The following is a 72,089-nucleotide window of genomic DNA, read 5'->3' as shown; positions in this document are numbered from 1 at the left end:
TTCATGGGACTTCAAATTAACCCCAAAGCTCTGAGTCTGTTAAATATTTTAAAAGTTCACTGTGAGATTATGTGATCACCAGTCTCTCCCTGCCTGTATCAGCCAGGATTCAATCAAAAGAGCAGAATGAGAAGGAACAATATATTACGAGATTTATTGCAATTGGTTTACACAATTGTAGTGGATGGCTGTGCAAGTCCAAAATCCCTAAGGCAAGCTCTAACCGCTGGCCAGCAGGAGCTGGAGCTGCTGTCCACAGGTGGAATTTGTTCTTCAGAGAATCCTCAGTTCTGCTCTTAAGGCCCTTCAGCTGATTAAATCATGCCCACCCAGATCACTTAGAATAACCTCCCTGGTTTAAAGTCAACTGATAATGGGCTTCAATCACAACTATAAAACGCCTTCACAGAAACACCTGGAACAGCTAGAGACCATAGTCTAGTCAAGGTGACATCAGTCCACCCTATCTCATTCTATGTCTATTTAAAGTGAAGAGAAGAAAATGCCTTAACAATTTTAACCTTTGTAATTTTTATATCTCTAGCTAAACTGTATCATTCTGAAGGACAGGTGTTTTCTCATTAATTATTTTAATGCTCATAACTGCTTTATTTATAGTAGCCAAAAATGGGAAATAACCAAACTATGTGAGTGGCTAAACAAACAGTGGTACATCCATACCATGGAATACTACTCAGCACTAAATAGGAAGGAGCTTTTTTTATACTCAACAACTTGGGTGGGCTTGAAGGTCATATGCTGAGTGAAAACAGCCAATGTCAAATGTCATACACTATCTGATCCCAACTATACAACATGCTGGAGGTGACAAATTTTTAGAAATGGAGGACAGACTAGTGGTTGCCAGGGTTTAGGGATGGTGGACGTGAGGGAGGAATATGTGACTACAAAGAGGTAGCATAAGGGAGCTTTTTGTGGTGATTGAAACCTTCTGTATCTTGATTGACATAGCGCTTACCAATCTATGTGTGTGACAAAATGGCAAAGAATTACGCACGGGACCTCCCTCTACCATATTTCTAACTTCTGTGGATCTATAATTATTTAAAAAACAGATGCCTAAAAAAGAAAGGAATGTTTCCAATGTGTATGTAACATTGAGGCTGGGAAGAACTTTCTAAGAAAGACAGGAAATGTAATAAAATAGAAATGAAGACATAATTGAAAACATAATCACTTTACAAACTTTTGCACAGCAAAAGGCTGCATAAACAAAATCAAGTAAAATTATTAAATAGGAAACTGGGGATTGATCCTTGAACAATGTGGGTAGGGGTGCCAAGGGGGGTCAGTTACATTTGTAGTCTTTGGGCAAACTGGTAGGGTATGTTGATAAGATACTAAGTGTTGTTCGCCAGTTAGGAAACCCAAGTAGATGAGATGGAGACGCAAAGGAAGACACACAAGAACACTGATTCATACACACTTCTCAACACATACTTTTAAGCACTGTGTTCAGATCCTTCTGAGATAAAGAGAATAGTAACGATGATGATGATGCTGGTGATGATGTTGACAATGGCAATTATTGACTTTTCTTAAAATCCACGGAAAATCTGTTTTCAAAGAGGTTTTAAACATGAGCTAATGTTTTTAGATGTGAGTAATGACCTGTCCAGGGCTCTAAAGTTAAGCTAGCATCCAGAAGGCTGTGTAGTCCTATTATCCCTGGCACACATATTGATATAACAGTACTCAAACCAGTCTTCAGGGTTGACTTGCTTCAAGCTTATGTGCCTCTGGCTTGCTGACCTAAGTCCCTTGGTCAGTAGCAGAACTAATCTATTTTCCTAGAGATTTGCAGTCCACTGACCTTAAGGAGTGAAGGACAAAACAAGACTTTCCCGAAGATAAGGCCTGATCCCATTCAAATATAACTGCTTCTGATGCCAGCAAGTCCGTTCAGGGTCATGTCTATACACGACTAACTTCCTGGGCACCTGCTTCTCCTGCATGAAGTCCCCTCCCACTTCCCATGCCTTCCCCCTTGAAAACCTTCCAGTTTCACCTGGACTAAGAAGATGGTCTTTAGGATGTTAGCTCTATCTTCTTCCCAGGTTGCTAGCCTCCTCAATAAAGCAAACTTTCCTGTCTTGAGTATTGATTCTTGAGCAGGAAGCAGCCAAAGCTGAATTCAGAACTGTTTCTCTGTCCAGTAACATTGATGAAGTGGATGCTGGACAGTCTGGAGCCTAGCAGGCTCCTGATGCAAGAGACAAGCAAGGTAGCTGGGCTGGATGGGGGTCAGCAATGGTCCAGAACATGGTGCATTTCTCCTAATCCTTCCTCTATCTGTGTTTTCTGGAGCGGAAACCACGCGACACCGTAAGCCTAAGGAATATTAAGCTAGGAATTTTGATGAATTTCTATTAGCCAAGTGTGGGCTAGCTGGAAAGAGCAAAGCTCCTGGGGCCACAGTCATAGGGGACCTATAATTTTCCTCTAGGAAGCTTACCATGAGGATATAGGAGTGAATCCAGAGTAAGTTCCCCTACCTCCTGATAGTCCTGTTGGAGGCGGGGGAGAAGAGCCTCATATTAATTTTTGTATCCTTTTTTCCTAACATCTTACTTAGTGCAAAAATAGCTTCAGTAAACAGCTATAGAATTGAAGTACAAGGAATAGTCACATCCATCCACAATTTCAAGAGAGGAAAATGTTTACTTTTTTTTATCTCTTACCAGTGCCTGACAGGGTGACAGCATGTTGAATGTACACAGTAGTTTGCTAATAGCCTAGCTATATGGAAATACTCTGTATTTCCATAGATTTATCTCCACCAATAATCCCTTTCATCTCTTAACAATTGTTTCTACAAATATCCTGCTGACTCAAACTGCACTTTCATAGATGAACTTCAACTCTGCAAGGTGTTTACACTTGTTACAAGGTGCATCACCTTGAGAGAGATAATACTTTTTTAATTTTTTAAATGGTTTTATTTTATTTTTGAGGGAGAGAGACAGAGTGCGAGTGGAGGGGCAGAGAGAAGGAGACACAGAATCCAAAGCAGGCTCCAGGCTCCCAGCTGCCAGCACAGAGCCCAATGCGGGGCTCGAACGCACAAACCGTGGGATCGTGACCTGAGCCGAAGTCAGACGCTTAACTGACTGAGCTACCCAGGTGCCCCTGGGAGAGATAATTTTTGATGATGGAGTCTTTTACATCCTTCTTAAAGAGAGGATTGGATAAAGAGCAGAGAAACTGCTGATGACTGAGAAGTAGTTAAGATAAATTTGAAAACCTTTAGCACTGAGGTAAGATCCCATTGAGAGGTAAAAGTGATCACTTTTACTGAGTACTTCTGAATCTCAGGCTTTGATGTAAGGCTTTGAAACATGACCCACATGGCTTCTAGGACCCCCTGCCCTTGGATTTTGATGTGTAATTGGCTCAGACTCAGGCAAATCCCTTAGCCCCGTTTCTCTAGGTTTGTATGAAGGCCCAAGAACATGTACACATATCTCATTTCAGGAGTTTATTTCCTTTGTGTGTCTGGGAACCTTAATCTCACAATATCCTGGTGCATGTAACCGGGGCTCAATTTGAGTGGAAACTTGGAACCATGTTACTGGAGCTACTTCGGTTTACTTGCTGTGCAAATAAGCAAGACACTTGCCGAACCAGGAATCCAAAGACTCACATTCAAATCTTGACTTTGAAACTTACTCTATAACTCTCTTAGCCTCTATAAACCTCAATTTCATCATCTTTAAAACAGGGTAATGGCTCTACTTTAATCATTATGCAGGGAGTTATGGGAGTCAAACTAAAAAAAAATCCCTTATATAATTATAGAAATATACATGATCAGGATTTAAGGTGACCTTTTTCTAACTAAATCATGTCAGTCAACCCTCCTCTTCTTTGAAGTTCTCAATTTAAAAAAGTCAGGCCTATAAAAACAATAACAGAATGAAAAAACAAAACAAACACAAATGATAGATTTATTCATGGCAGAGAAGTGACTCTGTGGAAAGTTTGATAGGAGTTGTCCTGAAGGGTAGGATATAGGTCAGGAGAACTAGGGGAGAGCTGAGTACTTGCTCTCTCCTCCACACCTCAACCCTGTTGATCTAAATTTCAGTACAAGGGGAGTCTGGGTGGCTCAGTTGATTAAATGTCCGGCTTCGGATGAAGTCATGATTTCCCTGCTCATGAACCCTGCATCAGGCCTCTTTGCTTTCAGCACAGAGCCCGCTTCGGATCCTCTGTCCCCCTCTCTCTCTGCCCCTCCCCTGCTCCCACTGTCTCTCTCTCTCTCAAAAAATAAATAAACATTTAAAAAATAGATAAATAAATTTTAGGATTAACTAGCACAGTGAATGAGTGAATGAATGAATGGATGAATGGGTGGGAAATGGCAGGTGCCAGGAGGAACCCTGAGCCGATCACTGAGTGAATTATAAGAGAGAAGGATGGCTTGCTATCCCCAGGACGCAGGTCCGTGCCCATTACTTCCCTGTGAGCAGGAACTGCAGGGGCAACTTAACACATGAAGACAAGCAGTGGGACGGAGAATACCATAGCCAGGGCCCCTGTCCGTAAAAAGTTGAGGAGCTGCTCAAGTCACAAATATGGCCAAAGGGTAATAAAGGTATTTGCTATCAGTGGGGCAGTCCTCTTCTTGTGGCCTGGGAGGGATAGTAAAGGGGCAAAGGAAGAAATAAAAAACAAAAACAAAAAAAACCATACTCCTTGACATGTGGAGCATGCATAAAACTTACTCATTTTAGATAACCAAAATAGGAAACAACTCAGTTTGAAACACAAAACCAACTTAATTCATGTGATGAACAGGTTTTGGTTTTGACTTTGAGTTCAGCTTGGTCTAGGGGCTCAAATAATGCAACAAACAGTTCATCTCATTTCATTTTGTGTCTTTTTATTCTTTTAAAATATTTCCCCACCTTTATGGAGATATCATGGGCATATAAGATTATGTAAGTTTCTGCATCTTTGGCTCTGCCTTCTGCTGCTTGGTCTTCTTTGTTCTTGGACTCCATGTCTCGGCTTTAGGCAACTGTGGGTTCATGTCTTCATTCCCATTTTATGTGCAGATAAAAAAAAGAGAGAATGCATCTTCTCAGAAGAGTCGGACAAGTCCGGGCATTTACTCTGTCTGGGATCAACTTAGGAGGTATGCCTACCCCTGAACCAGTCATTATTACTGAAGATTATTACAAAAGAAAGTTGAAGGACTGTGGCCAGTAGGAAAGAAGAAATGCTGGAGATCCTAGAACATGTATTTTGCTATCCAGCCACAGCAGAATTTCATTCCAAAGGGCATATCTCTATGTTCAGAATACCTGAAAGGGAAAAAATAAGCATATTATTGCATTTGTGGGAAAGAAAACCACTAGATTAACATGGAAACATCATGTACATATATAGAATGAGAAGAGAAACTTCCACTGTGGGAAGGGTTTCTGAGGGAAAAAACGGCCAATTTTATTTTTTATTTTTATTTTTTAATATGAAATTTATTGTCAAATTGGTTTCCATACAACACCCAGTGCTCATTCCAACAGGTGCCCTTCTCAATGCTCATCACCCACTTTCCCCTCCCTCCCGCCCCCCTTTCAACCCTCAGTTTATTCTCAGTTTTTAAGAGTCTCTTATGGTTTGTCTCCCTCCATCTCTAACTTTTTTTTTCCTTCCCCTCCCACATGGTCTTCTGTTAAATTTCTCAGGATCCACATAAGAGTAAAAACATATGGTATCTGTCTTTCTCTGTATGACTTCTTTCACTTAGCATAACACTCTCCAGTTCCATCCACGTTGTTACAAAAGGCCATCTTTCATTCTTTCCCATTGCCATGTAGTATTCCATTGTGTCTATAAACCACAATTTCTTTATCCATTCATCCATTGATGGACATTTAGGCTCTTTCCATAATCTGGCTATTGTTGAAAGTGCTGATATAAACATTGGGGTACAAGAGGCCCTATGCATCAGCACTTCTGTATCCCTTGGGTAAATTCCTAGCAGTGTTACTGCTGGGTCATAGAGTGGATCTATTTTTAATTTTTTGAGGAATATCCACGCTGTTTTCCAGAGTGGCTGCACCAGTTTGCATTCCCACCAACAGTGCAAGAGGGTTCCCATTTCTCCACATCCTCTCCAGCATCTATAGTCTCCTGATTTGTTCATTTTAGCCACTCTGACTGGCGTGAGGTGATATCTCAGTGTGGTTTTGATTTGTATTTCCCTGATGAGGAATGACATTGAGCATCTTTTCATATGCCTATTGCCCATCTGGATGTCTTCTTTAAAGAAGTGTCTATTCATGTTTTCTGCCCATTTCTTCACTGGATTATTTGTTTTTTGGGTGTGGAGTTTGGTGGGTTCTTTGCGGATTTTGGATACTAGCCCTTTGTCCAATATGCCATTTGCAAATACCTTTTCCTATTCTGTTGGTTGCCTTTTAGTTTTGCTGATTGTTTCCTTTACAGGGCAGAACATTTTTATCTTCATGAGGTCCCAATAGTTCATTTTTGCTTTTAATTACCAAAAAGGGCCAATTTTAATCAGCATCTGTTTCCTCCTCCAACCTGCCTTTCTTCCCACCTCCATAGCAACTGCTATGCCCCCTATGTATTTCCTTTTTCTTCACTCTTACACTGTTTAGTAAATTAATTAATTAAAAATATGTACACATATATAGTCCAAATACATTTTATAAAATATTTGAATTAAAATTACAATTAATTAAAATATGTTTGCACCCTCTGCAAATTATATTTTACTTCATTTTATTTTGTTTTAATTCCAGTATAGTTCACATACAGTGTTAATTAATTAAAATATGCACATATACAGTAAAAATATATTTACGAAATATTAAGATTTTACGAATTGATATTTTACATTTAGAAAACATTGAAAAACATGTGTGCTTATATATGTTTCTATATATTGGACCACTGATGTGGGAAAACTCTAATGTAACTTCTCAACTACTATACTATAGCATTGTATCATCTAGCTTCTGCTACAACACATTTAATGTGTTCAGGGATATTGCTATTTTGTGAAACTGCTCCCTTTCTAGGTAGCTCCCTGTTGTTACATGACACAATGAGTAAACACCTTTGTACAAAATTTAACCCCCTCTTCCCACCACGGTCTTTCAGATGCCTGAGAGCAGTGCCTTTGGGGCAGTTTGGAAAAGAGACTTTGTGATTCTTTTGTCCACATCTTTTCAGGGTTTGTGCTCCTAAGAGTAATCATGGAAAAGAGAGTAAATAATCCTAGCGAGAAGTCTGGAACCAAAAGGTTACTTTTACAAAGTGTTGATTGAAATCACGCCTGGTGCCCAGCTCAGCAGCTGCAGCATTGAAGAAAGTCAGCAAAGCTGCGGCCAGGGGCTGGCTGGGGAACCAGAAGTCAGCGGCCTTTGGAGGAAGGGCGAAAGCCTCCCTGAACTCAGAGAATGTGCAGCAAGAGCACTCCTGCTTCTCAGAATTGATGTTTTATTTTATTTATTTATTTATTTATTTATTTATTTATTTATTTATTATTTTTAAGAAAATGTTTAATACTTATTTTTATTTTTGAGACAGAGAGACAGAGCAGGAACAGGTGCGAACGGGGGAGGGACAGAGAGAGAGGGAGACAGAGCGGGCTCCCTGGTGACCACAGAGATCCTGATGCAGGGCTTGAATTTATGAACCTCAAGATCATGACCTGAGCTGAAGTTGGAAGCTTAACCTACTAAGCCACCCAGGTGCCCCAGGATTGCTCTGTTTTATTAACTAAACCTTTTTTTTCCCTTTTATTTCATTATTATTATTACTATTCAGTTAGATTTTTCCTACAGATGGTTTGTTAAAATGCACATGCTTCAAGTCTCTTTTTCCACTATTTCAGTTGAAAATAGCCAATTTTCTACTCTCATATCATCTAAATGAGATGCATTTATTCTTTCCATAATGGGGAAAGGCTACTGATTAATTTTAGGTCATTTGTATATGCTTATAAGATACAGATAGTTTCTATTTATGTGGTTGACAATTCCTGTCCTGTTGTTTTTTTTTTTTAATATTTATTTATTTATTTTGAGAGAGAGGGAGAGAGAGTGTAAGTGTCAGAGGGGGAGAGAAAGAGAGAGAGAGAGAGAGAGAGAGAGAGAGAGAATCCCAAGAAGGCTTCACACTGTCAGCACAGAGACTGACTTGGGTCTTGATCCCACAAACGGTGAGATCATGACCTGAGCAGAGATCAAGGGTTGGATGCTTAACGGTCTGAGCCACCCAGGCACCCCAAAGCTTGTCCTTTTTACACCACTAGAAATGAAGGTGTGTTGCTCTGTGTTCTGAAGTTCCAGGATCAGACCCCAATTCATCAGGATGGCATTGAGCAGATCTTTAAGGCACCATAAGCAGATTATGAATGTGAAGGAGGCCCAAACTAATCCTTACTTTGTAGAAAATGGTTAAGAGGGTATAGTATTGTTTTATGAGGATTCTGAAAGAGCTGACATTTGTCGCTCAAGTATCTTACATGAAAATATTAACCCCAATTTACCGATGGCGACACTGAACCTCACAACAGCCTAATGGCAGAGCTATAATCATTGCCATCTCATAGGTTAGAAGCTTGGGCTTACAGGGAGTAAGTAATTGCCTGATGGAATGTACAGCTAAGAAACATGACAAATAGACTCAAAAGGTCAGAATGTCAGCCTTTTGAACTGGAAGTCAGCTCTAGCATGATTGTTCCATGTCTCATTGATGAAAATGAGGGACCTGGGCCCCTAGAGCATAAATGATCTGTCCAATTTTACAGAACTATTTCAAACATGGAGGGAAGGAGCTGGGATTTGGCTGAAGGCACTTCTTCTACCAAAGGGAAATGTGACAAAAGATGAGTGAGTAGATGTCACAACATTTCTACCCAGAATCAGTCCTCAATATCACATGAGCAAATTCTATCCATCAAAACTTCAAGTTCTTCCTTATTTCAGGTTGAGATAATTACCATCTCTTCTTCTAGCAAGACTATTAAAATTGAAATACTTTTTGCTTCAACAGTTTTGCAATCACTTTTGACTGATTGAATGATTTATGTATTGATTTATTCATTCATCAAACACATAGCCTTGTAAGCTATGTACCTGACATAGAGACAAATAAACCCAAAAAGTCTTGCTCCCCAGGAAGCCCTTGTCTCACCAGGAACAGAATTTGTTACAATAGCTACAAAGCAATGGGTCAAAGCGAACTGGAAGGAGAATAGAGGAGGGGAGTCCTTGGCCGAATAGATTAGCAAAAGCTTCATACAAAAGTCAGAACACAGACAATCCTGTGGGATGATTTTTACAAAGATTTAAACAATCAATTAATCAGCAACATCTTCTAATACCTTATACATGTAAGAAACTATAAGTTGGCAAAGATACAAATAAAATTAATAATGTATGACTAGTTTCATCTGTTGAGCCTTGACTCCATGCCAGGATATTTATGTGTATTTATTCTTCATCTAATATCAAACTTAGAAACAAGTAAAGATAAGCGAAGACTTCAAAGTTCCATAATTTACATGGAATCACAAAACAGTACATTTCTAGGCACTAAGACCATAATCATTCTACTTTTCCATACTGCCTTCCATGAAGTCTCTGAATTGAAAGGATTTACTACCAGTTGTATACTTACAGACAGAAAGACAATGGCTACTAATATGAGAGACAGTAGATCAAAATAAATGATAAACATAATTTACAGATGGGCATGTGTTAGCTGGTTTTTCTACTCAGGATCTCACCATGCTGATACCAAGATGTGCTCCAGGGCTGTGATCTCAGGGTCAGGGTCATCTTCTAAGCTCACTATGTGTTGGCAGAATTCAGTTCCTTGCAATTGTAGAATTTAGGGTCTCAATCCCTCGAAGTAACCCCCATTCGTTGCCATGAGCCACCTCTACAACATAGTAGCTTGCTTCCTGAAGGCCAACGGAAGAGCATCTCTGCTATTTCCTGTCTTTTACCTCAAGACCTTCTTGAGAGGACTGATCTCACTCCCAGGATAATCTCCCCCATTGAATCTCAAAATTAAAAAAATTTTTTTAACGTTTTTATTCATTTTTGAGACAGAGAGAGACAGAACATGAATGGGGGAGGGTCAGAGAGAGGGAGACACAGAATCTGAAACAGGTTCCGGGCTCTGAGCTGTCAGCACAGGGGCCCGATGCGGGGCTCGAACTCACGGACCGCGAGATCGTGACCTGAGCCGAAGTCGGCGCTCAACCGACTGAGCCACCCAGGTGCCCCGAATCTCAAAATTTTAAATTTCTATCAATTTCCATGCTGTCTTTGACACACAATACCCAGTATGGTGCCTAGTACAAAGTTGGAACTCCCTAAATATTTGTTGAATGAATGAGCAAAGACTTTATGTACCTCTAGACATGGAATTAAACTTTGGTGTATGTTTGTTTTCAAAATGCAATCACACTGAAGATGGATAGGGACTGTTCCATACTTTCTCCCACCATACACCCTGGATCACTAGTAGTAATTGCATTTTATTTGAGATTTATTTTCCCCCAACATAGTTACATTAATTTTACAATAATGACTTATGGTTTTCCTCATTAATTTAACACGCCCTGTGCTAGATATTTCCTCTGAGATTGTTTAATGATGTCCTGATTCTTCTCCCTCATTTCCTTCCACAAATATATGTATATATCACCCTAAATTCCTTTATTTTCAGACCTGTGTCTTTGACTATAAATACCACACACGCTAATGTTGAATTTTGCTGTTTCTTTTCTAAGGCCTTTGGCTGTTCTTACTTTTTTAAAGCTCAGTATCTCTGGATTCATGGATGTGGGATTCCACGTAATCCCTATTTCATTTCACTATTTAGTCTTCTTTTCAATATATTTTGACTTGGATTAGATGCTCACAGATGTGGAATTAACTATTGAGTTAGTGCAAATATGGAAGGGGGCACATGCTGTTGGTTGCCAATCCATTTCCACCTGCTTCTCTTCAGTTCCAGAGGGAAGGCTTATATATTGGTTCAAGGGAGGATTTTCTCACTTTCCCCTATTTGGAAAAAAAAATAAAGTGCAAAGCTCCACTTGCCGCTGCATCCATATTATGGGTAGAAAGAAAACCAGTCATTGGGTGATATTGATTCCAAGTAGAGTAAATGAAGGAATCTGGGCCTTTTTGACACCATTCAATGGTTTATCATGTCAGGCTAAGAGTCTGCTCTACCTTTCTACTTTTTATTATGTGAAAAAATCTAATTTTTATATTTAAACCAGAAGTGTTAGAAAAACAAAGCAATGGGAACTCAAAGGGACATAGGCCCCATATGAAAGAGCTCTGAATGACTAATGCTGGAATTATTTGAGAAACGAAATAAATAATGTAACACTGGATTATAACCCAATGAATGAAACAAATATCAGCAGGTCCATAGTGATATAAATAAATGATTACACAAATAAGCAAATGGGAGAGAAGAAACAAAAATAGAATAGAGAGGAAAACAGTAGAATTCCAAGCAATTTATATAGATACCACCCCCCTCAAGGAGGTAATTCTGTATCCCTTCAGTGCAGGGTGCACGTAGTAACTTCTTTCTGAAGGAGGATTGAGAACAGAGTAACTACCATGTAAAAACATGACAAATACCACCCCAGCCATATGATCAAGCTTAACATCAGCAGTGACAAGGTATGTAGGTAGAAGTTACCCTTAATGTGATGTGCTATCTTTGTGGTTTTCCTCCACAAAACCATTACCCTGGTCTAACCCTGACAGAAAATATCAAAGGAGCCCAAGAAGGGGAGCATTCTACAAAGTTCATGACCAGTACTGCTCCATACTGTCGAGATCATCAAAAACAAGGCAAGTTTCTCTCACAGTCTAGAGAAGCCTGAGAAGACATGACCGTTCAAAGTCTTGTTATATTCTGGGTGGGAGCCTATAACAATAAAGGGCAGAGGAAATCTGAATAAAGTATAGATTTTAGTTAATAATCATGTGTCAGTATTTTTCCATTAGAAGTGACAAATGGATCATAATAATGTAAGATGCCAACAGTAGGGAAACTGAATGCAGTGAGGGGTATAAAAGAACATACTGTACTATCTTTGCTAATTTTCTGTATATCTCTAAACCTATGCAAAAAAAGATTTTTAAAAACAATTTTTGTTTACTTATTTTGAGAGAGAGAGAGAGAGGTGGGGGGAGGGACGGAGAGAGAGAGAGAGAGAGAGAGAGAGAGAGAGAGAGAGAGAGAGAATCCCAAGCAGGCTCCACACGGTTGTGGGGCTTGATCTCAGGAACCATGTGATCATGGCCTGAGCCAAAATCAAAGTCAGATGCTTGACCAACTGAGCCACCCACGTGCCCCAAAAAGATTTTTTAATAGTGCAAAGAATTTTCATATATCACTAAATATTCGTTTTTGATGAACAGTAGTTATTTTTAATGTAATCAAATTTATCAATCATTTCATTCTGTCATTAGTAGTTTTCTTCCTCTTTTAATCAACTTGTCAACTTGCCCTTCTTAATGTTGTAAACAGATTCTCCTGTCTCCTAGAAGCTTGATTCTTTTTGATTTCACATTGAAATAGATGATATGCCTAGAATTAATTTTTGTGGTATGTTACAAAGTGAAAAAATGATCTCATCATTCCTATTTTCAATATTTATTGAAATGTTTTTTGCCTACTCTATGAAGTGTCAGTCTTAAGTTTCTTCATATGGGATGGTTTTACCATTTCTAAGGGACTAGGAGACTAACTCCCAGATAGCCCCCTCAGCACACCATCCAACCAACAGACCATCCAGAAGGCCATCCATTCATTGTTAGCAAGTGAAGGTGTGATGAAGTCACTTCTTGAAGGGATTCAGACAGTGTCCAGAATGACTTATTCCATGATTGGCAGCTCCAGTTTCTGGAAAGGGACATGAGCAATGCAATTGTTTGGGCTCTTGTTTAACATCTCTATAGCCTCTTAAGAGAAAAACAAATCACGAATCTTCAAAGCTTTTCATAATATGCCTGCAATCTCTCTCTCTAGCCTTATGTATCAAGGCTCTTGCCACACTTCATACTGAATTTCTATCCATCCCTCAAAGATACCACTTCAGTGACTTCAAACATGATATTCGTCTACCAGAAAACATGTGCTAGTGTGAGTTTTCCCGTCATGGGTATTTTCTGTTCCATGTTTCACCTGGATAATTCTTATTTTTCCTTCAAATTTTAGAATAAATAAGATTTCTTCAGAAAATCTTCCCATAATCAACAGAATAAGTGGGTTCCCCTGTTATAAGTCTCATGTCACCATATTTTTCTCCTTTGTACTCTGTAAGAATTATACTTGGTTAATTACTTGCATATTGACCAGGTTAATCTATTTCTCCTAATAAATTTCAAGTTTGAGAAATATCTGATTCAACGATATCCCCACTGCTATTCTATGATGACAGAGACATTTCTGTCTTGTTCCCCCACAGTATGCCCAGAATCTGTATAAGTACCTAGTAAGTACAGGTGACCCCTGAACGATGCAGGGGTTAGGGCCACCAACTCCCATGCAGTTAAAAACCCACATATAACTTTTTTTCCCACCAATTTTGAATTAATTTTATTGAAATATAAATAACATACAATGTTATATTAGCTTCAGGTATACAATATAATTCAACATTTCTATGCATTACTTAGTACCCATCAAGATAACTGTTCTCTTAATCCCCCTTCTCTGTTTCATCCTTCCCCCACCCACTTCCTCTCTGGTAACCATCAGTTCTCTGTATTTAAGAGTCTGGGTTTTTTTGGGTTTGTCTCTTTTTTCTTTGTTCATTGGCTTTGTTTTTTAAATTTCACAAATCTCACATATGTGAGTAATTTATGTGAGTAAATTATGTGTGAGTAATTTTATTTAGCATTATACCCTTTAGATCTATCCATGTTACTGCAAATGGCAAGATTTTGTTCTTTTTTATGGCCGAATAATATTCCAATGTGTGTGTGTGTGTGTGTGTGTGTGTGTGTGTGTGTGTGTCTGTGTGTGTGTCTCCCATCATATCTTCTTTGTCCATTTATTTATGGTTGGACACTTTGGTGTCTTCCATATCTTGGCGATTATATATAATGCTACAATAAACATGGGGGAGCATATATCTTCTCATATTAGTATTTTTGTTTTCTTTGGGCAAATACCCAGTAGTAGATTCTGGATCACAAGGTAATTCTGTTTGTTTTGTTTGTTTGTTTTTTCTATTTTTTTTTTTTTTTTAAGGAATCTCCATACTGTTTTCTATTATGGCTGCACCAATTTTCATTCTCACCAACAGTGAATGAGAGTTTCTTTTCCCTCACAACCTTGCCAACATGCTATTTCTTGCTTCTTTGATTCCAGCCATTCTGACAGGTGTGAGGTGGTATCTCATAGTTTTGATTTACATTTCCCTGATGATTAACGATGACTCTGATGACCCCTCCAGAACTAAATTGCATATACCTTGCTGTCGACCAGAAGCCTTATCGATAACATAGTTAACACATATTGTGTGTATTATATGTATTATACATTGCATTCTTACAATTACATAAGCTAAATAAAAGAAAATGTTATTAAGAAAAATCATAAGGAAGTGAAAATATATTTATAGAATTGTACTGTATATATATATATATGTGTGTATATATATACATACATATATATACATATATATGTGTATATATATATATACACACATATATATATACATATATATGTGTGTATATACATACATATATATGTGTGTGTGTGTGTGTGTGTGTGTGTGTGTGTGTATATATATATATATATATATATATATATAGTCTGTGTATAGGAGGGCTGGGGCAGGGGACGCAGCAGCCCAGGGATGGTGATGTTCTTCAGCCTGGAGGCCTCAGCTCAGTGGCAGGTGGGCCTTAGGGCAGAAAAAGGGCCCCAGAGATGCACTATAGCTGGCACATCTGCCTGGATGAGCGCCCCCTGCAGTGGCCCTTGGTAGCTGCAACCACATATGGGTGTACCTGCCTTGTGGAGGTCCCAGTGATACTGGTTTTAGAGCCTTGTGGGGAGGGGGCGGGGGGGGGGGGGCGGGGGTCCGTGCCAGCCTGCAAAGCACCCTGGGCCCAAGGTCATTCCGGGGCAGCCCCAGAACTGAAGACTGGAGGATTGGGAGGCTGGAGTTATGAAGGTGTGTGTATGGGGGAGGGGGGCAGAGGAGTCCCCCACAGCGCTATCTGTGCACTCTGGGCACATTCCTTTGCTTCAGGCCAGCCTCTGCGGCTCCTGACAGCTTCCGGGGACCTCCCTGGGTACTGGGAGGGCAGCAGGGGCTACTGTGCACCAGTCATCTTTGATTTGGTTTGTGGAGACTGGGGTGGGCAAATGAATGCCTTGTGGGTTTGCTGTCAACTCAAAAAGAAAAGGAAAGAAAAGAGGAAAGGAAAGGAAAGGGAAAAGAAAAGAAAAGAAAAGAAAAGAGAAAAAAAAAAAGAAACTGTACCTACGTGGACTTGCCCAGTTCAAACTTCTGTTGTTTAGGATCAACTGTAGTGGATTATGTGTGAGTCATTGTGGAATAAATGAAACAATCTAGGTTACCAATGAATAACTGAGTACAGGAATCTTGGATAATTTGGAGTTTCTTGAAATACAAGGGAAATGGAATAAGGAAATAACGCGTTTGTTCTTCAGCCTTTCCCATCTTCCATTCTGTCTGTCTCTGCTTGCAAGCACATGTACCCAGGACTGGAGGCAAAGTAACTGCCACTCACACTGAACTGGCACCTGCAGAGTGAGGGTCCCAGGGCTTTTCAGTGGGGCATCGTTTGTATGTCTGTGCTGGGATAGTGACCTGCAATCTGTCACATTCTAGCCTGAGGCAAAGGTTGTAAATAGAAGGCATTCAGACGCCACACCCTGTCAACATTTTGGGAGACTGAAAACACGGTGTGGATGCAAACTCCTATTACTTTTAGAGTTAGAAAATGTGTAACCAGAATGTTCAATATGGACATCACTAAATTAGTAGCATTAAAGAAACCTCATATGTGTATAATTTAGTTCTCTTGGGCTGTTAAAAGGGAAATTGCATTTTATTATTATTATTATTATTTTGGTATCAGATTTTTAAAGCACGTAGCTCTATAGCCTGTGATGCACATAGAAGTTTTATTTTTTCCTTCTGTGTTAATGCATGTTTAGAACCTCCCATTTCCTTAATTAAGGAACAGGAGAGCATCAAAATGATGGAATATTATTTTGAGAGTTTTGCTATTTTATGAGAAACAAAGTTTGAACCCCAATAAAAACATACAATTAAGCATATTGTCTTAGATTTTGCATATTAATTTAGGAAAAAAGTATAGGAAAAAAACACGAGAGAAAATTGAGTCGTCAAAATTTTCATGCATTTAATTTTGCTGTATAATACTTCTACTTATAATTATTAATCAAGTAATATATTTTTAAGAAATCTACTTCTTTTAAAATTTTTTTTGTTTTGGGGGCTCCTGGGTGGCTCAGTCAGTTGAGCGTCCGACTTCAACTCAGGTCATGATCTCGCAGTTCACTAGCTCCAGCTCCCCGTCCGGCTCTCTGCTGACAGCTCAGAGGTTGGAGCCTGCTTTGGATTCTGTCTTCCTCTCTGTTCCTCTCCCATTCACACTCTGTTTGTCTCTCTTTAAAAAAATAAATGAAGATTTTAAAAGTTTTTTAAATTTATTTTTAAGTAATCACTACACCTAATGTGGAATTCAAACTCACAACCCCGATCAAGAGTTGTATGTGTTCTACCACCTGAGCCAGCCAGGTTCCCCAAGAAATGTACTTTTTTGGCCATATTCTCCTAATGTCAATATTTCTTGTACCATCAAGCAGCACCTAATTTAAAAATGATTTCAACAGTTCTATTGAACATCACAAATATATGCAATATGTATCCTTTTCCATAATAATGTTGTTCAATTTCTTTTTAAAGAATGGGAGAGCATGAGCAGGGGTAGGGGTGGAGGGAGAAAGAGAGAGAGAATCTTAAACAGGTTCCACACCCAGCATGGAGCCTGACACAGGGCTTGATCTCACAACTGTGAGATCATGACCTGAGCCAAGATTGAGAGTCCAGTGCTTCACCAACTGAGCCACCCAGGCACCCCAAATGGTTGCTCAATTTTTAAAATTCTAATTACTGAGGAAACTTGTCACGGAGTTTGCACATCCATTTGAACTTCTGAATGGGAGAAAGGAAATATTAGAAAAAAAATTAGAAAATTAAAGCAAAGAGCCCAGAAAATATAATGTCTGCAAGGTATACATAGTAGAAAAAGAGAACAGAATATAGAAGGGAAGAAATGATCAAAGAAAAAAAAAATTGAAGATATTATGCAGTCATATAGAATATGAAAGTCTAGCCCAGGGGTCAGCAAACTTTCTGTAAAGGACCAGGTGGCAAATATTATACGTTTTTTGGGCCACATTCCCTGTCTTGCAACCACTCAAATCTGCATTATCAGCTACAATCTGCAAATGAATGAGCCTGGCTGTATTCCAATAAAAATTTTTATGGACATTGAAATTTGAGTTTCATACAATTTTCACCTGTCATGAAATCTGTTTCTTTTCAACCTCCTTCTCTTCTTTCCACTTAAAAATGTAACCACATTATGGGCCATAGAAAATCAGGTGTCAGGGTAGATTTGGCCCATGTAGTTTCCTAATGCCTGGTCTAGCTGTAAGAGCTCAGTGAGAGCCCAGTACAATATTCAGAAGTATACTAACACTTGAACCTACTCTTGTGAAATATCAGATACTAGGGACAATAGGAAGGCATTAGGAACTACTGGCTACCTTTATATATAATCAGAATAGAGCATATAAAGATAAACAAGGAGAGATAAGAATTCAGTAAAAACTGTCATTAACTGCACAATCCAAGTGAAATTCTTGCTGAATTTCCTCATTATTCATAAGTTTGGTTTTTGTCTTGTTTTTAGAAATTCAACACAAAAGTGCTCTCCACCTTCTCTCTACATATGAACTTGACAAATTTATTCCAAAATTTATATGAAAGCAGCAGGCCAAGGCATAGACAATGTAATTTTAAATGAAAAGAAAAAGAAAGCATGTGCAGGGATAATAAAATAGCATGATTTCTAATAATTGAGACAATATACAAATGGATAATGTTTAGATTATGTAAAAAAATAGAACTCTGATTTATAATCTGCAACAACCATCCAGGAAGCCAACCTGTTTATAAGCCAGAGTTGCAGGAAATCAAATCACTATCCCTAGAAATCAGTCCATGAAACCTAATAACCCCTGTAACAACCAGCCCAAAATGACCAGGACTTGATTAATAACTGACAGCATCCTTAATATTTATCCCTGTCTCCTTCCAGCTGAAGCACAACCAGAGAAAGCCAAATACCATACTCCCTAGACAATCACATTGGGTGTTCTCCTTCCACATAGTTTGCCAATAGCTGCCAATCAGGACATGCCTAGAGCCTTCCTCTTGTCCACTACAAAGCTTTTCCTGTCTTCTTCCTGCTTTTGAGTCTTTACAAAAATGCAAGTGATGGCCATTGACTCACTTGTAATAGCAACTCTGATAGCCATTGTCTATTCTCATTTGATTGGTTTTTATTTATTTCCACACAATGTAAGTTTGGAAATGACACCCACTGGTAAATAAATTGTAATAAATCCATACAATGGAAATTAGCTGAGGGAGAAGGGTTCTGTGGTATTTACCATCCAATAAGACACTTGTGACTATTCTTTCACAGATTTTCCTTAGAATATTCTTGAAAAGAAAAGAAACTCAGGTATTTTCAAGATGCTTCATTGCCCCACGCCAATCATGGCCATTGTGGATATGCCAGGTAGAAAGCTGATTTTCAATGGGGAGATGCTAAGCCCAGCTATGCTCTACACTCTGTCCCTACTTCCCATTCCACGTCAGTGTTCAGAAAGTAGAGAACCTGTAGGGCAAGTTACCAGAAAGTCTGCAAAAGTATCCCTTCTGTTATACAGGCACATCTCCCACAGTGCCCAGAGTCCAAAGCTCATGGCTTGATATTTTTATATTCAAAGAAACTTCAAGCAAAGAAAATAGGTTGGTAGAGTAGGGTTTGCAGATTAAATACAGTTAAATTTGATTTTCAGGTAAATAACAAATACTTTTCAGGATAAATATGTCCCAAATATTGCACTGGATATACTTATATGAATAATTATTATTTGCATATCATAAATTCAAATATAACTGCATATCTATCTTGTTTTTATTTGTTAAATGTGGCAACTCTAAGGGAGAGGGTAACACTGACCTTTTCTTATTCCTTTTATGGAGTAAGAAATACAGCAGAATTGATGGGTTATTTAAAGGTGCACTGTTTGTTTTCCAAATATTTGTTTGTTTGAAATATATTTTATGACCATTTCATCTTTAATGAAATGTTAATGATCATTCACTTTCTTATTAAATAAAGTAGAAGTAAAACATACAAGTAAAAAGTATAAATTAAAATATAAAATTAAATCAACAAATATGTAATGCATATCTGCTATTATAGAAGATGTGTACTGGAACAGTAAAGAAACACCCATGCTGGATGTTCTGGATCCTGTAATGGCACAATAACTTATATAGGACTAAAATTCACAAAGATAGCAAAGGCTATCACTGAGGAGCTCACAAGCCAGCAGAAAACTGAGGGTAGTCCCTTAAATAAAGAGAAGTGTGCTCACCCATATTTATGGGTTTCCTCTCTACATGCACAGTGCAGTAATAATGCATGGCAAAGCTGGAACTTAAGAAAGCCACAGTCTTGATATCTTGAGGTGTCAGAAGGCAGTTCAAGGCTACTGGAGCACTGACAATTGAGGGGAGAAATCATGAAAAGAAGAAAGTCACAGAAGGCAAAAACAAGCTGACAAAACTCCAAGAAAAATGAGATTTTTCACACAAAGGAGAAAGAACTGCGAGTTTAAGTTCTGCCAAGTTAGAGAGTCTTAATAAATATTTTGAGTTTTCCATTGACCTGCCCTATCAAAGTTTAAAACCAAACCTCTACCAGTACAAAGTGTCTGAGCAGTAATAAAATGGCAACCTTAAAGTTCTAAAAAAAATCTTAGAATTTTATGTCTAGTGAAAATAACACACAAAATAAAAATATTTTTACATAAGCAAGAACTAACAAACTCTACCTCAAATTATTAATTTTCCAGAAGGCATAAAAATCATAAATACACATGCACCTAATTACAAAGCTTCAAAATTCATAAAGCAAAAGCAGACTGAAAGGAGGAAAAAACAAATTCTCTATCACAGCTAGAGATTTTAACACTTCTGTCTCAGCAAATGATTTAGTAATTGTTCAAAAATGAGTAAATATATAACAGAATTGAACAATACTACAAACCAACTAGACTTAACTGACAATTACAGAGCACTGTATTCAATGGCTTCAGAATACTCATTTATTTTTCAAGTGCACATGAAATCTTCATAAAGAAAGTCCATATTCTGGGCCATAAAACAAGCCTTGATAAATTGAAAAATATTTGGAATATTACAGAGCATGTTATTTGATCACAAGTTAAATTAAATATACCATTGTAAGATGTCTACAAATATTGGAAAATAAACAGTATACCACTAAGTAGCCCTGGTTTAAATAAGAAATCACTAGGGAATTAGAAAATATTCTAAATTAAATATTAATGAGAACACAACATATCAAAATTTGTGAAATATAACTAAAGCACACCCTAGGAAAATTTATAACCTGAAATGCTTATAATAGAAAAAAGTTTGAAAACCAATAAGTAAGTTTGCAATTCAACATTGTCACTCTTCAGGAAGATGAAATATAAAACTACAATTGGGGTACCTGAACAGCTCAGTCAGTTAAGGGTCCGACTTTGGCTCAGGTCATGATCTCGGGGTTTGTGAGTTCGAGCCCTGCATCAGGCTCTCTGATGACAGCTCAGAGCCTGGAGCCTGCTTTAGATTCTGTGTCTCCCCCTCTCTCTCTCCGTGTCTTCCCTGCTCATGTTCTGTGTCTCTGTCTCTCAGCAATAAATAAACGTTAAAATAAAAATTTTAATAAAAAAAACTACAATCAGGTGCTATTTAAAGACATTACTATGATTAAAATTAAAACAACCAACAATATCAAATGTGAGTTAGAATGTGAAGCAATCAACACTCATAACATTTCTCGTAGAAATGTATAATAGTACAGCCATTTTTGAAAAATGGTCATTTTTTTAAAAAGATAAACACCCACCCACCCTGTGACCTCACAATTCCTCTGTTAGATATTTCCTTAAGAAAAATAGCAATAAATGTCTGCAAAAGGATATGTATAAGAAGGTTAATAGCAATTCCATTTGTAATAAAAAAACCAATTATTTATCAATATAGGGTAATGGATAAACCTATGATAGTATACAATGGAATACTACTCAACAATTAAAATGAATTATATGAATTCATTAAAATTCATTAAAATTCATTAAAATTAGAATTCATATAACTCATTAAAATTCATTCAAATTCATTAAAATGAATTCATATATTATATGAATTTCTAATATAACAACATGGATGAATCTCAGAAGCATTGCACTACAATGACAATAATACAAAAAAAAAAGCTAGACATAAAAGACTGTGGTGATCAAAATCAGAAAATGGCTGGTAATGGGAGACTGAATTTTATTGAAAGTGGGAAGGAGGCAATTTGTATTTTCATGAAAATTCTCTATGTTGATCAGAGTGCTGCTACCAGTTCCCAGAAAACAAAATTGCAGTCGCAAATTTACTGACTGCAAACCATCCTTTGGAATTCCCACAAATCAGAGCTTGTATACTCTCTTCTGAATAGTCCATTCATTTAAGGTTCTACTTTGTCTTTTCTGTTCCTTTCACGTTTCATTCCCTATCTCTACCTCAACATACAACCAACAAATGCTGCTGGATTCAGCCACAACCTGCTTCATCACTTCTACAGAAATCTTTTCTTAGTTAAGAAGGAAAAGAAACAAAGTGATAGAATCATGCATCGTCTAAAGGGATCTTTTGACTGTCTATAGAACTGTATAGTTCATTATTGACATTATTATGTTGCATCGTAGACAATAATGGGAAGGAAAAAGAATAGTAAAGGTAATAATATTAATGACAAGTAAGTTTTATTGAGTATTTAGTATATGCCAAGTATTGTCTAAGCACTTTACATAAATGAAATCAATTAATCCTCATGGCAATCCTATGAAGTAGGTATAAACATTTTCCCCACATTAAAAATGATAAAATTAAGTTATGCAAAGAATAAATTGCCCAAAGATACACAGCTAGTAAATGGTAGAACTGGGACTCATGACATCTAGCTCCAGAGACTATGTTCGTAACTCACTATACTCTAAATATGTGAGTCCCCCACAACAGGCAATGGTCACAAGTTACTATTTAAATTTGGATTAAGTTGATGAAAGTTAAGTAACATTAAAAATCAATTTTCAGTTACAATGGCCACATTTCAAGTGCTCAGTAGGAACGCGTTACTAGTGGCAACCATGTTGAACTGCACAGATTTAGAATGTTACCTCAAATATAGGAAACCCCCCCCCTTCCAATTCAAAGCCTGAATTTTGCGTTGGGTATGTCTGATTTCATGGTGAAAGTAAGATCACATTAATGTACTAATTCAAAATTGACTGATTACTATTTTCCCCTGCTCATGCAAGACCTCACTTCTTCTCCTAAGTATCCCTCCACACCATGTTTCTTGGAGTGCCTCCCATATACTGCTGGTGGGTGGCCACCTCAATGTTCCATTGTTCTAATGGGAGGCACCATTAATTCCCCAGGTTCTAAGTCTTGAGAAGATCAGTGGTGAATCAAACTTAGAGAAAAAAATGCAATCAAAATCTATGGCTTGCTCATTTTTGTATCATATTCCATTCATGTCATCTTAAAACAATATTCTTAGATTGAATGTATTTCACAATAAATATCTCTTCTACTTTTTAAAATCTCTCTTTGATTTTATATTTCTCTGTCTCCCTCCCTCTAGTTTCCTCTTTTATCACACACACTCACACACACACACACACACACACACACACACACACACGTATACCAGCATGTAGTAAACCTATAATGACGTGAGAAGAAATGCACATGTTGTTTTGAGAATCCCTATGTCTGACCAGTAAGCTGAAGTCCCTGGGTCAGATGCATATATACTGTTCCAACATCCCCTATGTTCTTTCTCAGAAGGATCCTCAATTTCCATGGATCAAGACTTTTGTTGGATCTTTCCCACCAACTCACTAGAGGTGCATTGACACAGCACTGACTAGAGCTGGGATGTCCTCTTACAATTAGGCTTATTGGACTTATAATAACATAATTCCTTCCAAATTCACTTGAAGAGGGCTTATTACACTACACTCTTAGCTGGGCTGATAGTATGTCTTTAAATAAGATTCATCCATTTATACCCTACAGGTCTGATAGTCAATAGAAATGAGTGTTTACACTTCAGTGACACCCAAATGGCAATCATCCTGTTTTCCTTTTGTTTGTTTATTTGTTTTTATTTTGTACCCACACTTATTTGTTCTTTCCTCTTTCTTTTCATTTCCCCTTATTGTCAACCACATGTCTTCTGTTCCTGGAACTTGCTCTACATTGGCTCGAGAAAGATCAGAACATCTAATTTGTTTCTTAGATCTCTTAATTTTTTTTAATCTTTATTTATTTTTGAAAGAGAGAGAGAGAGAGAACATGAGCAGAGGAGGGACAGAGAGGGAGACACAGAATCTGAAGCAGGCTCCAGGCTCTGAGCTGTCAACACAGAGCCAGTTGCGGGGCTCGAACTCACGGACCGCAAGATCATGACCTGAGCTGAATCTGGAGGCTTAACCGACTGAGCCACCCAGGTGCCCCTCTTAGATCTCTTAAAAATACAGCTTATAATCTTTCTTAGTTTGATCCCTCTAATAACCCTGTGTTTCCAAAATTCAGTATACAACATCCCACTGTAGAATGATACTCCCTGCAGTATTGCCCTGATCCCTTCAACTGGGATAGTGGACAGCAGCCACCAGTTGTTGCTAATGATACTTTCTCAAGGAACATTCAGGGAAGCAGTATCACCAGGAAATAGCAAATAATATGGCATAGTGCTCTCCACATATATATGCGTGTGGTCTGGACAAATGTGAAAGACTACAGAGAAAATCAGTGATTAATAATAAAATAATAAAATAAAATAAGATAAAATTTTATTAAAAGACATCAGTGTTCTGATATCTTTTCTGCAGCAAGAAAATGAGGGAAGAGGAAAAATGCATCTCATGATGAAGATAAGGAAATGTAGTTTGCAAAAATATCAGTGAGAAAACATGGAAAATGGGGATGACAAGACTTGAAGAGGAAAGACCTAAGAAGCAATAAAAGAGATAAAATTACCAGTGGGAGTTTTTGTGTCAGACTCTTGGGAATATTTTTCCCTTTCCTTTCTTATAATCCTCACAAAAACCATTCCTGGAATAGGTAGTTCTCTTCTCATTTTATAGAAGAGAAGTTGAGATTCAAAAAAAGCAAAAGAACTCACACAAGATTTCATGGCCAATGAGTAATGGGGTTAAATTGGCATGACACCTTCCAGGCCTCAATCCTTACTGTTCACTGTTCGAACTGTAGCAAAGAGAGGTTTGTGGACACTGGAGTAGACATACCCATTCTGTTGTGTTTAAATAACAGCTTTATTTGTGCACATTTTACAGTGACTTTTAATTTCCTACAGCCATAACTATTTTTTGAGCATCCAAAGAGATGAACTTGTCTTCAGAGAAATGTGCTCACACATACACACACACACACACACACACACACACACACACAAACACACAAATATTTCTATATACAGTTTTAGAATTTCTTATCTGCCCCAAAACCCATCTGTTGACCATGTAGAAGGACATCTCCTTTCTTCTTCACAACTATTGCATTAGATGTAGTTTCATTCTTTTTTTTTTTTTTTGAGAGAGAGAGTGGGGCAGGGGAAGAGGGAGAGAAAGACAGAGAGAGAAAAAAGATCTTAAGCAGGCTCCACGCTAGCATGAGCCAGAAGTGGAGCCTGATCTCACAATGGTGAGATCACGACTTGAGCCAAAATCTAAAGTCAGATAGATACTTAACTGACTAAGTCACCCAGGTGCATCAGATGTAGCTTCATTCATTCTAAGTTGAGAAAGTGGAGACTCTGAAATGTTAACTGACCTTAAAAACTGCACAGTTCTGACTTAACTGGTAACTGACCCCATTCCTACCACCTTACATAGAAATACTATGTCTTTTTCACTTAGAATCACTTAGTGAATCACTTAGTGATTCTATTGCAATCACTAAGAGCAGGGATGCTCAACTATTTCTAGCTTGGGGAAATGTGTGTGTGTGGAATGTGTAGTGCGTGTTTTATAGGAAAACACAAAATACTGAAGATAGAGAAATTTCAGGAGTTTAAGGAAGATATGAAGACAGTAAAGTAAAATATTATATAAATTGACTTTTTTTCCTGTATGAAAAAACTCATTGCCCAATTTTTGAAGGAGAAATCCATCAATGGTTTATGAATATTAACCCAGACAATTGACATACACATAGTTTATCTTGACCATCCATGCTTTCCATATTCATTTCCATTCCTATAATATATATTTGCCATAATAATGAAGAGGACATCAATGCAAAATAAATTTTTAAGTCCTTATAAAATTATTTTAGACATATGCTACATTTATTCATCCAGATGCCCAGTTTGCATTTGTTAAGCACCTACTGTGTGCCAGCACCATAATAGATGTCGGTACAAAAGAAGCAAAAAGTGGGGCGCCTGGGTGGCTCAGTCGGTTAAGCGTCCGACTTCGGCTCAGGTCATGATCTCACGGTCCGTGAGTTCAAGCCCCGCGTCAGGCTCTGTGCTGACTGCTCAGAGCCTGGAGCCTGTTTCAGATTCTGTGTCTTCCTCTCTCTCTGACCCTCCCCCATTCATGCTCTGTCTCTCTCTGTCTCAAAAATAAATAAACGTTAAAAAAATCTTTTTAAAAACAAAAGAAGCAAAGAGGATCTTTCCTGGTCTCAAGGGTTTTGTAGTCTTGTAGAAATTCTTTAAGAAAGAGATATGAGCATATTGCCAAGAAAAAGAATATGATTAAATCCACTTGTTGAATTGATTATCATTGCTTATAGTAAAGTGGCACCCATTTGCAGGGTCATTTGCTTTCGGTACAATGTTCAGCTGAAGAAATGCCATTGCTGTGGGAGTTGCAGCACTGTGCCCACATCATGGAGATACTTGTGTAAAAGGAAGCAGCAAAAACCAAAGTGACCATTTAAATCTTGACAGCGACTCTATTCTGATACGTCCTATTATCCTCTAGTTTCTCCTTATGTATGCTGCTTATGCGGGGTTCCATAGAGAAGTTATTTAGTGGGCAACAGCAAAGACGTGTGGCCATGGAAAAATACATGGAGAAAGATCCTGAGTAGTGTTCCTGGGGCTGCGTCCTACTGAGATAATCTCTTCTCCATTCTCTTCCTCCACCCTCTTCTTCAGATTCCGCTCTGCTCCTCCTCAGCCTTTTCTTTCTCTTTCTATGCTCTTCTTTTTTCATCCTGCTTTTTTCTTCCAGCCTTGTGATCTGCAAAAATTTCAAACCTACAGGAAAGTGGGAAGGGAAATACAATAAACACCTGAAAACCAGGTGGCAAAAGCCACTTTTGCTGCTTTTTAAATCTCTCTTCTCTCTTTCTGTCTCTGTCTCTGTCTCTCTATTTCCCTGTCTCTGTCTCCCTCTCCTCTCTCTCCTCATTAATTTGGTTGTTACACCTTTCAAAATTAAATTGCAAACATGTAACTGCTGAGGTCAAAGGCATTCTCCCGAATAATGACAATACCATTATCAAATGAATTGAACACTGGTAGAGAATACTACCTAATAGACAATCTATGTTACTATTTCACTGGTTGTCTCAATAACATCTTTATAGCAGGATTTACTGGGGAGGGTTGTTCAAAATCCAATCAAGAATCTCACCTTGCATTTGCTCCCCAAACCCTTTAGCCTCATTTAATGAATGACGATTATGACATTGACATTTGCAAATAGGTCAGTTTTTAATGGAGTGTTTCATATTCCGGAGTCGTCTCATGATTAGATTCAGTTTAAACTTTTTTGTTGCCATGTTGCATGCTTCCTATACCAGAACACACCAAAAGTTATTGGTGATATTAATTTTGTGCATTAGGATAAAATAGTATCTACTGGATGTCTCCATTCAAGAGGTACCTTTTCCTTTTGTAATTAAGACACACAAAAACTGGGGTGGTGCTTTGAAATTCTGTGGAAATTATGTGGTTCTAAAATCTTTCACCCAATCATTTAGCATCAATTGATAATCTTAAATCGATTATTATAATGGAGGTTTAAAATGGTGATTATAAATTCTTTCCTTCCTTCTGTATGAATTAGCTAGTATTGTGTAAAGAGTAACCCCTCACCTTTTTTTTTCTTTTTCTTTACTATCTCTATGTACTCATATCTTTGTTTAATGTTTTTATGATTCACTTATCATTGTCCTTTTTATTAAGTTGTCTGAAATCTGATGACTCAAAGCCCCTGCCAGTGAATCTCATGATTTTTTTTTTCATGCATCCATCATATTGGGAGCATTCCCTTACTTTTAGGCACAATGATATGTTTTAAAGCCACTGTGCTTTTTCCCTGACCTAGACCTGGAATCAGCATCTTCTTCAAGGAACCTGATTCTTGTTACCATGTTATTTAAACCATGATCTGACCACAGACGGTGTCATTACAACCAAAGTTTCTTCCAGGCTCTTTTCAGTGACTTTCTACTGACACTTCCAATTCCAATCTTGTTCTGTATTTGCATCTCCTTTCATCCACCAGCAGAACAGGTGCACAGCAACATATTTGTGTCTGCCTGTCTCTCAGCCTATTGTCTCTGTCTCCCTCTCTCTCTTCAATTCTACAACACACACACACACACACACACACACACACACACACACACAAAATGAATGGTTTGAGAATTATTACATCATGACCACAACTAATCTACTAAAATAAAGTTCTTTATATCTCAGCAATTATTTGGGGTCCTTTGAAGAAATCCCACCAATGATGGACAATAGGAATTCTCTGCTCAAAATCATCACTAATTAATTCTTTTTTCAGATGTGTTTTGCTTGTTGTCAATATTAGAAATTTCCTCATTCGACTTTTTAATTTGAATTTTTAACAAAATAGTTTAACCTGAATGTGGTTCACAGGTCAAAACTATAAAAGTGTACAATGAGAGAAATTGATCTCCATTCCATCTTTGTTCACCTATCTCAGAAAACCATTTCAATATTTCCTGTTTTTTCCTTTTGTATTTATTTTTGAAAAATAAAAAAAAAAGGCTTCCTTTCCTCACACAGAATCTGAAAATGCATATGTATGCACATATGTGTGTGTATTTTGCTTTTTTAAATTGGACAATATCTCTCTCAAATCCCTACATGTCAGTTTATAGATATATTCCTTGCTCTTTAAATAGTGCCAATGTACTATCATTTTTTGTGTTTTTTTAATGTTTATTTGTTTTTGAAACAGAGAGAAAGAGAGAGAGGGAGGGAGGGAGACAGTGAGTGGGGGAGGGGGAGAGAGAGAGAGGGAGACAAGATCTGAAGTAGACTTTGTGCTGATAGCAGAGAGCCCAATGTGGGGCTCAAACTCATGGACCATGAGATCATGACCTAAGTTGAAGTCAGACACTTTAACAATGGAGCCACCCAGGTGCCCCATAGGATCATTTTTTAAGCACTTTCTTACTAATGGGAATTTTTGGGTTTTGTAATATTTTACGACTTCATATATACCACAATGAATACCTTTTGCATATGATGTTTCACCCTTCTGGAGATGTATTCTCAAGGTAAATTCACAGAAATGGCAGCGCCTGGCCAAAGGATCAATACCCTTGCAGTATTTTAGACATTGCCATATCCTTCTCCTTAGGGTGTTTTTACCTTGCACCACATCAGCAGTGTAGAATGATAATACCTACACCAAATCCCATACAGAGTGTGTTGTTAAGCCTTTGAATTTTTGCTCTCTGATGAGTAAGAGCTGGTATCTCAGTGAAGTACAATGTGCATGTGCATATATGAGTGAATTTGAACACTTTTTCATTATTTAAAGCATTTGCATATCCTTTCCTGTACTTTGACTGTTGGTACTTTCCTCCATTTTTTCCTACAGAGTTTTTTTTATCTCTTTTGCTATTTTAACAGTTCTTTACATATTTGGGAGCTAGCTTTTTTCTATTTGATATGAGTTGCAAACATTTTCTTCCTGCACATCACATGTCTTTTTGACTTTGCTTATATTTACACACACATACAGAAACTTTTCTTCATGAGCAAAATTTTAAAAAGTAATTTACAGAGATTTCATACCATTAACAGCATGCAAGTAATCTGAGTGAAGCCTTAAATCCAAGGCATTGGGCTTCCAACCAAAGAACCATAGAGACAGAAGAAGCAGACATTCAAGTTGAGTGAGTGGGGGCTTGGAGCAAACATCCATGCTGTGTTTAAAGATAGAAGGATGAACAGTTTTGTGCAAATGAGGTCTTTAGTATGTTGGAGAAGTCCTAGCCAAAGGTAGAACTCTGTGTGTGAAAACAGGTTGTGGGTGATAGTAATGGAAATTAGATCATTAAGATGGAAAACAGACCTGTGCACATCTTAAAATCAAGGGCCCAGGCGTTCATCTTTGTAGTGCCTGCATATCTAGCACCTGGAAAACACTCCATAAATATTTTTAGAAGTGAATGATTTGAATCTAAAGTGGAATAACAAGGAACAATCACAGTGATAGAGTAAAAATATTAACAGTACTAATTTAGATACATCCTTGTGCATGTACTTTTAAGTAAATCTGTTTGCTTGAACGTTCAATACAAATTTCATTAAAAAAAATCAATCACCATGTTAACTCAAACTGGCCATGCAGACAACAAGGCTTTGTTCTTTTAACAATAAACTATCTCTCAAATGTATCAGGGCATGGTAGTTGGAGAGAGCTACTATTTCTCTTTATTCTCACAGCACTGAACATTTTAAATATCTACAAGATACCATCAATACATACTCATGGATTACTAAACCAATTATCTGATCACCCAGATTTTGAGCTCTGGCTTATATCCTCCTTGTATTTCTCTTAAAAATCAGGCCAATTTCCTGAAGACAGATAATAGGCAAGCCCACTTTAGGGGAACATGGAGTCTTATGGGGAATTGACAACCAGTGCTCAAAAGGGAGCATGTCACAGGAAGTCCTTCTTCCTTTCAAAAGCCAAGGGCTTAGCTTTTGAAATGAGGAAAAGAGAAACTTTTGTTCAATTGCTATTGAGTTTCCTTTTGGTCAAGTGTATGCATTCTAGCACAGCTGTCCCCAAGACCACTTCAAAATATAGTCAGCACAAATACAAATATTTGTCAGCCCAGCTCATAGGCTAGAGAACAACAGAGAACACTTCCCTGTCAGACCATTGCTTCTGTTCCTTCTTTGGTTTGGCTTCTTCCTAATAGACAGAATTCACTGCTGTGCTGTGCCCCACTGGTTCTTATGTCCTTTTAACATGGATCACAGAGAATAAACATGTGATTAACAAATCCTGACAGCCTTCAACAAAGTGCATCATATAACTCATTGTTCCTTCGTGAGTATCAAAGAAGCAGCCTCATGCTGCTGACTCAAGGTATCACCCTTCAAGAAAGGGGAGTAGCAGGGGAAGAAAGGAAATATACAGCCTATTTATTTTACCAACCCTATCAATCCAAATGTCCCCATCTACAAACTTCAACTTTTGCAGACCAGATTCCACTTCACCAGATCTCACTGTTCCAGTGTTAAAACAGAGGGAGAGAGAAGAGAAGTGAGACATTCATCATTTGGAAACCCTTCTTCTATTAGCATTGACTGTGCTGTTAGAGAAACAAGGCTCACCTCATATTTTATTTCCTCCATGATGAAGTAGAGATTCAAAAATGCAATTGCATTATAAAGGAGCTGATTGATTTGGTATCTGTTATTTTCATCAAAGTGGGATAATGTTTTATTCAGTGCTGCACCCCCAAGATCTAGTAAGGATAGGCACATTCTTCCAGGTTCATGCTCCCCAGTGTTCACTAAGTGGACCTCAGAGCGTAGGTACTGGACTCACAGCACCACAGGCAATGCAGATTCCTAGGCCCCCTCTGGACATGCTGAATCTGTGTTTGAAAAAGTCCTCTGGGAGATGCTGATGCATGTTCTGGTGTGAGAACCACGGGTTTAACTAAAAGGAAAAGAAAGCAGGGAGGAAAGGGAGTGGGTAACTGTCAAGTGCCATTTTGAGGTGCACCAGCTTTTCTGGGAAGCTGATTCTGACTCTCTCTGCCTGCTACCAGCAGCCTAGCAAGGTTAGTGGTACCTTGCTGGATAGCTCCTTGTTATCTGACTATATCATTACCTTAATTACTGCATACTGGCTCCTCGTATACCTGCCCTGGCTTCCATAAGAAGCCATCTTGACGACTCTATCAATCTTTGTTGTCTCAACACTGGTATGGCTCACGGAGCACAATGGGCATGCACATTTGTTGAATGAATGAATGACGAATGAATGAGTCTACACAATGTTCCTTTGTCCATATGAATGTCCACAGTCATAGCCCTTATCTTTGGTGTAGGAGTGTGTATGTGAATGAGAAAATGCAGAAAGAGTTAACGTTACCACACAAAAAATATAAAAATGCATCAATACATATGTTTGGAATGTACTTTTTTCTTTCAAATGTTCATATATGAAACACACAGAATCAGGGAAAGACACCCCCTGTCAAATATGTAGAATGAGACGATAAGCTTATTGATAATGAATTGTTCATAACATACCCTTTTATTCGTTATTGGTTTTCTGGGATGTCCATAAGAAACTGCTACAAACTGGGTCACTTAAACAACAGGAATTTATTGTGTCATTGCTCTGGAGGCAAAAGTCTGACATTAAGGTGTTGTCGAGGTTACTTTGTGCTGAAGCTGGTAGGAAAGGACCTGTGCCAGGCCTCTCTCTTTGACTTGTAGGTGGTTGTCTTTGGATTCACATGGCATTTTCCCTGTATGTGTGTCTGTGTTCAAATTTCCTGTTTAAAAGGACCCCAGTCATATTCTATTAAGACGCCCCTAATGGCTTTATTTCAACTAGATTGCCTCTGTAAAGACCTCATCTCCAAATAAGGTCATATTACGAGAAATCAAGGATGGGGACATCAACAGATAAATTTTTGGAGGACACAGTTCAACCAACATATCCCAACTGTTCTCATGTTCTTGATGTGTCCATGGCCTGAGGAAGTGGCAAACTCAAAGTCTGCTTTGTGTTGGAAAATGTCAGGATTTGCATGAATATGTCTTCCTTGACAGAAAACAGAGCCATCGGGTCTGATGACCTTCACAAGTAGCTGGTATTTGCTGATCTCCTGGAACTGCTGCACCTTGCCTGCTTTATACCCTGCTGTCCTCACTTCTCCTGACCTCCTGGGCTTCCAATCTTATGGCTCGGATGCTTTCTATGTCCTTCTTTTGGACATAGTTTCTCAATCAGTTTTCTCAAATGAGGGCCATGTTTCTCAATTATGAATCAGCTTTTGTCTAGTTCTGCTCTCTTGCCCTCTGTGTCAGATCTCAGGGTGCCCTCCCTCACATGGTCTGGCTACCTTCCAGCAGACAACCCAGAGAGGGACAGTGTGGTGCTGATGTCACGGCCCTCTGAGCGAGGCTTCCTGAGTGAAATCTGGGCCCTGGCAAATTCTGGATATGGCTTAGCCAATTTGTGATTAGTGCCTCAGTTTCCTTGTCTGTAAAATGAGGATGTCAATAGGGCCAGCTTTGTGGGGGTCCTATGAGGATTAAGTGTTTTTTAAGTTTCTTTTTTAAGTTTATTAATTTATTTTGAGAGACAGAGACAGAGAGAGAGAGAGTCAGCAGGGGAAGGGGAGAGACAGAGAGGGACAGAGAGAGGGAATCCCAAGCAGGCTCTGCATTATCAAAGCAGAGCCTGACAGGAGGCTCGGACTCATGAACCATGAAATCATGACTTGAGCTGAAGTCAAGAGTCAGACGCTTAACCAACTGACCCACCCAGGTGCCCCAAGGATTATGTTTGATGACAGTGCCTGGCTTCTGGTAAGCTCCAGAGAAGCATTTGCCGCCATTCCTCTGCTTCTTTGTCTTTGTCTGTCCATGCTGGACCCTATGATATGCCACTTCACCCAGTGTGAAGCACTACTTTTTTTTTTAATTTTTTAATGTTTATTTTATTTTTAAGAGCAAAAGAGAGACAGAGCATGAGTAGGGGAGGGGCAGAGAGAGAGATAGAGGGAGATACAGAATCCGAAGCAGGCTCCAGACTCTGAGCTGTCAGCATAGAGCCCGATGTGGGACTCGAACCCGCAAACCACTGAGCCGAAGTCCGTGCTTAACCGACTGAGCCACCAGGCGCCCCACTGTGAAGCACTTCTTATTCACATTCTACAATTTCTAAACTGCAGACTCATATTACACTGAGAAGTACATTATGATGAAGGGTTTTTCTTTCCCCTACTGAAAACTTTCTATTAATTCAAGGGTGCATCTTAAAATCAATGTCATTTTAGAATCGAAGAAATAATGTTGTTAAGTCTTGCTATTTAATGAGAGCCTATTAAGCATCAGATTGCAGACACCTCTTCATAAATTTTAAAATAGTTCTGCAAGGGAGGTTTTAGCATCTCCACCTTGTAGGTGGGAGCAGGGATTGGCATCGCAGACTCTCTGAATCTGAAGGCCACGCAGTCAGTCAAGATCTAAGCAAAGCCAACTAAGTGTGTCCAACGTCTGGACCCTTTCTCTTTGTACAACGCTGAGAAGGTAGCACGCTTGTGCCCTTCATTATTTTGTTTGTTTGTTTGTTTGTTATGTGGTGTGGTGTTGTATTGTGTTGTGTTGTGCTATGCTGTGATGGTTTGTGAGAGAGTCCAGCTCTGCTTTGTGTGTGTATGAAACTATTTGCCTCCAATGCCCTTTTGATCAGTGCAGCACCTGGTATACTGTGGAATTAACATTTGCTCATCAGACTCCATAATTAAGGATTTACTCTCTTCATCATCTTTATTATATCAGGACATAATTCTGTCACAATGAATAATGCTGAGATCGTTAATTGTTGCTTGCATATATACTTTATCTCTCTAGCGAGACTGAGCCTCTTACAATCGAGAATGATGATATGTTTTCTGCATCTATGGTATTTTGTGACAGCAGAGTAAACAAAAATTAAAACCAAAACCAAAACCAAAAACAAACCTCTAGGTACTTCCCCAGTGTTTATTTTCTGTGATGGGTTTAAAAGGCCTTCTAAGACAGTGGTTACGTAGGTAACCTGATACACCCTAATATGCCAATGGAACAGCACACTCTCTCTATTATACGTGCATAGATTAATAAAGGGCATCTGAAGATTATTCTCCTTGTTAGTGGGTTATTCAAAGATGGTAAAATGTGTCCCTTTGCTACCTTTCCTCATTCTCAGCACCCATGCAGACATTATTAATTGATGATGGAGCTTTTACTGCTAGGGTCAGATGCAGACTCTGTTTTGCAGCACAGCACTCTAGACAATCACTGCAATTTCTTTGAGGTCACATGCAAAATGATGCCAAGTTAAGCATCCCTTGTCTCACTCCTCTGTGGTTTCGAAAGTGGAGAATGCAGAGCATTTAGGAAGAGGAATTATTGCACAAGAAGATGGTCAGCTGGAATATATGACCTGGGGGGTCCCCCAAGTGGCCACAATATAAACATTCCGCAGCTTCAGCTAGGGTAAGACTAGCCCTGATTTTAAAATCACATCAGTCCTGGAGCAGAGTGGATCTTGTTCAGAAGTTACCCAAGAAGAACTCTGCTCTACAGGAGTCCCATTCCTTCAGGTTTTATAAGCTGGCCATGCTCAGGCTCTGCCCCAGACCTCTCCAATCTGCCCAATTTAATCAGAAATCCCAAGGAAGGAGTCTAGACATTGGTTTGTTAAAAATTGTTCCACGATTGATTTAAAATGCCCACTTGCGGTGGAGAACCAGTGTGCTACCTAGGGCGTTTGCTGATAACAGTGCCTCTGAAAAAGATGCCTTCTAAGGGTATTTACATGGAGGCTCTTGACAAATGAAAATCCTTAGCAAACCTCCAGAGACGTATGCATGATGGGATTTCAGGCCATAAAATCCCATGGCGATCCTTGGATTGCCCACATGAACGACCTTGCAGCGCTCACCTCCCCATGCCCAACTATACTGCAGATGTTAGATGGGAATACATCACACATAGTAATGAGCTTCTAAAGGCACAGTCTGTGAGGATACAAGTTATTGACAGGTATTTCCAGTAGCATTTGGCCATTTTTTTTCCTGTCTCTATTAGAAGCTGTTTCTCCCAGAGGGAGAAAATAATCAGATGCTTCATATTCACAAATTCCCATAAAGGACTTCCTTCAAAATTGCTGCGTGCATTTCTTCTGGTGGTTTGCCCATAGCTACTCTCATAGCTAATGGTTTTGCTTGAAGAAAAGAACATCTTAAAGATTTCATGAAGAATAAGTTTTAGGAAACCGTATGGGATTTCTTTTTCTCTCTGGGGCAAAATTCACAGAGTTGCCATTCTTTTGTTTTGTTTTGTTTTATTAAATAAAAGTAAGCAGCTCACAAGATTTGTTCACCTCCTCACCATGGATGCGTTCATCATTGCATGCATTCTCCCAGCCGTGGCTTCTCCTGTGCATGAACTAACAGGGTCGAGCAGCCACTAACAGAAAGTAATACAAACTTACAAAGCAACACAAAAATAGAGGAGCAGTGTCCACTGGTGGACTCCTTCTCTACTTGTCTTGGCCTTTGTATCCCTACCCTCCCACTAATGCCCTCTCAGGATAGCCTAATTCAATCTCTTATTCCAAATGCTCATAGTTGAAGTTGTTATTTATACTTCTTCTGTAATCTTGATTCTTGCCTCTTCACATAATTTCAATCCACCATCCACTGTCTTGCCCTTGTCTTTGAAATGCTTGAGCAAATGTTTTAGCTTGGAATTGATAAGCAGTAAAAACCCAAGGGCTTCCTGCTCTCCCCTGGCCCATACTAGGTGACAAACATTTACCAGCCCATAATATTGAAAGAGAGAGAGGTGTAAATTTTGAAGTGGAATCCAGAAACAAGGCTAAGGCAGTAAGATGTGATGGTAGACCTCAGAGAAAGAAAATAGAGTAAATAATATTGAAATTAGTTTGCCTAAATATGAGATGGGATTTGTGTTAGGTTTTGATCTTTCATGACAGTAGGTGCCTGTTTCTATCCCAGGAGGATCTCAGTAAAATTTCCTAAGGCTGGATTTCTACAGCCTCTGAGAGAAGTGACTTCCTACACCCATAAATGTTTATGTAGAGGCTGTAGGTCCTCACTGATTCTTGAAACCCACGTCTCCATTAGTTTGAAGATGCACTGGACAGTCCTGGGCTCTGGAGTCTAGGGGCAAATACCAGCTCTGACACCTACCACTTGGTATTGTGGGAGTTGAAAAAGTATCTCCACACAATTTTCAAGGAAATTATTCAAGGAAAGTATCCAAGAGCTGTGTGATTCTGGGGTTCGTGGTGCCTGGTCAGGGAACTTAAGTCTAATGCAGGACTCTGATAGATAAGAAAACATGCACATGGAGTAAAGCCCCCAATATGAAAAAACACAGGATTTTCCATGGGCCCACACAAGCACTGGTCTTATGCCAGAGGCTAAGAAAAGTTTTTTAAAGACTCTTAATACTTGCCCAGAGTTAACAGAGCAAGAGACAAGGGCAGGGCCTTCTGGGAAGTCTGCACTTCAAATACCCAAAATCTGGATCTGTGGAACAAAATATAATTTTGCTCAGGGCTGGGATACTTAGCAGGCAAGAGTTGCTGAGTTAGCCTCTCAACGGGGCTGTGAAGCTTTATTCTCCTCATTGCTTAAGCACAAACTGTGGTGAAAGTATGAAGACTTCATTTCTTTGCAGAAAATGACCCTGAAAAGAAAGCCAACTGCTAATGCTTGCAGTGGCAATGAGGAGAAAGGGGTGATTCCTAGCCAGAAAATAGCTTTATAAATTACTTTGGTTCTATATTTATAGAACAATTCAGGGCCTATAGGGTTCAACTACATTTTCTAGTTATATTTACTACAACTAAGGTTGGAATTACATGCTACAGTGTATGCAAAATTGGGAAATGTACAATATTGTGCACATTTCTTGTAAATGACAAGGGTCTGCTGTAGTTCAAATCATTATAGCTGAAGTGTAAAGAAAATCATGCACTGAAACCAAGCTTCAAACAGTGCAGTATGTTCTGGTGCATTATCCAGCCCCCCACCTAATATCACAGCTTCTATGATGGTTTGAGGCTCATGGTCATTGAGGGAAAAGCATCCATCAAGATTTCAAGGTCTAATGTGTCATGTCAATTTCTGGTTGGTGTCTCAAAGCTGGATGTTTAATGGGCTAATCACTTGATCCTGAGGACTGCAACTGGCTTCCAGTCCCAGCGTTTGAGACCAATCCCACAGGATGTTGGATGTAGCAGACAGGGTCCTTGAGACTGAGATAGATTGTGGGTGAAGTTAACTTTTGAAGCTCAGTACAGAAGTAATCCACAGGACAGGGGTAAGAATATGTTAACACTGACAGACTCAGTGGTGACAGATATATGGGCACTGCATATCAATTTGGAGCGTAAAGTGAAATAGTCACCACCTCATGACTTTTGCTCCCATGTGCTCAGGGGCTGGACATCCAGTTGAGAGTTTTCTCTTGTTATGTAGGGTTGGGAGTGGGTCTAGTGTTTTTAACTCACCATCATTTCACTCTCAGAGTTCCTAGTCCAAGATGTTGAAAAATGATCTTTCAGAGGACTTGGAATGCTGGGTTACATAGCACCCTCTCCCGGTTATTAGCTGTTTATGGAATGATCCTCCTCTTTGGGGCACAAATGACTCTCCACTGCCTCGCATCCCTTGTAGTTTGTTGTGGAAATATAATCAAATTTCCCATAAAGAAATGTGAGTATGAATGATACTTGTCAATCTAGGCATGGCCCATAAGATATCTTCCACAGGTGCACTCTGGTGCCATTTTTCTTCTGATGGTAGGTTGCCAACACTGCTGATGTCCTAGGAGAAGACAGAGTCATAAACCAGAGTCTCTGAATCACTGAGTAGATTAGAGGTATCTGTCAAGCAGGAAAATCCATTCTGGACTAATAATACCTGAGGAATAAATAGACTTCTCTTGTACTTGGACAGTAACACATCGGGTTGATTTCTGGCAGCCACCCTACAGTGCTGGTGATGTTCGATTGCTCTCTGGTCCATACTCGGACTTTCTGGGCCCTGCTCTGTACCCATAGAGGCTATCTCTATAGACTGCATCCCCTGGACTCCTTTTCTCTCCAGCTTTTGGTTGACTTTAGCCAACAGGACTCATCAGCAGCAAACTAGAAGGTAAAAGTCCTAGAGAAAACAAGCAGAAAGGAGAACACAGGAGGAAGGTGTTAGCCTCATGCTCCCTATTGGTTTTTCTCAGGCAGCTACTCTAACACGGCTACGACTATGACCAAGTGCTGGTGACACGGATCCCTCCCATCCTCTATCAGATCAAGAGTATTAATGAATTCCCACTGTCACTAGATCTGGGTAACTTAGCATGTTTTATTTGTTCCATTAGCCCTGCTTAGACCTTTGTAAATAGGTCTTTCCTTAAAAATCTATTCAGTTAAATCATGTTAGTTATGATGTCTATTCTCTCTGGGACTCTGGCAGATAGAAATGCTATAATCCCCTCACTGCCTAACCATATCCATGCCTGGCTACCTCCCTCAACCCTCAATCCCTATACTGCTGTTTTCCAGAGAAATACAAAATGAGAATGTTTTCCAGCCTATTCTCATGCTCACCATAAAAACTGTGGAAATAAAGGCCAGAGAAGGACACGTTCCCAAAAACATTCAGCATTTTAGGCATAGAACCAGGACTCTGGCAGAGAAGAAGTGAGCATTAAGGGGAGAACTGCCTAAAAAAGAACAGAGCTGGAACTAGAAACATCATAGTTTCTCTCCTACAGGCACTTCTTTGTCTGGCTTCCAAGGAAGGGTCACCCAGGGGAAACATCCCCTGCCATCTGTTCTCATCTGGGTAGGAATTAGGTAGGTGTGTTGGCAAGAGTTGCATTGGGACCCCCATCCCTGACCTAGGAACCTAGGCTTCCCATTGTGAATCCACAGGGTTTCCTCAGAGCCTCTGGCCCCTATACTGGCCTCCTGTGGAAGATGTACCTTAAATCAGTGTACAGAGTTGGCCAGATTCCTTCCCAAGAGTATTCCCTCCTTCACATTGTGGCAATAGAGACATTCCCGCCACCATCACCAATAAACTTCACAGATAGAATCTGCTTTGAGAAAACGTAACAGCTAACCCACAGCTATCATGGTTAGCTGGTGGGAGATGAGGCAGGGATTTAAGGTCCCTTGCCCCGTTAGATAGCTGCAAGCAGATAGAAAAGCTTGGAATTGGGGTGGAAAACCTATTGTGTCATTCTCAAAGGAACTATGATTGCTTTTTCTCACTTGACTTTCCTCCTCACCAGCTTTGTATTCCAGGAGTTCTTGGGCAGGGGTGAGGAAATGTGGCCCCTTAGAGAGACTTGGCACACTGTATTCCTAGGGCCTTCTGTCCTGAAGACCCTATTTTCGAGTCCTGTTTCCCTGACATCTTCCAAATAGCACACAAAAGAAGTCCTGGGAGAAGGCACTGTGCATTTTCTTGGGGCAGGTCTGAAATCCACAAGGGTTTATGTCTTCGACACCCACACCAGGGCCTGGCAGGCAGTAGGTATTCACAGAATGTGCTCTTAATGATATCCAACAAATGCATTTAGAATGCCCAAAACATCCGGAGGCAGGAGTTAATTTTAGCATATGTTTTCCTCCAACTGCGAATTCTAAAGTTTGCCTATCTTGAAGACCACATTTAGAAAACTTCTTAAAAAAATCAAATACCCTTTTACAGAAGATTTAATGCTATAATAAAATATATGTTCCATTGCATTTATAGGGATCAAAATGGCAATAATTTTTGTGGTGAGCTAAATTGTAAGAAATTATATTATACTTAATATGCTAAATAATTAGCCACCAGGCCAATCATCAACTATTTATTCTTATTTATATCTTTGAGGTGTCCCAATCCTGTGAATCCCCTGCATCCTTATTATGTTTCCAAATAATTCAATTCTGTGTGCAACCCTTCCTGATCTCCCGCTTTGTCCCATAATCATCAGAATTTTTTGTTTCTGATTCTTCACCAGACTGAATCATTTCAGCTATAACAAAATTCAGCATATATAATATATATATATATATATATATATATATATATTAAGGTTGTTGGATATATATATACACATATATATATATGTGTGTGCACACACACACACACACACACACATATATAAACTCTCTTTCCTGACCTCTCAGCTCCTTCAAAACTTGAATCTAAACACCTAATCAAACAGATGTCCCCTCCATTAGCCCCGTCTTCTGCTGTGGTTTGCCGGTTTATCTTCCCTTCTCTCTGGAATAGCCCTTAAAAAGTATTCCAATCAAATCTCATCTCAAAGCTCAAATAATATTTTTCTAGCTGAATTTATAATAGATGACCTACTTTTCTAAGTAGAAGGGAGTGGGAGAATGAGAGAAAAAGAGAGAGAGGGGAGTGGTTTTGTTTTTGCTTTTGTTTTTTCTGTTTGGAAAGGATAATGAGATTTATCATATAATTTTAGAACCAAAATATAACTAAAAGATCAAAGAATCCAGGTTCCTATTAGATAAGGAAGCCAAGATTCAGAGAAGTTAAGTGGTTTACCCAAGCTCACACAGCAAGTTATTTAAAATGTAAGATTATACTAGGGTAGTGTAGCTCCCAATTGAGTCCTCATTCAGCCCTTTTGAAAGTCTATTTATCTAACACTTATTTGTTCAGGAACAACAAATTAAAATTATACTGTAGTAACTGGAGATATGAAACATTTAATATAGGATCCTGTCTTTGAAATGCATGCAGCCACCTACAACTAAATAAGGCAAAAGAGGGTGTTGCTTCAATTTATAAATGCTTTATAGTAATATCAACATTAAAATTCCCAGCAGGTATATAGTGTTTTATAGTTTTCAGAGTTCCTATAAATCCACTGGCTCCATGGTTTCATTTGACCTTGTGAGAAAATGGTTCTTTATTTAATTTCTGTCTTGGTTATATCCTTTTGTACATCATTCTCATCTAGACCTTAAAGCAGTAATACTGACCATTCTGAAACTCTCCAGAAAGAGTTGTAAATGAGGCCATGCAAGTCCTCACTCTGATGTAATTTTGATCAACTTATTTCTCCCCTGGGAAAATTTAGAGGAAATCATGCTTTCCCAGACCTGATGCTTTCGTGCACTATTCTTGCTGTCTCAAGCTATGGTTCTCAAACTTCCATATCCATTGCATGCTGGTCTCCAACCAGAGAGTGTCTGATTCAGTAGGTCTGGGGGAAGCCTGAGAATTTGCATGTCTAGCAAGTTCCCTACTGCTGCTGCTGCTGCTGTGCATCTGGGCCTGAATTTTGAAAACTACCCAGCCTGTGTTGTTCATCTCATTCAGGAGAGATGAAGGGGCCGAGGCAGATTTTGCCGATGCTGTGCCTGGGCTGGCACAGTTCCTGGCAAAGAATAGGTTTCTTTCATGCAGAGATATGTGGCAAAGTGAAGAAGAATGTATTCAACAAGTGTACATTGAGGATTTAAGTTGTGTGAGGATCTGGGCCCAGAACACATTTGTTAAGAGTCAGGAAGAGGCTGGTTGGAGGGTGAGGTTAAATTGGTAAGGGATGTTGGCATAGATAGCTGCCAAAGAATGCTGTCATTGGGTCCTTCTGTCTTTGGATGGGTATGCCACTCGACGTCATGTGCCTGGGTTTCCAATTCTCTTTGACTCTGGGTTGGCCTTGTGACTTGCCTTGGTCAGTGAAATGTGGCAGGAGTGCCACTGAGCCACTTCTGGGCTTTGGTCTGGAAGAGGCTCTGCAGCATGTGCTATCACTCTGTGTATCAGACACCATTTAGGAAATCCAACTACCCAGAACCTTCCATGTTGTGAGGAAGCCCGGGACACTCTGTGGTGAGGCTACGTGGAGAAACAAAGACTCTGGACATGGAAGTGAAGCCTTCTTTGACTTTCTAGATCAGACCAGACATCAACATCAAGAAAACAAATGAGTAACTCTATCTGACACCACATAGATCCAGCCAATACCAGTGAATCAACAGAATTCTGGAAAAACAAAACAAAACAAAAACAAAACAAACAAACAAGAAAACAAAAACAGTAAAATATTGTTGCTTTAAGCCACTAGTTTCAGGGGCAGTTTGTTAAACAGTGAAAGATAATTAAAAGATATGGGGTGTTCCATAAGCTGTAATATCATCATCGGTCTCTGTATACTAATATTACACCATAAAACAACACCGTGGAACAGAATTGAATTCACACAGAATAAATGCAGTAAAAAGATAATGTAATCTCCAATACTCACCCATTCAACAAATAGTTAATAAGATATTCTACTTATAATAAGAGATAAAGGGATATAGTGCTTAAGAGATAAAGGATATAACTCAAGAGTGAATAATATTAATACTAGTCATAGAAATAATTACCATAGTCGAAGCCTTACTAGGTACCATGCAGTGAGTTTTAAACAACAGTTTTCCCTCTTAATCCTCACAAAAAGCCATTACCCAGGAGTTTTTTTTAATATATATTTATTTTTGAGAGAGATCATGAGCAAGGGAGGGACAGAGACAGAGGGAGACACAGAATCTGAAGAAGGCTGGCTCCAGGCTCTGAGCTGTCAGCAGAGAGCCCAATGCAGAGTTTGAACCCATGAGCTGTGAGATCATGACCTGAGCTGAAGTCAGACGCTTAACTGAGTCACCCAGGCACTCCTACCTGGGAATTGTTAATCACAGTTTAATGCAAAGAAATATGAGACCATCTATTAGGTAAACTAAAATAGTGACTTCAAGCACTGAAATATATTTTTTCATCTTCTGTAACTGTAGACATAGATCTTGCCCTATATTTTAAGTCCACTATTTTGTATTTTGGGGTACATGGCACCTTACATGTGCCAACAAAAAATATTGACATGTATGTAGTGGTAAGAATGGGAGGGCAAATGTTTGACTCAAATAAGAGAAAAACGGGGTTAAAAAATGTTAAACACATTTCTCGACTCAGTAAATCTCAGAGGCTCTTTAAGGGTAATGATCTCTGTGAGTACTACATAACCTTTCTGGAAATGATTTGACCTTGAAATCCTTTCAGACCATCAATTAACATCACATTTAGATAGTGGTATTCCACAAAATACGGATTGGAAAATGCTGTTCTAGATAAAGGAATGAGGTGGTCAGTTGATTGGCTTTTAACTGAAACAACTTCACTTGGGGGAAAAACAATCTGCCAATGTGGAGACACAGCCCACTTTAACATTGTTATTTAATTTTGCATGATATTTTTGTTGGCATATATTGTGTTTTTTAATTAAAAGAAACATTAAACCTGTGCAGATATAAATATTTAAAAAATCATTTCGGGTATGGCGGCCTGGGAAAAGGAGACCATGTTCTACACACAAGCCTGTGTTCTCAGGAGAATTTACAAATCCGGATTTTATTTTTTCTGTAGCCTATGCCATGTTAATTTCGACTTCCAGAGAAGACGTTCAGTTCAATGGTGTGAAATAAGACATGGCAGGTTAAAACAAACAAACAGCATGCATACCTCTTCCTGCCCATTGATAGAATCTCTTTTTGCTTGCATTCTGTTCTAGAAGTGGTTCTTCCTATCTGAGAGAATGGAAAAAGGTCTCCACTGTAGTGTGATAGAAAGAGAACACACGTTGTCCTGAGTAACGGGACAGAAGAGAGGACTCATCCTTGCGTGACAAGTAAAGCAAATGGCTTCTGTACAGAACAAATTTGGAAGACTCTTTCAGAATCAGCTAAAAACAAAATAGTTCTGGAGCTGAGTTTTAAATAGTTGTAAGTAGTGAGAAACAGAAATGAATTTGAGTCTGCATCAGAGGCCACCCTAAACTGAGTGCTATAAGCCCAATATAATAACGGGAGATAGGAAAGAAGTTGAAAAATATTAAAAATCAGAAAGACTGCAACTGTTTCTATGGACTGCTTTTAAAGAAGAAATAAATATTTACATCAGAACACAATCTATATTATTTGGAGTACGTTCTTATATGTGATTGAGAAACCATAAATTATATAAATTTCTCATTTCCATATTATTAGCTGATTATACTCAACTAAGTCTTCTTAATGAAATCACAAAGTCCTTAATTTGCCTTTCTAAGTATTTTTATGGTCAGTGAAGACCTTTTCTAAAACTTGCAGTCAGGTTCTGGTGTCCAGTATATTCCTCTCTTTATAATGTTCTTTGCTACATTGTATTTTCACCCGAGTGTACTTGACACTACAATGGCTCTCTTTTGGGCAATTGTGTCGGTGGAATATTCAAAGTGCTCTGTTGCTAAAGGGTAGTAAGGTAATAACTGAGACTATTGTTAGGTAGTACTATGAACTCAAAGAGACTGGTATCCAGATCTACTTGGGCTGCATATTTTATCCCCCTAACAATATTCACTTGCCCATCATATACTGTCATGAAACAGTATACAAAGAACATACAAGGAGACAGAAACAAAAAACATTTGACACACATACACACACAAAGACATAAACTTGGAGTAAATAAAATACCTTCAGTTGAACATATTTATTTAAAACCCCAACTTTATTTATTAAAAACGCCAGATTGTAATTTCTATATTTCACAGTGTCCACATGGAGACTCCGTCAATGATTAGGACTCAGGAACAATGTATCCTGTGTACAGAGCATGGGCATTAGTGTCCAATGGACTCGTGTTTATAACCTGGTTTTGCCACTTTGCAAAGAAAACATTTGGGACAAAGTCAGTTGCCCCCATGCACATTTCATGTGTATCTCAATCCAAATCCCATAGGTCATGGTGATACCAATGTGCCACAACTAGCAATTCAAATTACTTTGTTTATACAGTGTTTTAGTATGCAATGATTCACAAAACATTCTTAAGAAATATTTCCCAGGGTGCCTAGGTGGCTCAGTCAGTTAAGCATCCAACCCGATTGGTTCAGGTTATGATCTGTTGGTTCATGGCATCAAGCCCATGACACCACAGAGCCTGCTTGGGATTCTCTCTTCCTTTCTCTCTGCACCTCCCCAGCTCCCACTATTTCTCTCAATATAAAGAAATAAACATTTAGGAAAAAATAAATATTTCCAATGCCATCAAAATATATTGATTTCTATTATTTGGGGTGATTTTTATAATTTAACTGTCATTCTCTAACAGTACAAAATAAGCGAAGTTTTTTTCAGTACATTATGTGCTTTCTGGTGGGGAAAATAATATGAATATACATGTAGATGGAAACTGACAGTTAAATTATTTTTAACTGAGGTATAATTTACAAATGATAAAATTCACCTTTTTGAAGTGTGCAGTTGGGGGCACCTGGGTGGCTTAGTCAGTTAAACATCCAACTTGGGCTCAGGTCATGATTTTGCAGTTCATGAGTTCAAGCTCCACATCAGACTTGCTGCTGTCAGTGCAGAGCCCATTTTAGATCCCTTGTCCCCCTCTCTCTGCCCCTTCCCCACTTGCATTCTCCCAAAAATAAATAAATATTTTTAAAAATTAAAAAAAAATAAAGTGTACAATTGGATAAGTCCTAAGTGAATGCAGTCATACAACCACCATTATGACCTAACTATAGAATAGTTTTATCATCCCCAAAAGCCCCTTCTACTTCTACTCCTGGCAACAAGTGATCTGTTTTCTGTCCCTCAGTTTTATCTTTTCTAGAGCATCATATATGAATGGAGTCATTCCATATGTAGTTGTTGCGTATGATTTGTTTCAGTTAATATAATACTTGGAAATCTATCCATGTTGTTGAAAGTATAACAGTTCATTTTTTTTTATTGTTGAGGAATATCTCATTGTATGGACCACCACAACCTGTGTATCCATTCACTAGCTAGTGCACAGTTGGGTTGTATTCAATTTGGGGCTGTGATTAATAAAACTGTGAACATTTATGTCCAGATATTTGTGTGTACATGTGTTTTTATTGCTCACAGATAAATAAGTAGGATTTGGATTGCTAGGTAGTATGGTAAGGGCATATTTAACTTTGAAAGAAATTGTCTATTTTCCAAAGTGAGAGATTCAGTTGTCCCAAATCCTCACTAGTACTTAGTATTGCCAGTTTTTGCTTTTTGTTTAGCCATTTTAGGAAGTGTATAACAGTATCTCAATTAGTTTCAGCTTGTATTGTTTAGAGTAATGATTAGCATCTTTTTATATGCTTGTTGGCCCATTATATACATTCTTTGGTGAAGGGTCCATTCATATCTTTTGACAGTTTAAAAATGTGTTAAATTAAATTAATTGATTGATTTCTGTTGAACTATAATTAACACACAATGTTAAATTAGTATACAGCATGGTGATTCAACAATTCCATGCATAAATCACCATCTGTCACCACACAACATTATCACAATATTACTATTTCTCTATGCAGACTTTTCATCTCCATGACTTATTTATTTTATAAATGGAAGTTTGTACCTCTTAATCTTCTTTATTTTTCCCATGTCCCCACCCCCCTCCCCTCTGGAAACCACCAGTTTGTTACCTGTATGAAGTGTCTGTTTGTTTTATTTGTTTGTTCATTTGTTTTGTAGATTTCACATGGAAGTGAAATCATATGGTGTCTGTCTTTCTGACTTATTTTCACTTAGCATAATACCCTCTAGGCCCATCCATATTTTCTTTTGCATTTATTAAATTGAGCCATTTGTCTTATTACTGATTTATAAAAAGTCTTTATATGATCTGGCTTCAAGTTTTTTGTCTAACTATATGTTTGGCAAATACTTTCTCTCATGTGGAGCTTGTATTTCCATTTTCTTAATTGGCTTTTGAACAGAAGAGATGTACTTTTGACAATGTGCAACTTACCCTTATTTTTCTTTATGATACATGCTTTTTGTGTCCTTTCTAGAAATCTTTGCCTAAGCCAGCCACGTTAACAAAGATTTTCTCCTCTTTTTTTATCTAAAAGCTTTGTAGTTATAGGTTTTACATTTATGTCTATGATCCATTTCATGTTAGTTTTCTATATGGTGTGAGGTAAGAGCTGAACTTTATTTACTTATTTTGAATATGGATATTCAATTGTCCCTACATCATTTGCTGGAAATATTGTTGTCAGTGTTATTTTTTCCCACATTAAAATGCCTTGGCACTTATGCTGGAAATCAATTGACCTTTTACATGTGGGTCTATCTGGACTCCGCATTGTTCTCCATTACTCCAAATATCTGATCTTAAAACAGTACCACACTGTCCTGATTACTATTAACTTTTAGAGTGAATCTTTAAACCAACCAGGTGGTATAAATTCTCTAACTTTGTTGTGCTTCTTGTTTTTGATATTAGAAGTCCTTTGCATTTCTATATAAATTTTAGAAGTATCATCAATTTCTGCAAATATCGTGCTGGCATTTTGGTTGGGATTACATTGAGTCTGTAGGCCAGTTATAGCATAATAATATTGAGTCTTCTGATTCATGATTGTACAATGTACCTTCATTCATTTAGATCATCTAAGATTTTTCCTGGCAATGTTTTGTAGTGTTCAGTATATGTTCTTGCACACTATTTAATCTATTTATCTCTAAGTACTTCAAATTTTATTTCTATTGTGAATTACCCTAATGTTTTCATTTCTTTTTCCAATTGTTCACTGCACATATGTAGAATTTCAATTTATTTTTGTATACTGGCCTTTTATTCTGCAACCTTGCTGAAGTACACTTGCTATTTCTAGTAGCTTTTAGTAGGTAACAAGATTTTCTATGTAGACTATAAGCAAAGGCAATTTTACTTTTTGCTTTCCAAACTGTATGCTGTTGTTATCATTCTTATTCTTCTTCTTATTATTCTTAGCCTTATTGCACTCAGTTACTCTAGGCAAGTGACTTTTAAATGAATTATAGACTTACTATTAGATTTTTGTACATATATAATCATGTTTTAAATTCATAATATCACACAGTAGATATTAGTATTACCCTTGTAAAGTGAAGAAATTGAGGTTCAGAAACGTTAGCATATCGGTAGTATTAATTCACATTAATCACATTTTATTTTATAAAAAGTTATTTATTCCTGGGTCAGATGTCTGGGTTAGTTGGTCTGACTCTTGGTTTCAGCTTAGGTCATGATCTCATTATTTTGTGAGTTTGAGCCTCATGTCAAGCTCTGTGCTGGCAAATCTTCTCTCCCTCTCTCTGGCCCTCCCCCATTCTCTCTCTCTCTCTCTCTCTCTCTTTTTTTCTCTCTCCCTCTCTCAAAAAAAATAAATAAAAAAAACACTTAAAAATGCATTCATGCACTTATTTAAAAATAAAGTTATTTATTCCCATTAAAGCACTATTCTATTTGACTCTATCATGACCCAAATTTAATTATCCCTCATGGTCTCTGAAATTTCCTTTCTCTCCTGTAGCATGAAAAGAGTCTCCTTTACTAGCAAACTTCCTTCTCACCTTCTTTTTTCCCCAGACACATAGACAGAGCACCTACAGTTACCACCCAGTTACCTCATAGGCACTAGGAACCAAAAAAATGCATGCTTGTTGCCCTCAAGTGTTTCAAGAACTAGTTTGGAAAGTGATTTTTGGAGGCATGAATGAAATGCAAGGAGTGCAGAGAGGTAGGTGCGTCTATAACTGCATAACCTGCTCAGAAAGAATCTCCACATAAAGGAAAAGGTGCGAAAGGTAGAAAAATCTCATTTTTTGTTGTGTTGCAAGAAAGGGCAAGGTGTTAGGCAGTGAGTGACAAGAAATATGTTTGGAAAGTGTCATGATCCCAACAGGAAAGTGCAAATGAAATGCTCTAGGTGTTTCAAATAGAAATAATTTAATGCAAAGAATTAGTTGCTGAGGGCTGGTAGGATTAGAATGCCATATAGAGAACAGTGAGGGAATCCTCAATTTAGAAACAGCAAGCATGCCCTCATAATCTAGGGTTGGAGGGGCTTAACAAGGAGATGGCACCCGGCAGGGTTAAAACCCAAGGCCATCCACAAGAGCTAAAACCATGGCAGAGACTACCTAGTGGCAGTTGGAAACTTTCCATAAATGGCTTCTAGGGATCCTGGTGGAAGCAGAGGAAAAAATCACATAGACATAGCCTCTCTCTTCACTTCTTCTCTCTTCAAATGTTCCGTTGTTATCTCCTATTGAATGAATACAGCAGGGAGCCAGAGGGCAAGAGCTGCCAGCAAATGAAGTTTCCTGTGACACAGGAACAGAAGGATGTGGAAATAATATAAGAGAAAACAGGCACATGATATCTCAGAGGGATTCACGGGGGCCAGACAAAGAAGGGCAGGAGGAGAATCTTGGAAGTCAGTGACCTGGCTGGACTGTCATCTTCTCTGCTGCCTACTGTTCTCTGTCTGCTTTTCCCAGCTGCTGAGGACACAGGTGCTCAAATTCAAGGTATCAAATAAGATTGCAAAAAAAAGTGTATTATAAGACTCATATCATTGGATAGATAGACTTTGATATATAACATTCACCAAAATATAATGCTTCCCCCAAAATACAATAAAACTTCAATTAGAATTTCAATAATTTATGGAAACACTGAATAAAAGTACTCGAAACATTATATGAAAGTAGAAAGTCTTGAGAATAGATGAGGACCTTTTGAAAGTTCCTTTGAATTTTGCATTGCTCCTACAGAAAATCAGTACTACAGAGCTACTGGAATTATATGCCTGTGGTTTGGCCTATGAGTACATGAATAGATCCGTGAGCTATAAGAGAGAATAAGGTAGCAGATTACCTTGTATGTCAGAATGTTATAAATGGCAAAGATGGCATTTTAATTCAATGACAAAGGATGGATTATTTAGTAAGTGGCACAGGCACAGCTGTCTATCCATCTGGAAGAATATAAAGCTGGACTTCCTTTTTACATCATGTTAAAAATAAAACAAAACGTATTAAAGACTTAAATGTAAAAAATGCAAGAAAATCTGAGTCTATGGACATTCTCAAGGCAGAGTATATATGAATCTACTTGAATTTATATAAAAAATAATATATGTGTAAGAGATAAGTCAAAACACAAAAGACAGCATAAATATTTGGGAAAGTATTTGCAATGAACAAAATATGTATATGCCCATTATTAATAATAGACAAATATCTTTTACAGATTTACAAGAATAAAACAAATTATGGAAGTAAAAAATGTGCATAGATTTAAAAGATTTAGATAAGACTACTTACACAGGAGCAAATCCCAATGGTCAAATGTGAATAGATGCTCAAAAACAATAGTTATAGTGAAATGCAAATTAAAGTAACAATGAATATTTCTTTATATTTATCAATCTAGCATTTTTTTTCATTTTAAAAGGTCTGATTATACTTACTGGAGGCAGATAGATGAGGAATAGGGCACCCACACATTGCTATAGTAATCCTACCACTTTTGAGGTATAGTTTGTAAGACTGTAAAAATTAAAAATGCAGATTCCCTTTGACTCAGAGAATACAGCTTTGAAAACCTGTCCTGTAGAAATAAAAACTACAGTGCAAAAAGGACTCTGTCAGCAGAGAATATTTGAATAAAATATTGTATATCTATAGCATGAAGGTTAAGAAACCATCAAAAAGGATAAATTAGAATCATACCATTTGACTTGGAAGGATTTCTAGAATATTAAGAAAAAAGTATGCATAAGATGTCATTTTTATGGAATAAATAATGATACTGGGCAGAAGAAGAATCCTGTGTGTGTATATATGTATATAAAACATTATATAAATACATAGAAAGTATGGAAGACTTATTTGATTATTTTTAGCCTATAAATTTGGTTTATTGACAAAGTAGGCCTTCTGGTGAAGACTAGAAGGAGAGTAAATAAGTAGGCAAGCATAAAGTTTGAAGAAAACAATTAAAGCTGTACTTGTCCCCCTATTACAAGATGATCATGGTACGAGATGATCATGGTAATATAGTTATGTGAAATTGTGTGTGTATGTATAAACATATACACATATATCTATGCAGATATTTACATACATATATACACACATGCAGATATATTTACATATAAGTATCTACATATATGTGCACATATATACATGCATATGTCTACATATATATGTTTGATCATTAAGACAAACAAAAATTGGTGAATAAACAGCACAGCTTGAGGGCCTTCCTCCTTGTTAAGAACTGAATTTAGCAGGTCTGCCTATCACCTTTGTCTTGGTGGTGGTACCATGGTGACTTTTTGCTGCATGTGTGATGTGTTAAGCCAGCGAGCCTACTCCTGCAGTTTATGTGGCTCTTTCTAAACAAGCGATGGGATTAATTAGGATGTATGACACTGTTTATCTTTATCATTTATTTTAGTTTGTGGTTTTCCTAAGTGATTACTCTAAAGCTTAGTCAATTACTTTTCTCTTTCCCTTGGGTTTCCCTGGAATAGAAGTTATCTGCATCCATTTCAAAAGCACCAAGAAAGTAGAAGTCAGCTTGCTTAGGCCTTAGTTTTTTTCATCTGTGAAATGAGGATAATGATACTTTCTTTGTCCCTGTCTCAAAGGGATGTGATGACAATGAATAAGATAATTGACTGGATATCAGGTCCCAGTAAAGATGTACCATGTAAATACAGCCTCTGCTCACATCATGTGCCTTTCACTTTTGTAAGAGTTTAATGGAAGGAAACCTATTTCACCAGAGCTGTTACAATTAAGCAGAAGGTGATGGAAGTAAATTCACTTATTTATAGACTGATAATCAACTATTTTGCAACAAGGCTTTGGGGTCTTGGAAAACAGATTAAATCTCAAGAGAGATTTTAGTAGTCTGTCCAAAAACAAGCAAAGCAAAGAAAACTCTAGAAACCAACTGCTCTTCATTTTAATAGCCTCAGGTTGTAACTCCAGGGCCTCATTTTCTGTTGATGCAATCATTTTCTGCCTTCCAGTTCTCTGGGATATAGCCTATTCTCTGATTTCATCAAAGCAATCCTTTAAAAACTCTAAACAATCTTCTAAAACACAAATCTCAAAGCCCATGCTGAACACCCTTAACCAGTTCTTCTTTTCCTTCCAGACAAAATCCAAGTGCATTTATATGGTATCAGGCTGTCCTCCATGACTGGAATCCTTCCCATTTTTCAAGCCATGTTTTCATGACCATTCCCCTGGCTGTTGTTCCCAGCCATCTATAGATAGGGATGGGGAAATGGCCTGTCACTCTCAGTGCCCAGACACTAACGGGACCGTCCCTATTAGACCCCCACCCATGGCTTCATCACTGATGCAACTGGGACATTGATCAGCCTCACGTGGCTTGGGGCGTTATAGACTGTCCCAAGCATACTGGGCAAGGCAATGTGTAAATGGAAGTATACTGAAAGTGCCTAATCATACAAAGTGAGAGAGGGAACATACAAGAGAGAGGGAACAAGGGATAGAGTCTGAAAATAGAGAGCTAGGAGGTTTGGAGACAAGAGGGTGTGGTGGAGGGTGTCCCTTAGGATCACTGCATAGTCTCCAGCTGGCTTAACATTTACTTTCATTTTTTTTTTTCCCTTGGAGCAAGCATTATCCCTATCAGTGCCCTCTGTTCCCAAAAGTTGTTCTTGGGACCAACAGTGCACCTCACCTGGTGTTTAGAGTCCATGAGTCTTAACAATGAATAAGCTAACGTTAGCCCCAAATCCAAATGGAAATGGATGTATGCATGTGAGGCGAAGTTATAAACCATGGCTAAACTGACCAAGAGTGAACTTAAACCAGTAGTATGCTGGCAAAGCCTTACCAGCTTTGGCTGTCAGAGGGGGAGCCCTGATTTGTAGTATCTGAAGATGGCCATGGTGTAAATTCCTTATTACAGCCAATTTTAAGATACCGATGCTTTACAAAAATGACTGTCAAAATTCCTGATCCCTACCATCAATATTACTCAGAGACAGCACACCCTACGAGAAAAGGAGCTTCCAGAACAGTCTTCTGATAATCAGAGCTGGGAACTGTGAAATTAAAGAGCCAAATCAATAAGCACAGACCAAGACTGGAGCCAAAACAACCCAAATCTGTGGGTAGCATGGGTGGAGTGTACTCTGGAAGGGAAGGACTGATGTGATCTTCGATGAGGCAAAATTGAGGCATACGAGGAGATTTCCTGAAGATGTGTCACCTGCAGTCATGAAACGGCTGCCGCTCAGGTTTCTTTGTCACTCCCACAGCCACTAAGTATTGGGGGGTTACTCTCTGATGGCTCTCTAACACAATATATTAAATATCCCCTCTTTCAGTCCTCACAAACATCCTGGAATCATTCTGCCCACTTTGCAGGCAGTAGAACTGAGGCTCAGAGAGCTCACGTAACTCTCTGCAGCACCCATGCTTACAAACACCTTCTGAGTATGTTGGGAGACCTGGATGCCTGTGTATACCTCTGGGGCTTATTTCAGTCAGTGAGCCATTTAGGATTTGCTTCACTCCCAGAACTTCAAATGAGTAACTGTTGTCCATTTTACAATAATCTGTATTCAATCAGTATTTTCTGAATGAATTGATTTTATAATTTCTGTTCCACATTTATTCATTTTTGAGAGACAGAGGATGAAGGGGGGAGGGGCAGAGAGGGAGGGAGACACAGAATTTGAAGCAGGCTCCAGGCCCTGAGCTGTCAGCACAGAGCCCTATGCAGGGCTCAAACCCACAGGCTGCGAGACCATCACCTGAGTCAAAGTTGGGTGCTTAGCCACCCAGGCCCCCCCTGAAGGAATGAATTTTAGATAACATTTTCAGTCAACCACAGAGAATAACAGCCATCTACTGTAAAAGTCACCCCCACTTCCCTGCTGAATTGAAATTAGGGAGATGAGCTAGGTGACAATCACTGTTCCTTTTGATGCTGAAATTGTAACTTTTTGTTCTTATGATGTCTGCCACTTTTTAAGCCCCTACATGTACAAGCTGCTTAGATATTTCACCTTGCTTCATCTGCAGGAATTGTTTTTAAATTTATTTATTTATTTATTTATTTATTTATTTATTTTGAGAGAGAGAGAATGCACGCACAAGCAGCATAAGGGCAGAGAGAGAGAGGGAGAGAGAGAATCCCAAGCAGGCTCCGTGCTGTCAGTGTAGAGCCAGACTGAGGGCTCAAACTCATGAACCATGAGATCATGACCTGAGTTGAAATCGAGAGTCAAATGCATTACAGACTGAACCACCCAGGCACCCCACCTGCAGGAGAATTTTGGAAGAAACAAAGTGTCATCGCCACCATAGAGCTGAGAAAGAGAAGCTCACACAGTTTAAGTGACTTGCCCAATTTCACACAATTTATAAGTGACAAAGTCGATATCCCCACCCAGGTCTGTCCCCATCTTCCTTCTTGATGACATAAGCTCCCTAATTTCTTGTCTCTGCCATTCCCCGGCCTTGAGTGAACCCCTGTGGCTTCCTCCTGCCTTACCGTGACAGGAAGCACATGTGTACAAATAACAGCACTGTGGGCAAAGCCATTTTTTTTCCACGTGAACTCTGCTGCTTTCAACACACTTAAATCCAAAATCCTGAATCCAAATATGTGACACTCAGCACAATAGTCACCTCTGGCCAACTGCACTCCAAGTACAAAGCTATTCAATAAATGCTGATCAGAAAGTTCAGGGAGTTATGACATGGCATGACCCCCCAGACCCCACGCTGCAGCTTTAATCATAATTGGAGCTTGTCTAAAATCCCTCTGTTCGTCTGTATGAACATATAGGATTTTAATCACAAATTTTCAGCGCTCCATCTTATTATGAAAGGGAAAAATCCCTGGCAATGCTGTTAATTGACCTTAATCTAATGTGATGTGTAATACACTCAGCTGGATCCTCAGGCACTCTAGAAATAGAACAGTAAAACACCTCTTAAATCTAAATTATATTTGAAATAGCAGATTAGATTATTCCCAGCGTCCTCAAACAAACTGTAGCCTGCTGAAATTTATCTTGTGCTTTCCAAACAAGGCAGAGACTCCAGCCTGACAAACTGAATGCTTTATGAGTTCATCTACCTTGAAAGTCACACCAGTGTCTTCCTAATGGACCACCTGGCTGATTCCTGCAAGGGGATGTGTGGTCTGGCATGAGGACACTGACCCATATCTGTACTGGCTCTGAGGTCAGGCTGACCTGGAAGGATCAGGTCATGTGTTTCAGACACAGACAGACTGGGACTCATTGCTAGTGTGGCATTTCCCAGCCCTGTGACCTTGGGTAAGTGGCTTAGCATCGCTGAAGCACAGGACTCTTCATTTGTAAAGTACGGACAACCCTATGTGGTGCCTTAGAGCTTTGTAATGTTTAGGGCTTGCTGTGCTGTTTAGGGAGAATGTGTGGAAACCACATAGCTCATAGCAAACCTCGATAAATTACGGAGAGGGTTAATATTGTAAGTGTTTTTACAAAATGGGACTGAGGATTTTAGAAAAGCCTACCCACAGCCATAGGAAATGGCTGAAAGTTGATGACGTGACCATGGGCAATCAACTTTTCTTCCTCTTTTGTTTTTAATTAACAGTTTATTTGGGGTTAATATAGTTGAGTATACAGGTATGAGAAATAAAATTGAGGCATCTCAGATGTCTCATTTAGCCATTACTCAGTTTTCCCCATCAGGAATGTCCTGCAAAATTCAATCAGAATGCTTCAACCAGGACATCAGCATTGTCACAGTCAAGATAAAGAACAATTCCATCAACACACCTACATTTGCACTCCCCTGTTGTTATTAACCCCTGGGAACCGCTAATCTGTTCTCAATGTCTACAATTTTGTTTTTTAAAACTTTTATATAAATGGAGCTATACAGTATGTAGGCATTTGGGATGGGCTTTTCGCGTGCATTCTCTGGAGACTGATCCAGGTTGCTCTGTGTATCATAGTTCCTTCCTTTCTATTGCTGGGTGGTATTCCATGACGTGGATGGACCATAATTTGTTTAAGTGTCTACTTATTAAAGCATAGTTGGGTTTTCTCCAGTTTTTGGCTATTTTGAGTAAAGTTACTATGAACATTTTTGCATAGGCTTTTGGGTGGATATAGTTTAATTCCTTTCGGATAAATGACCAAGTTCACAATTGCTGGGACATACGGCAGTTGTGTGTTTAGTTGTAAAAGAAACTACCAAACATTTCCAGACTGGCTGAGCCATTCCTACTCCCATTCAAAACGCATGAGTAATCTATGTTGTCCACATCCTCTCTAGCATTTGGTATTGGCACTGTTTGCTTTAGCCATTCTGGTAGGTGTGTAATGTTATCTGATTTGGGTTTTAATAAGCATTTTCCCTGATGCCCAAAGAGGTTGAACACTTCTTTATTTGCTTATTTGCCATCTGTACAGCCTTTTTTGTGAGATGTCTGTTCATGTCTTTTGCCCATTATCGGACTGGATTATTTGAATTTTTACTGTTTAGTTTAAGGTTTGTATGCTATATTCTGTATGGGCCCCTTGTCAGATATGCCATGTGTAAATATTTCCCTCCAGTGTGCAGCTTCTCTTTTCATCCCCTGGTCAGGGTTGTTCACAGAGCAAAAGCTTTTAACTTGATATTTCCAATTTTATAAATTTTCATTTAAGGATTGTGTGTTTGGTGTCAAGGCTAAGAATTCTTTGCTTCAGCCTAGATACTAAAGATTGTCTCCTGGGTTTTGTCTAAAAGTTACATAAAGTTAAATTTTATATTTAGGTCCATAATCCACCTTTAGTTAATTTTTGTATAAAGTATGATATTTAAGTTAAGGTTCACTTCTGGGCCATGGATGTCTATTGTTTCAGCACCATTTTTTGTAAAGAGAATTCTTCCATTGGTTCCTTTAGCACCTTTATCCAAAACCAGTGGGATGTATTTGTGTGGGCCTATTTCTGGTTCTTTATTCAGTTTGACTGATCTATGTGCCTGTCTCTCGACCAATACCACACTTTTGATCATTTTAGCTATAGGGTAGGCCTTAATGTTGGGTGGACCAATTCTTTCCACTTTATTGTCCTTTCGTGACTTTTTTTTAAAGCTATCTAGGGTTTTTGTTCTTACATATCAATTTTAGGATAAGCTTGTCTATGTCTACAAAATTACTTCCTGGGATTTTCAAAGGAAGTAGATTAAACATACAAATCAATTCAAAAAGAGTTGACATCTTTACTATGTTGCGTCTTCCAATCCATGAACATGTTATGTGTCTCCATTTATTTAGGTCTTCTTTGATTTTTTTCAACAGGATTTTGTCATTTTCAGTGTACTGATCATCAGCATGTTTTACTAAGTGTATATCTAGGCACTTCATTTTCATTGGAGTTATTATAAATGATACTGTGTTTTTAATTTTGGTTTCCACACATTCATTGTTAGTATATAGAAGTAAAATTGATTATTTTGTGTTGACCTTGTATTCTGTGACCTTGCTAAACTCACTTATTAGCTCTAGGCATTTTTTGTAGATTCTTTAGGATTTTCTACATGAACAGTCATATCATCTGTAAATAGGATGATGCAGCAAAAATGGTAGTTGCTGAGAAAAACACTTAATACCCATTTCTTACTTGTAGATCTATCTTTACATACTTCAGACTCTAAGATGTGCCTCTTTCCCTAGGCTCAGTCATGAGCAGCACATAGGAGCTTTCAAAACTCAACCTCATTAATCTCTGTATGTAGAAGAGAGTAGCCCAGATTTGTTTTCCCACTGATGTGTATTATGTCACACAGGACATTTCCACCACAGATAGGTAGAATTAACTACAGTCAGTTTGATATCTAAGTAGTTTTAGAAAAACATTCTGACATTTACATAATAAAAATACAAAAGAAGTCCACCTTATAGACTTACTATGAATGCCAAATGACAAAAAACGTATAAGAAATCTTTTTCCATGTTATTAAAATATTTGATAGCAATTGTGTCCAGCTCAAATTGTCTCTAGCCATGAATTTTCAAATCTACAACCTCTGCATTCTCAACAGCAGGACACAGGGAAAGGGATAAATTTCTTGTGTGACTAGAGAAGACAGAATCTGTAAGACTCTCTCAATGGCAACCAAACAAAAACATTTCTTAATATGTCAGGATCTCTGCAAAGACCTTGTTATCTTCAAATTTACATACATAGTGGTAGTGTTTGAGGATTGGGTAAATCAACATAAAGAAATTATATTGAATCAAGTAACCATATTTTTCCCACTCCCTGGGGACCTTTCAAGTAAGCATTAAACTGAATGAAGACACCATAAAGCGTATAAAATATATTTTAGGGATGCCTGAGTGGTTTAGTTGGTTAAGTGCCAGACTCTTGATTTTGGCTTTGGTAGTGATCTCACAATTCATAGGATCCATCCCTGTGTCAGCTCTGCACTGACAGCACAGACCCTGCTTGGAATTCTCTCTTCCTTTCTCTCTCTGTCCTTCCCCCACTCATGCTCTCTCTTGCTCTCTCTCTCAAAATAAACCTTTAAAAAAAGATTTTAACAAACATAAGCCTTCTAGAGACACCCTTTTTATCTAACAAATCCACTGAAATCCTGAAATCCAAAGGCAAATTATGTTATAAGCAACTGGAGGTTTTCAAAAAGCAGTTTCTGAGACCATACTTGACACGTCCTCCTCTCCCTTACATCTATTATATTCTTATTTGTTAGGTATTGAATGTTGTCATGGGATCTTCATTTTAAACTAATTCCTAGGCAACTCTGCTTCACAGGCACACAGGCACACCTGATAATGACTAGTCAAATCAACATGAGGTTCCCAGGGTGAGAATTTTACAAGATAAGTCTAGTGTTCTTCGAGGTGAGGATGAAATCCAGGGCACATAGTGGTCTGGGGACAAGTACAGGGAGGGCACCAGGTCCTGTTGGAATGCCTCAAAACAGAATATGGAGGGAACCAAACAATATTCCCCTTCTCTGTAGAATCAGAATGTTCAACAGTCTCCCAGTCTGACCCTCCATTAAAAAAAAAAAAGCCTGTCTGTGCAGTGACTTCTCTGTTTCCATTCCCAAAACTGCCTCTAAAGACAAAGCTGTAAAATGAGGGGTTTCAGGTCTGACCCTCTGTTGAAATTAATTATCTTGGACAAGTGTTCCATATAATAAGTCACAAATAATTTAAGCTCAAAAGGCAAATAACTTAAAAAGACAAAGACAGAAAGTTGAATTTATTATTATAGCCACCAAAAAAATCTCATCTCTTCTTTGTGAACACCATATTTTCTGTGTAAGAAAAAGACATATCGCATATGCATGAAAATCAATGCATCTATATTGTATCCAAACAGTGCCGATGGAACTAACAAATGCATAATCAGTCTAGCCCATTCCTTTGAAAATAAATTGATTCTTCAGCACTTTTCCCCAAACTCCAGTTGCTTTGAAAATAAAATCATTCTCTTTTTTTCTGACACCAGTGCATTTTAAATGTGGGCATTTTCTCATCAAATGATTGTTTTTGTGGTTTTCTCCTACTGATTGGACGTATCTAATTATCCAAATAGCTATTTAAATAGAATGCATTTTCAGTAATGTCTTTAAAGTGCAGTTTGAGGAGACGCAGCGTTCTATGACCTTTAGACCACAGCCACCTGCCTTGGCTCAGCCCTGAATGAAATTAGGCACCACAAACAATCTTAACATCAATACTCATGGATTGTTATTGGAATCTACGTTTTAATTTTTTAATTGCCAAACAAGGCAACTACATGGCCATAAAAGGTGATTGAAAGTGCTGGTACAAGATGTGAAACTGATGTTTTCCACTTATAATATAATACGAACACAGATTTATCACTGGAGCTTATTTTCTGTTGACATTTTTATGAAAATAAATGTAGTTTGGGAGACTTTGCCCCACTCTGTTCAACCTTGACTGGAGACCCTAGTGTAGCATGTCTCCAGATGAGTTCTCCACTTTGAAGAGCACCCTAAAGGAAAATATAATTGCTTTTCTCAACTCGTCCTGCGTGGTTTTGATATGAAGGTCTGAATTGGTTGGCTGTTTAGGTAACTTATACTTATTTATTATTTTTATTTGTAGATGTGTGTTTGCTAAAACACAAACTTTTCCTAAACACTTAAAATGTAATCATTTTTCTCTTTCCTCATGTGTAATTGATATATCTACTTCCCTTATAAGGACTGCTGTTGACCTATTATCCACATAAATGATGGAATAAGGGAATATATATATATATATATATATATATATATAGTAACATGACTGTTGGGATATTATTGTACCACCTTCATTCTGAACCAGAAGAATTGGATTGAATTTCAGTTTTTGTGTGTTTTCTTATTCCATGGGCTGAATTTATAACATCAACAATAAAATTCTGAGTTTAGAAGCAGCTTTCTTTGATGGCATTCTTTTCCTCAATTTTTGACTCCAGTCACACTTAGTTTTTCAAAAAAGCTGAACTCCCTCCTGCCACAGGATCTTTGCATATGTTGTTCCTTTTATTCACAATGCTACCATATGGCTCAGATTTCTTGACCTAGATAGATAAAGGGAGAGGAAGGAGTCCCAGACAACCTGTGGACTTCTGGCTTATGACTGGATGAATGCCAAAGCTCTGAAGCAGGAATGGATACAGATGAGAATGTATGGAAGTAGAAATGACAGTTCTGCCCAAACAGGCTGAGTCTGAAGTCCAGCAAGGCAGCCACCTGGGGTGTAGGAGCTGGATACCGGCACACAACAGGGCTCCAACACAACTACTGGTTTAAATCAGGAGAGTTTCACCTGACTAAAACAAAATGCACGCATTAAGACGGACAGTGGTTGGCTCTGCCCCCAAGTAACGCAGATCAAGACAGGAAAGGGGACTTCCAAATTATGTGTTGCCAAAGCTTTTAGAGTGAAAGATTTTCAAGAACGATCAAGATGGAGGGATGAACGGGGGTTCAGGGAGAAGAGAGTTCCTGTGAAACAAACAATGCAATCTCATCATTGAATCAGAGATGCAGTGCTGAGAATAGTCTTTGTACTGAGAGGTAGAAGGTCAATGTCCTCTTTTCTTTGTGTCCCACACACCAGGAATGCAGAGACTGTGACAAAGACTATTCACTGGACTAAACATTACAACGTCAGATTTATCTTCTCTTAGCTCATATGTGCACTTCCTTATAAAATCCTGTTTGGGCAAGAACCTTAACCAGAACCCCCACCCTCAATATTTCATCAGGTTCCTCATCCTCCACCTTCCCACAGGTAAAGTTTAACACCCTGGACTATCTTCAGCAAGAACCTTGTTAAGTCAATTTAGCCAGAACCCCTATTTACCCCTGATGTCTCCTCTTACAAATTTTCCATCCACAGCCTTCTACCCTGCTTTTTGGTTAAAATTTCCACTTGCCTGTGCTGTATTCACAGTTGAGCTCAATCTGTCCCCCACTGTAAGATCCCACTGCAGTGGTCTCTATACCTGTCATGATGGTCCTGAACAGTCTCCCTTGCCATCTCTAGCAAGTGCCATTGATTTTTCCCTAACAATTGTCCCATGGTTATCAGAAACTCTAATGGACTTTTTAATTTCTTTTTGATATATACCAGTGTTATAACAAGAATATAATAATAAAAATAGCAGTATGATGAAAATTTTTGGAGGCTTGGTCAGATAGTCATTGTGCAAATAGTGATACAGAGGCCCAGGAAATGTAGCTGGTGAGCAACAGAAGCTCAAGCTTTTCTCTGTCATGGAACTTCAATAACCTGCAGGTACTCCTTTCCTGGTTAATGATATGGCTCTTTAGTAATCCCATGGAGTTCTTAAGACTTATTTGCATTTCAGATCTCAGCAGCTTTTACTGGCTTCTTGATGGTGTTGGTACCTAGAAGGTGACTGATACAGAATCAAGTAAAAAATATAGAGAAAACCTTTCAGTGAGATTTTGTGAATATCATTACAATTTCCACTCAAGATGTTCTTCATATTGGCAAGTCTCCATCAACATTGCAACTCCTATGCTACCATAAATACCTGGTGCTATTAACCAAAGAGACAGGAAGTGAAGATTTTTCTGACTGCATTTCAGAAGATGTGTTCAAGACTTGACATCTTCATTAAAATATCTGACTTTCAAGACCATCTTCAAAAGCATTCTTCAACAACCCTGGATATTTCTTCACCCAGTATTTTCTCCATACACACTACTTTTCATGCATCCAGCATTTTATCCAGAAAGACATGATCTCACATAAATCCCTACAGGAGGGAGAGAAAAGCTAATGCAGAATGTAGATCATCACGTGATGTTAAAATCTTGGTTGGGAGAGAAGAAATTCTGAAATGGTGGGGTAAGAATTTCCAAACTCCTGATCATCCATAAAAGTAACAAAAACAGTAGAAAAATTGTCAAAATAAGCTTTTTCAGAGCTCTGGAAATTAACAAAATTATAAAATAATCTGGGTAACATTTATTTAAAAACGGTGACTGAATCTCAGTAAGAACAGCAAGATTTTTGGTGTGTTAGCTCATCATATTCCCAGACACTTCATCCCAGCTCCATGGTCTATCTGAAAACCAACAGCTTCCTAATCAGAGTAGCTCTGGAAACCAGCAGCTGGAATGAGAAGAAAGGACTTGGCACTCCAAAAGAAACACAATTCCTGACAAACTATCATTATTTAACCTATCTGGCAGCTCCCCAGAAACTCCCTACTCAAGATTTTTCTGTACATGTCCTGACTCTGAACTTGTTCAGGGAGAACAGCTATTTCCATGGGACTTTTTTTTTCAAAACACAGCTTCAAATTGTTTCATATTACAATAATCTGAGGTCATGATAAAAGTTAGGAAAAATAAAAGGATGACCAAAAAACTTAAGAGAAACCTGGGGAATGACATATCCATAGTGGAGTTTGAAAAGTTCTGAGACACTCCTGGGAGTCTAGAAAAACAGGAACATGCATAGGACTGTGAGCATGCTTAGGGCTGTGTGCATGAGTGGGGGAGAGCCCTAGCTCTCACTACTCAGTGACGTGGAGGTTCTGTGCAAACAGGGAGTGAAGACTGAAGACGGAGTTGTAAGCCACCAGCGTGTTGCAGTAGCCTTAATATGAGCACAAAGGCCCTCAGCAAAGCTAAGAGATTTGTTGGTTCAAGGCAATTTAATGAAATCTCTATCTGTTAATTTATTGACCTTAAGTTAACTGAGCAGAACCTAGAATCACACATGAAAAACAATACAAACAATACAAACAATTCAAAAGTCACTAAACAATTGGGGTGACTGGGCGGCTCAGTCGGTTAAGCATCTGACTCTTGATTTCTGCTCAGGTCATGATCTTGTAGTCCTGAGAGCAAGCCCCACACCAGGCTCTGTGCTGACAGCAGGAAGCCTGCTTGGGATTCTCTCTCTCTCTTTCTCTGCCCCTCCCCTATGCCTCCCCAAATGCACACACAGAAGCATGCATCACACACTCTCCCCTCAAAAACTAAAAATAAATAAAAACATTTTTAAAGAATCCCTAAACAGGAAACAGCAGCAACGACAACATAATCTGGAGGGAGGGAAGAAATAGGATTTTGAGATTTGCCAAATCATTTTAATTAAATGTTTATTTTTCAACAAAAGTTATGAGACATGAAATGACATAGGGAATGCTGACCCATACCTGGAATAAGGCAAGGTTGTCTACTCTCACCATTTCTGGTCAGCATTCTACTGGAAGTTCTAGTGACAGCAATTAGATAAATTGGAAAGGAGAATGTAAACTACCTTGACATGTGCATATGTCTATGTAAAAGACAAAAATTTGTATACAGAATATGTTAATAAATCCAGAAAATATATTATTAGAACAAATAAAAGAGTACATCAAGGTTGTAGGATAAAAAATCAAAATAAAAAAATCAATTGCATTTCTATACCTAAGCAATGAACAATCCGAAAAATAAATTAAGAAAACAATTACATTTAAAATATGTCCAAAAGGATAAAATACTAAGGAATATATTTAACAAAATACATACAAGATTTGTATAATTAAAATTAAAAAATATTGTTGACATATTTTAAAAAGTCTTAAATAAGTGCAAAGACATCCATGGTTTTAGAAGAGAAGTAAAAATTCTGTTGAGATGTCAGTCCTCCAACACTAATCTACAGATTCAACATATATATATTCTCTATCAAAATCTTGGCTGAGGTTTGTGCAGAAAGTAATATATTCATGTGAAAATTCATATGAAAAATTCATACGGGAATACAATGGGCCCAAAATAGCTAGAACAATCTTTAAAAAAGGACAAAGTTTGGATGATCCATACTTCCCAATTTAAAAACTTATAAAGCTATAGTAGCCAAGGCAATGTGGTACTGGCATAAGGCTAGATATGTAGATCAATAGAATATAATTGAGAGTCCAAAAATAAATAAACTCTTAAGTTTATGGCAATTGATTTGCAATAAGGGTGTCAGGAAAATGAAATGTCTTTTTAAGAAATGGTACTGAGATGACTAGATATTTGTGTATAAATGAATACAGCTCAACTCTTACTTTATATCATATGCGAAAACAACAACATGGCTCATAGAAATAAATGCAAGTGCAAAACTAAAAAAACTCTTAGAAAAAAAACAGGGCTGTTGGGATGTTGGATTAAGTTATGGACCCTTAAGATGCAACACTAAGAGTATATTTACCAAAGAAAATATAGGTAAGTTGAACCTCATTAAAATTTAAAAATTTTGTACTATACCATCAAAAAATAGTCAAATTGAAAAGTCAATTTACAGAATGCGAGGAAATATTTACAAATCATACAAGTTTTCAGAACAAAGAACTTTTGCAAATAATCCAATTTAAATATGGGCAAAGGACTTGAATAGATATTTCTTCAAAGAACGTCTACAAATGACCAATAATCTGAGGAGAAGATGCTCACTATCATTAGTCAGGGAAACGCAAATCAAAATCCCAATGAAATATTTCTTCACACCCACTATGATGACTAACATAAAAAAATGGCATAGCAGAAGGTATAAAGTTATTGAATCGATGTATGTTGTACACCTGAAACTAATGTAACATCGTGTGTCAACTACACTTAAAAAGCAAACAAACAAAAGGAATAAAATACTGATATATGCCATAAGATAGATAATCCTTGAAAACATTATGCTGCAGGGAAGAATCCAGATACAAAAGAGCCCTGTACTATATGATTCCATTTATACTAAATGGTCAGACTAGGCAAACCATAGAAACAGTATGGATTGGTGGTTTTCAGAGGATGGGGAGGGGCAAATTGAGATGGACTGCTAATGAGTTCAGGGTGTCTTTTGGGGGGAGATGAAAATTTCTGAAATTAGATAGTGGTGTTGGTTGCCCAATTCTGTGAATATACAAAACAAACAAACAAACAAAAAACCTCAGAGGGTGAATTTCAGAAGATGTGAATTATAAAGCTATTATCTGGTAAAAGTGAAGGAGAGAGAAGTATTCTGTGGGTCAGGGAAGGACTGAAGACATCAGGCCTTGCAACCTCTTGTTCTGACCCCATGAAATGGGAATGCGGTAGTGGAAGGAGTATCCTTCAGGGGCTTCACTTCAAATCTCTTTGACATTAGAAATTACCCTAATTGTTTTCAGGCTTAAAAAAAGATTTTGATCAATAAAAAGTCTTCATCCTTACCCTTTAGAATTTTCTAGATGGTAAAATGTTACCATAATCCCCAGAGCCTTCTTCTGTTGTCTGATCTCTCATATAAGCTCTCATTTTGGGGGTCTGTAAAACACAAGCATTGAACATAAAAGTTGCTCTCCAGCACATTCTTGAGATTACACTTTATATTCATAATTGAAAATTCAGCATCAACCCCCATTTTATCACACCTAATGATTATCATAATTCCCTTCTTTCAAACCCAATTATTTTTCAATTAGAAATTCAAATGGTTTTTCAAGTTTCTATCTTCACCTTAAAATGACAGAGGCACTCCACACAGACTATTTCAGCCACAATTTGAAATACTGTGTAATGAGGATATTTTTAAATGTCAATTAAAATATTGTGATAAGAAAACCAAGTCCATTAATGAAATATAAGATGATAAATATCTAATTATTTCTTGACGAAAATCTCCATTAGATGCTTTTAGCATTCCATTAATGTGTAGGAGAAACAGAATAGAGTTTTTTTTAAAAAAATCCTTTAGAGTTTTAATCTTCTCCCTCTGTTCTCCAAGATTTGTTAATTCATTTACAATCTGATTGGACCTGTTGGTAGCAGGTGAAGCAGGAGAAGGACTCAGAGACAGGAGAAGCGATATGTGTTGAGGACTGAGGACAAGGAGGCAAAGTGTGGTAACTCAAAGGAACTTGATTAGTTTAATTTGATTGGAATCCAGAGTGCATAAGGAAAAGCAACAAGAATCTTTTTCATTTCTCTCATTGAATCTTTTAAAAACAAAACCTGTAAGGCTGATATTATTTCCAGGAGGAAATTACGATTCAGCCTATGTAGGTGGCTTGCACCATTTCACAAAGTCCTGGAATAGTAGAGCTGGTCCGCATACTCATTTTCAAAATTCCAGGTCTTTGGTAAGCTTTTGCCTTTCCCATGGATGCCTTTCTCAATTTTCCTGGTGTGGAGAGAATGTCCTGGTGGAGTAAGTTGGAAAATGAATAGAAACTTAGAAAATAAGGGCATTGAAGGGATGTGTATCTCATTAATCACTGATGGTGAACAGTGTGGCCGATCCCACTGTGCTTGACTCAGAGACACCATTCCTGTGAGTCTTTACTGAGTGAAGAGGGGAATTTCAGGTTATGTTTCTATACAGAGAGATAATTCCAGAAGATAGACCCTTTAGTCAAGAACAATTCTAAACAATGATGGGTGACTATGCTGTGCTGCCTTGCTCTTTGATGAATAATCATACTATATTGTCATCCGGAGTTGAGATGGATGTTCGTGCACAGATAGCCCCAAACTTTAAAATTAAGCCATCTGTTCAGTAATAGTTTAGCATGGGAACATTTTTTATCAACACTGAAGAAGTACAGGAGTAGTATATGAATGTGCGGACATGACACCATTTCTTTCACTGATCGACCTTTCAAAGGACAAATTGAAATATCCCGTAGTCTTCTCTACAAGCATTTATTAAACATATGTTGCATGTGTAGGTGTAAATTTGATTATTTTGTTACACACATACATCAAAGATTTAGCTCCCCTCTAGAAGTCATTTATAATATGAACAGCGAGTAAAAATTAGCCCACATTTGGGGAAAGCATAAAAGTACCAATTCCAAGTAAGTCATTAAGGGGGCTGTGAAGTTTTGACAATATTGGCCCAGGGCTTCATCACCTATTACTCACGAGATTTCAAACATGCTACTTAGCATCTCTTTCTCAGTTTTATTTTCTATAAAATGGAGACAATGTACTTTATTACCTATGTTATTATTATGATAGATGATATGCATGCAAAGTGTCTAACACAACTCTCAACAAATATTAAATACTCAATAAAAGCCAACTATGTATTCATAATCATTTATTATGTTTTAATTACTAATTATTTACCAAATAATTAAATATTTACTAAATAACTAGTAATTAATAAATTGTTTGTAATTATAGCTAAATTTTTTTTATGATCTCAGACAAGTAGTTACTTTTTGGGTAACCAATGTTGATGCGGAATCAATCTCAACAGAGGATCCTGAAGATTCCCTTCAGGCAGAAATCTTCTGGCCCCAGTTGAAAAGATCCAAAAGATCACATAATATCATGTGCCACTTTGCTTCTCTGGTTATCCATACATACCTCATCAGGGCTTCAAGTACTTTTTCTTCTTCTCATTTCCTTTAGTATACTACATTTGTCAAACACCTGCCCTTGTGTGCTGATGAGTGTAACTTGAACTAGGACACAAATTACCTTGACGCCCTGTTACAGAGATTGGAAATGCTATTTTCATGTATCTGCTAATAGCCATCCTCCCCAATAGCGCCCATGTGACCTTTAAATATCACAGAAGCTAAGTGGCAGAGGAGAATAATAATGGCATTTTAATTGATTGGTAAATTATTGAGCAGCATTAGCTAATCCACCGTAACACTTCTTCTCTCTGCCCCACTCCATCTCGCTGGAACAAATCATTATGCTCTCTGGAGGGTTCCTGTTTTTCTTACATGTGAGTCTATGATCCATTTGACCCTGTCTTCTGTGGTGTAACATATAGGCTAGCTAAAAGAAAGTGCAGATAAATGTTGGAGAAAATAACTGTGTGGAAATCATATGCTAAAAAGCAAATGTCATTGTAGACTAGGTCTCACTGAAGTTCTAACTATTCTGAGTAAGTGATAATAGTACTCTGAATTTATTCTTGCTATTTTTAAAATGATTTTTAAATGAGTTTAACAATTAATTTCAAGTCCCTTTGGACATTATTTTCTGGGGTTCCTATATTTCTGACCCTGGTAATAATTACCAAGCTTTGATATTAATCTCAAGTGAGTGACTATGTGACCCTTGTCCCATAATATGGCATTACTATCTTTGGAAGCATTTTATTTAAAGACAGCCAGATGTATTCCTCCCTGCCCAATAAAATTCTGACCTCATGAAAATTTCCAAATCATCTTAACCCATGCTGAGTTTACTCCTTCCTGGAAATATTTAGAATTTTGTAATCCATTATCAGGAAAACCTTACAAGTCTTTGATATGTTTCGGAAGCAGTGGGAAGTGTGGTAGAAGTGGGGAAACACAAAGTCATCAAGAGCAGTCTGACCATAAGCACTGGATTCTCATGAACCTCAGTTTCTTACTCTCAACAGTTCCATGGAGTCATGAGAAAGAAATAAGAAACCTGCAGCTCCCTGTACTAGGAGTTTGGGGTGGCCCCTGGCCTATGCAGCACAGACACTCTTGATGGCCCAGGCACTCAGAGTGTGGTCAGCAGATAGTCCCTACCCCCAGCAGCAAGAGCGGTCATCTGTCCAGGCAACCCACATCCAATGACTGATTATCAACCAAGTTAGTCCAAAGTAGTAAAGCTCTAATTATCCTTCTATGTTCCCATATGGACCCCAAAGCTCCTACTGGGTTTGGCAAAGGCTTTGTCAGGCTTGTGTCACAGTTGACCTTCTCCTGCCTGGTCCTGGTTTCTCACCCGCTCTCTTATAAATGGTGATCCCTAAAGTATATCCCCACCCACCATTGTGTCTTATCATCTGATTCCAGAGAATGAAACCTGAAATGGTACTGACACACACTAATCTTACAGTTGAATTTTTATGTCCTCCCCCAAGGACAGGAAACCAAGCCTTCTGCATTTTCCTCTTCCTCTCCTTTGATGAGACCTTTCAAGCTAATATCACTCTCTAGTCTTATCACTCTCCATTCCCAACTACACCACCCCCCAACAATATAAGCATTGAACTCTGGGCTCCTTCAGCAGTCTCTCACATTTATTTGCCCTATGTGGCATGTCCTTCTCCTAAAAATGCCATAATTCCTTTACCTCCTAGAACATTTAGTTCTGCTTTCAATCCTCTGAGAAAATTTCTTGGGCCCTTTGGTTTGTATTTGGTGTTTCCATGACCATCTGGGCTTCCTTGTGCAAGTAATGATTGTGCTGTGATATACATGTTTATGTTTATCTCCCCTATTCATCTGTGAACTCACAGTAGGGGGTGATGAGACAGTGAAAATCATACTCTTCTCCATAGCAACAGTTCCTAGCACAGGGCTGGGGTGTGTTAGGCATTTAGAATCATTTGTGGAAAAGACTGGAGGGATAAGCAACTGAATTAATTAACAGTTGATACTTTTTCAGTGTCATATTATTAATCTTCCCAGATTGCTCCCCTCTTACTGTTACCATTAGTGTTTTTGAGGTGAAGATACTTCTATATGATTCCAAACCAAAGGACTGGACTATGTGTCTATCTATCTGTCTCAAGAAACGTTCAGAGGAAGAGATTGGCTATGTGCTATTTCTGCCTGCAGAGTTTTCAAAAAACCATGTGTCACAACTAAAGCTTCTGTACCCACAGATACACTTATGCTGGCAGTGTGTGGTGTGTATGTAACCTTCTCTCTCATTTGATACTAAAATTAGCTCATTAAACAAATAACTTATACAGCTTACACAAGTTCAGTATCAAGATGGCTGTTGGGATTTAGAAAGCTCTGGGGAACAACAACTTGCAATGACTTCAATGGGTGGGATGGGAGGGGAAGCATGTACTGAGAAGTGAGTTATAAAGCCAGAGAGAGAGGCAGCATCAGTGCAGTGGAGTAGATATGGCAATTCAGGAGCAGAGGAGGAAGAGAGAGAAAGACTTATACTTCAGAGTCAGGTGACTGAGGTCTGAGGCTCATTAGGCTCATCTGGAAATGGGGATAATACTTAATTCATAGAAATGTGATGAGTATGTTTTATCCTCATTGGTGAGGGTTTTAAATATGTTTGGAATGTTGGCATAAGCAATATGAACATCAATGAGTACTTTCTATCGGTCTGACGACAAGATGGTTGACGACTTCACTTACTTCCCAATTCTACTTAGGAACAGGCCTATCACATGACCAGTCATGTTTAGACCAGTGTTCTTGGCCATGAGGAGTGTAAATTCTTGTAGAGCAGGCTTCCTTCAACAAGCCTGCACGCCTTCCTACAAAACGGGCAGGGGTTCTCGGAGGACCTTATCCAACTGAAATCACCAACATTTAAGAAATGGTGTTTTCTGGGGCACCTGTGTGGCTCAGTCGGTTGAGCATTTGACTTCAGTTCAGGTCATGATCTCGAGGGTTCATGAGTTCGAGCCCCGGGTCAGGCTCTGTGCTGACAGCTCAAAGCCTGGAGCCTGTTTCAGATTCTGTGCCTCCCTCTCTTTCTGCCCCTCCCCCCCCTTACACTCTGTCTCTCTCTCTCTCTCTCAAGAATAAACATTAAAAACGATTAAAAAAAAAAAGAAATGGTGCTTTCCCTTTGAAAACAGACTGACTTTATTTGTCTTGGATTTTGTGGTTTCCCTGAGTATTTATAATGAATGTACAGCACCAAGCTCTTAGCCTCTGGAGGGATGAGGCTTCTCTCTCAGTGTCAAGTCCCAGTTGTAAGAGATCTGGGCTCCACTCACCTTCTTGGGCCATTCATAGAGTGCAGATAGTCTTTTCAATACATCCTTAAGAAACACAAATGGAAGAGTTATGATTCCTGCCCTCCTTGCCAAGGCCATCGGGACTCAATCAGATGCAAAGGGAATAAAAGTAAAGGAATGATAAAAGGAATCTCATTCAGCACTGAATTCTCTTTTTCAGCCCACATTCACCATTTAGAGCAATGAGAGTGAACTCACTTAATCCATGAGCTGTACAGTAACCTATCTACACTGCCTTTGGCAATTGCCTCACAGGCTGGCAATCTAGATGGCACTGGACTATGTTCCCATCCCTGATTTATATTACAACAAGTTGGGAGGTTGGGGGAGAAGAGGTGTGGACAGTGATTGGAGATGGGTCTTGAGTACGTTGTGAAATTTCCAGAAT

The 72,089-nt window shown here is 38.4% G+C and overlaps 1 long non-coding RNA gene across 4 annotated transcripts; it reads right to left on the bottom strand.

Annotated features, from left to right (window-relative positions):
* Positions 1 to 35,830: 35,830 nt before the first annotated feature.
* On the bottom strand, positions 35,831 to 70,158 carry LOC122241264. Of its 4 annotated transcripts, none has more exons than XR_006221302.1 (5): positions 70,057 to 70,158; positions 66,214 to 66,306; positions 38,507 to 38,749; positions 38,095 to 38,410; positions 35,831 to 36,020 (listed from the first exon to the last, which is right to left on the bottom strand). It is a non-coding gene; the product is annotated as an uncharacterized LOC122241264 (long non-coding RNA). The 4 variants fall into 4 exon arrangements; XR_006221304.1 differs by lacking the exon at positions 35,831 to 36,020 and adding an exon at positions 37,023 to 37,108; XR_006221303.1 differs by lacking the exon at positions 35,831 to 36,020 and having other exon boundaries at positions 37,571 to 38,410.
* Positions 70,159 to 72,089: the final 1,931 nt, after the last annotated feature.

This window comes from Panthera tigris, chromosome C1 (assembly GCF_018350195.1).
Source record: "Panthera tigris isolate Pti1 chromosome C1, P.tigris_Pti1_mat1.1, whole genome shotgun sequence".
NCBI classification, from domain to species: Eukaryota; Metazoa; Chordata; class Mammalia; order Carnivora; family Felidae; genus Panthera; species Panthera tigris.
This window is presented reverse-complemented; position numbering and strand designations above follow the sequence as displayed.